Consider the following 72,089-nt stretch of genomic DNA (forward strand, 5'->3'; position numbering starts at 1 on the left):
ACTGCACTGACTGCCTCTAGAGCTATTGCTGGATCAGAGTTTTGTTTAACACCGTTTGCCGACTGGGCAAGCTTAGCTACCTACACAGACCGACTCAGAAATAATAGTAAATAGTAGTAACACAGAGAGTGATGGTAGAGAGGCAGGATAAGAAAGTAGAAACAGTCTACAAGAAGATCAAAGACTATTTTGTAAAAAATAGAATTAGGAAACAGTTTGGAATGAATAGGAGCTGTAAAAGTTAGGGAAGTATAATTATATTAACAACAGAACAACTTACTGGGGCCAGCAGAAGAGCCTGCAGAGGACCGTTCCTGCCCACTCTGTTCCGCCGGAGTCTGGGGTGTTGCTGTCTTCTTGCCCCTGGGAGGTGCTGATGATCATGAAATAAACACAAACATGGATGATTGTTTTTTGGAAATATTTGATTTCTTTGACCACAATCTAAAATTATTTTGGGGAAACAAATTAGCACCAATTGCACTACATGTACTGACCTATCTGACCTATCTGATCTGGTCAACTAGGACAATACTAGTACAGTATTGCTGGATTCGCAGACCGTCTACTTGGAAAGTTATGTAAATCACTAACTGAACCAACAACAAAAAGGTTCTACTACGACTGCCAGTGTGATATGTTTCCTATGGGAACTGTATCGATATTCCTATTTCTGACCCTTGTCCGGTTAATAATTCACTAATGGCCACACAACGGCACAGAAACCCGTTTTCTGATTAGGTCATAGCGCATGCTACCACGTTAGGCAAGCACTATTCCTCCAGCCCCAATAGAAAGCATACCGAGTTCTCAAAACAAATCAAACCTCCAGCAACCTGGGAAATCCCCCGCAGCTATTGTTTTGATTTAACCAAGAACTCCAGTAAAGAATGTACGAACGACCAGTTCTTATGACATCCTTATTGACGTATTTATGTCCATCCTTACGTCAATCTCGGCACCTTTCAGGTATAAATATTACCGACATTGCCCTAAGCAAACACACGGTGGTGGTGACGAGATTGGAGCAGCGATACTTGCCGAGGAGCCCAGCTGATGCAGGAAGCCCACGGACGCTGCCCCTCCCTTTTGACGCGCTGAGAGAGAGACGCTGCCTTTTCTCTTGCCGAGAAATCCAGCTCCGGCGTTCCTAGCCGCCCTTGCGGGCAACTGGGATATCGAGTCCTGAGATAGAGATACCAGCCCTCCAGCCTTCTAAATCCCAGGTACTGAACTGAATAACCCCTCACAGAGAATTCTTGAATCAGATCCTTGGCAAAGCAAACTTAACTAAAACTGCTACTTATCTACTCCCGCCCACGTATTAGGCTTAGGTCAGGTACACCGGGGTAGGCGTAGTTAGAAGCACCAGTTGAGTACGATTAGTCAATGTATATATGTATATAACTTTTATCCATTTTAAGTATCATATGGCTAAGAAACCATATAAATGCTTTTACAGTATTATTTTATAATTCTGTTTTTACTGTATGCACTTTACTTAACTATAAGTATTGCAATAATAGCGATTCATTTCTCTTGTATGAGAAAAGAGACTGATCAATAAATAACATCTTTTATTGAAACACGCCCATCTCTTATTTCTCTACAAACTGGTGAAACTAAGAATGCACGTACTGACTGAGTAAAATAGTTGTCTTTTGTTTTCACACGACTCTAGAGATATACTCTTGATTAGGGGAGAGCAAAGTTGTCATGTTCTATGGTTGTCAGAAACTAAATCCCTTCTTGTCTATCCAGGGAGGTTAAACTCCTCCTTGCCTATTCGAGAAAGTTTCTAGTGAACTCTGAGCTAGCTGGCACACACATAACTTTAAGTCTAATATCGTCAGTAGAAGACCTAGTTAACCACCGTCCTACGTCTATACTATTGAGGATATTATTCCAATGCGCAGAGCCTATTGGGAAAATAGGAACTACACTACATGGCGCCCAATGGTTTGGATAGGCGATAAATCTAACGTAAGACATTAGAGTAACTCAGTCGTGCTTTTTCACACAGACCCCTTTTCCCCATAATACTCCAAAGACGTCTGGAGTGGGTGAAAGGTTAAATCCGCCAAACTTCGTAGGAGGAGACTCCTATGTATGGTTGTTGGTTTATTCAACGTTGAAGGATATACTGTTCCAAAAATATTGTGCATCTAATCTTTGTTTCCATAGAAACCTGATCTGCAAATAAACAAAATAACCTTCCTGACAGTAAAATGTCAGAAACTGAAAAAGAAAGGGAGACAGCTAGAATAGCAGCTTAACTCCTAGAGAATGACAGAAGTCTCCTACAACAAGACCCGGAGGCAATACTCATCCCGGTCAACATAAGAAAAACTATAACCTTAAAACTTATAGAAAATGGACTAACACCGAGAGGTGGTACATTCATATTCGTAATTGAGGCACACGAATATCGGCAGACAGAGGTATTCTACTCATGGATAAACTTTCCAGCAGCAAACGCTGTAACAAAAGAGTTCCACTATTATAAAATAGAGGAACCACCGGATATCTACACTCCTTTCGAGGAAGTGGAGATACCACTCAAATACCAAGAGCACCTGCTCTGGTTTAATGGTGCCCTAAAACATAATAATCACATCACCAGGCTCGGTCCACTAGGTAGACCAGGAGCAACGTGGCCGGTCCTAGCCGGATACACACCACATCCAGACATTGAAGAAATGTCTGCACCAGATCTTTTAGCACAGCTAAAACAACTAATTAAAATACACAGACAATTAGTCCAATATATAATGCGGACTTCAACAGTCCAACCAGCTATTAAAATTCCACAGCTGACCCCTCATCAGGGGAACACAAATAAAATTGCACCACAGAACATACAGTCCTGTCTAGGTAAAGTACCCGCAAAACGGGAACAAATTCCATTCTGGTTAGCACAAAAAATCACTCAAATAGAGGCGGTATTTCCGGATACCACCGCTCTTGAGAAACACAGGATTCTGACTATCTGTCTTCCAATGGGAATCGCACCACATGTGGAGGACTGTGACACTTGGGGTACAGTCTTTGCTTCAGTTTACACAAAAACACATGGTGTTCCATCCATGTCAGTAATACCAGATGTGCTAAAACAAATTCAAGATGAATACGGTCCAGAACCTGCTTTAACTCTTGGTATGAAATTGCTAAAAGACTTCAAGCAGGTCTCGGCAATATTACTAGCCAATATAAAGGGAGAAGCAGCAAATGTGGCAATCCGCCAGAGGTTGAAAGAGACAGATATAGCAGACCAACCATTTGAAATTGCCAGAATCATAGAAAAATCCTATGAAGAGCTAGGAAGAGATAGTTTGGGTGGAATACCTGTGAAACCCCAACTAATTGAAAATCCTGAAAAGGTATTTATTAAAAATAATCTAAACACTCAAAAAAAGAGCTGGGATGGAAATAAACAATCCACCCCTAAAGAAAAAAGATTCCAAACCAGAGGAAGGTCTCCTCGGAGGAGAGAAAGATCTCTGGACCAAGGACGCAAGTCTCCCCAAAGGGAGCCCTCTGTGAAAAAATACAACCTTAGAAATAGGGATAATATAAAGAAACCTGACAGATATCAAGATATTGATACACGTCCCTCTCAATCTTTTCAGACTTCCTCGCAGAAATCGGAAAGAAGAGGATGATCAGAACACAGGGAAGAGCACGTCAAGTCCAAAGACAAGGAACCTGCTCATCAAAACAAAAAATTACAATTTCCAAAGAAGAAGGTAGCCAGTATTAAAGTAATCAACCATGCCGAGAATACTGAGGACACAGCTGAAAAACAGAGAATGGGCTCAAACAATGCTAGACAGCGCAGCAGAAGTGAGCATAGCTCGCAAGATCCTGATGAATCATCTGGAGACAGTGGACACGAATGAATACATTCAGGTGGAAACTGCAGATACTAGAATTAGCAAACCTCATAAAATATATGAAATAACATTGCGTATAGAGGGGGATAAGACTAGGAAAATAAGGGGTCTATTTTTGGGATAATCTCTCTAAAGGCTATGACATCCTTCTAGCTGAAAAAGACTGGCCACCAGAGTTTGTCAGGGAGTGCCCTCATGGCGAAGAAATAATTATGCCTGCCTTCTCTAATCATATTCCAATACATAAAAAGTATACACTTGCAAGAAAGTGGACAGTAGCCCAAGCTCCTGCATTATATAAAAATCATGTGGGATGGGATGAGGACTCTCCTCCTCACAAAATCCAGTTAAAATCACAACCTACTGCACAGAGGCAGTACCCAATTAAGCAAGAAGCTAAAAAACAGGTAAAAGAGATCTTAGATCAACTTGAATACCAGGGGGTGATTGAAACTTGCACCTCACAAATGAACAATCCTTTGTTTCTTGTTTCCAAACCAGATGATTCATATCGTCTTGTTTTGGACTACAGACACTTGAACTCATGTTGCAAAACTTTTGCAGTGCAAAACTCACACAGTGCAGCACTAATGAATAACATAGTGCGCAAAAAATACAAAACAACATTAGACATCTCTAACGGATTCTTTTGTCAAAATATAGCACCAGAAAGCAGATATTTGACCGCGTTCTCAATAAATGGCTCGCAAAAAAAATTTCTGTCGTTTACCACAGGGGTCCAAGAATAGCCCAGGATTATTCACAGCAAGAGTAACAGAGTTACTACAAACATATGATGACGAGGCATTATCTTATGTCGATGACATCTATCTAACAGATGATGACTTCGATACTCACTTGAAAAGAGTGAACACCATAATACTTGGGTTCGCAGCAGAGGGCTACAAATTCAACTTTAAAAAGTCAAGAATTGCCCATCTAACTGTCCTATTTTTAGGATATGAATTATCAAGTGAAGGCAAAAGCATGGCTGACAATTTCCTAGAGAAATGTGCTGTAATTCAAGCACCTAGAACACTAAAGAACTTGCAATCAATTCTAGGTTTTCTGAATTTCGGAAGAACTTATATTATAAATTACGCGGAGAGGGTTAAACCTCTCTATGACTTAATAAAACCAGATTTTAAAAGAATCAACTGGACTCAAAAACACACAGAACTTTTGAGATCTTTACAAACAGACATGTTAGTATAAACAAAACTGCAAACACGCGACAACACACGCAACCTTGTGATTCGAGTCATCCCAGGAAGATGCGGATTCACATACCTGACCTCTAATGAGGGAGAAAAGGTACCAATAGCATACAAATCACACTTGTACACAGAAGCTGAAAACATTGTTCATGCGGTTCAAACGGCTGTAGCAAGAGAAAAAGACCAAGCTGATGGTACACATATTACAGTCAGAACAGCAGAATCAGCTTTTGAGGCATTAACAACCCCATGTAATTTACCGACACCAGCATTAAATCCAGAATGGGTACAATGGGTAAATTCTATTGCTACAGACAAAATAAAATACTATTTTGATCCGGAATTGAATGAATTAAAATATCTAGAATATGAAAGAGAATATCCTCTGCCAGGCGACATTCTGCCTTTACGACAGTACGCCTGTGTAATCTATACAGACGGACATGCTCAACCCTCAGTTTGGGGAGAGCAAGCATACAACGCCACATGCGAGATTGTAAAAGACGTGTGGCGCGGAGGTAAACTGAGACCTCTATTTACAAAAACACACTCAGTAGAAAATAACTCAGAACAACAAACTGAAATAATAGCGTTAAAAATGGCGCTAGATAATGCCGATCGCGAATTCCCGACACTTATAGTTTGCGATTCGTATTACTGCGTCAAATCATACAATAACGATTTACAGAAATGGATTCAAAACGGTTACAAAGATGACACAGGTGCAACAATAAAGCAAAAATCACTTTGGGAACAAGTAGTTCTTTTACAGAAAGAACTACCAAAAACTCACGTGATACATTCACTGAGTCATCAACGTGATGGCGTTCGCGTTGCAGGGAATTCATTGGCTGAGACAGCCACAGCGGTAGCAACTAAATCGGCTTCCGTAGCTACAAAAAAGCGTTCAGTAAAATACATTGACGGTGAAACAGTGCTGGCGGTGAAAACGTCATCAAAAGGCGACTGCTCAGCGTTACCGATCAACTATCCACTCAATTATACATACATAATCGATGCAAACTCCGTTCCTTTTACTCGAATCCCTGGAGTGGGGGATAGAGTGATTCCAAACATGAACAGGAGAGTCTTGTTAATAGAAGACGCACATATTGGCGAGGGTCTTAGACATCGCACAATTAAGGATTCTCTAGCAGAATTACAATCAACATACTGGTGGCCAGGAATGAGTCTGGACCAACATCTATTCGCGAGAAACTGTTCAAACTGCAACAGAGATCGCACTGGTGAACGAAACGGTGTATTCCCACGGCTTTTTGCTCAATAAGGAATAGGCATAAACTCACCCAGTATGAATAATGCGTCTTATTAACATGTAGAGACTATTTTCACTTGTAATGTAGACCCCCAACTTTCGGCTGACGTCTGAACTGTTATAAAAGATTTGCGACTCTTTATCGACACATACGCAATTGGCATGCTGCATTCTGACCAGGGTCCTGCTTTTAGCTCTCGGGCTTATAAGGAGGCCATTACCAGCATGGGCATTGCATTGCGGTACTTTTGTCCCTTTCATACTGAGGGAAACGGAATCGTGGAAAGAAAAAACCGTGACATAAAGCAATTTATAACAGCAAAGGTATTAGGTTCGGGAGCTGGGTGGGTCAAACATCTAATAAGTGTCCAACGTAGTCTAAACAATCTGCCAAGAAATTCTCTGAGAGGTCTCAGTCCGTACGAACTATTGTTTGGGACTAGAATGTTAGTCCAGGACTTAGATAGTCAGACTTCAGTGGTTAAAGAAAAATGCTTTGATATCAAAGATTGCTTGGCTATTTTACAGGACTTAAATGAAACAAGAAGAGACCTGAGCAACATAAAGTTGAAACAACAGCCAACAACCACTGAAGAGAAACCACCTGTCCCAGCAAGGCCTGTCTGGATTCCAAAAATCGGGGATCTGGTCAGAGAGAAGATCGCGGTAAAGAAGGAATTTGGGCCTTCTTACAGAAAAGCAGTTCCTGTCTTGTCTGTCAACGGGACAAGATCAGTAGTATTACCGCTCCTTGCTGGTAAAAAGGAGAACCGAGTTGTATCCATCGACCTGGTTAAACCACATTCATGTGGCCGATAACAAGTAGTAGGCCAAGTGGACTCCCAAGAAGTAGCAGAACACCAAAGTTTGCTACAACCACAGAGGTTCAAACTGAAAGACTAATCACATTTGATAAACCCACAGTGAAACAACAAGGACTATGCAACAAAGCAATGGAACTTAAACCTCTTGAAACCCAAATCAAAGCTTTACATCAAGAAACTGCATTCTACAGTGATGTAACCACAGACTATGCTAATGAAACAAAACAAATTCCAAAAGCAAAAATTAATCCAGAAGCAATTGACACTATTGACAGAACAGCATCCGGTTACTTCATCAACTTCGATGATTTTTCTGAGGATCTGAGTGAACCTGACAATCAGCAAACGAAAAAAACTTTTAAAGACAAAGCAAAGGAACTTTTTCATCAACTAAAAGAAACCTATCTGATTTCTCCACGGATTGAAATTCGGGTGGCATTTGGTGCATTTATCCTCATACTTTGGCTCATCATGGTACTATGCTTGGGACATTTCATTGAGGGAAAATATGCTAAAATGGACACAGCAAGCCAGAATATCAACTTGGTCCTTAAACCACACACATCTTCACACGTCGAGAAAAGAGAACTTTCGTCTGTAAACTTCACAGACAATCCTATACCCGGCGGGGTAGCATGGGACAAAACTGAATATGAAATATATGGTCCGGTTGAACTCCTGAAGTATCCACACCAATTTAAGATTTCATTGAGTGACTTTGTAAAACCAAGCACATTTGCTGATGATTGGGACTTTGAAAGTATTAATAATATGATGTCTGATCTAGTGATGTCAGCTACATTTACAGAACATGATTATTTACAAGGTTCATCTAATTACGATCAAATGTTTTGCTATAACCATTATGGTAACCATTATCTGCATAAATCTACTCAGCCTAGAAATGTTTTAAATTTTAACCAGTGGGAACATTGTGCAACTCCACCAAAAGGCAGTTCAAAAACATTTTTTGATAAATATTCATACTTTTCAGGGTTTAACACAAGTAATGCAGAAACATTCTATTTCAAATTGTTAAATAAGACAGGAGTGAAAACCATGCTTACAAACACAAAATTGATATATTCAGACTCATTTTTTGATAAAATGAATACATTTGGTTTTGATTTCTGGAACAATAACATTGAAACAAAAACGATCTGGGGCACAAAAGATTGGCAAGTGCAAGGTATAGAATCATTATTTAGAGCCTGCATGATCCCAGAACAAATTATATTTTTGAATGACACAATTCAGCAGACCACCTGTCTTGGTCTAGCCCAAATCAAAGACTTAAACAAACCGTCTATTCCAAAGCCAACAATGGATAGTAATAGCACCTCTGATGTTGAGATAGACGTAACCAGTATTTTAAACCAAAACAGAACACATCCTGAATGGAAACAATGGTTGATCTGGCCCACAGACACAAATAACTGTCAAGACAGATTCCTGAACAAAATACAGGGGTTCACATTGACCAGGCCAGACCCAAGATACTCCCAGAGACAACATCCAGGGATAGTAACTACTTACAGTGTGAAGCTCTGCCTTCAGTGGCTACATACATCCACACTGGCGGAAATTAAGCAACACCTAACTTTACTTAAAGAAGGTGCTGACTTGCGCGATTTCATTATGGGACCACGCAAACAGCGTCAAAAACGTTTCATAGCGGCCTCTATATATGCAGCTTATAACGAAGCTTGGAAAGAAACTCAAATTGAGACAGCAGAAAAAATACGGGAAATTGACCGTGTTAATTTGGAAAAATCACTTTCTGTTGTGGACAATGGGTTAATGACTCTGTCTTCCAGAATATATTCACTGGACAGTATTGTGTCTTCAGCAATCGATATAATAGAGCAAGACTTACTGATGTTACAACACGGTCAGTCTCAATTACGTTCTATTGTACAGCTTGGCTGGACGTTACAAAATCTGCGTTCAGGCTATGTGCCTTGGCGTTTAATCAACACAACGTCACTGTTTAATATCTTTAACCTTACTGATAAACAAATCAGTTTGGCACAGAAGGGTGCTGACTATACAATTCTGAGCATTGAAAAACTTGAGAGATTACCATTGACAATGTCAGAACGACCTGTCATTGAATGGATAATACATGGGATAATAAATATTCCGATAACAACTTTCCAGTTTCAATACTGCCAAAAATATATACAGGCAGGCCAGTATGAAAGGTTGGGTAAAGGATACATTAAGTCGACATGGGACTTGCCCTATACACACACATGTGTTAGTATTAAAGGACAGAGTGTATTTCTTAGTGGCAATATTTGTGCAAAGTCACTAAGTGGTATACTTCGGTGTCAGGGTTTAAGTTTGCATGGGGCCTGTGAAGGGACTTCAAATAACCTTTCATGTCACCAGCTAGGCACACCTGCAACACGAATAGAACCATTCTTTAGGAGACTCTCGAACGGGAGTTACATTCTAATTGTAGATCGCAGATGTTACAGCCTAATGCCCGGAAAACCTTATCTCGTAAGCATGACTACCAGGGTCATGTGCTGTGAAAGAGTATTGTTCCCGAACGATACTCCAGACAGGGAGGCAAGGTTATGGCCCAGTTTTAATTTCTCTTCTATTCGAATTGATACTTTAAGCAGAATGAAGACTGTGCTCCTACAGACGCCAACCCGGTTGACGTCATCAAAAGAAACGTATGATCTCCAAGTTGCAAGGACAACGGCAGAGATTCATTCACTGTTATCAACAAATAGCCCCCTACACTTCGCAGAAATACTAAACAAAATCTTAAATATTTCTGATACAAGTGGTATCGCAAGTGTATTTAAGACAGTTTTTTCAGGAGCTTTGACCCCATTCAAAGCCATCCTTGGTATTTTTCCAAACTTCGTCCATTCCCTCTTTGACGGACTACCTCTCCTGTTGGTACTAGTAGCAGGCGTCCTATTTTTGCTACTTTTGCTTCGATATGGCAAACCGTGTCACAGACATGACTCCATCAACAATGGAAGAAACGATCCTAGCTATACGCTACCGGGACCGCATAACTAAAGTCCTTGGACTAGCACGGCTACGAGATTTAAATATGACCTGGTTTCTTTCATTCAGACCTTTGTGGCAGACTTGTGTTATGCCTGTATTAAGGTGCTTGCTATGCGGCGAAGAATGCGTGTTGGACACCTGTCTCACACTACAATCAGAAGTGCCATTGGATGCAGAGACTTTGTTGAGTCCAGTAACGGCTCATGCATTGTGCTTTCCCCAGCGGCTACCAATCCTGATGACGGCATTCGTGGAGACTTCACCACTGCGATTGAAGGGTAGTGAAGTACAAGATGAAAGCAGCATCGATCAGGTACGACCATCTGTCAGCTATGCTGATCAAACCATCAATGAAAGCAATCATGCTCATGAATGCATGGTAGCGTCATTTTCCAACCTTGTCGAACTCTCACCTGAAGCTGTTGACTGTTTTTTCGAACATCTCAATGATACGATGTTTTCACCGGAACAGAGAGAATGACTTTGAGCAAAAGTTGCACACAGCGTTCCCTGAACTCTGAATTTGGCCTTCAAATTTTGATAACGAAGCAACTAAGAATTTTTTTTTCGAGTATGCTCCTGCAAACAGGAACTTTTGTCTCCAACATCCAAAATATTTACCTTTCAGGCACTTATCTTCTGCTTAAAGTGAACTATTCTTAGAGAACAGAAACTTCTATTTTAGATAACTCTAGGTAACAGTACCTCGACCTCTAGGTTATTTATACATACGAATGCATTTCTATGTGATGAAATGGTCTCGCACTTTTTCTTCTGTATTAAGAGCCATTTCATGTGTTATTTTCGCATATCATTCATGCTGTTATAAGTAATATGCATCCCCTTTTTGAATGATTACACTGCTTACATGCATACAGTAACTATATTCATTTTACATATATTACGCTAATATGTAATTTAAATTTAATTTGGGGCGGTTTAAAGACACATACAAATGTTAGTTATGTTTACTATGCTTAGGTTAGTAAATATGGCCATAGATTCCGTGGAGTGGGTGTGATATGTTTCCTATGGGAACTGTATCGATATTCCTATTTCTGACCCTTGTCCGGTTAATAATTCACTAATGGCCACACAACGGCACAGAAACCCGTTTTCTGATTAGGTCATAGCGCATGCTACCACGTTAGGCAAGCACTATTCCTCCAGCCCCCATAGAAAGCATACCGAATTCTCAAAACAAATCAAACCTCCAGCAACCTGGGAAATCCCCCGCAGCTATTGTTTTGATTTAACCAAGAACTCCAGTAAAGAATGTACGAACGACCAGTTCTTATGACATCCTTATTGACGTATTTATGTCCATCCTTACGTCAATCTCGGCACCTTTCAGGTATAAATATTACCGACATTGCCCTAAGCAAACACACGGTGGTGGTGACGAGATTGGAGCAGCGATACTTGCCGAGGAGCCCAGCTGATGCAGGAAGCCCACGGACGCTGCCCCTCCCTTTTGACGCGCTGAGAGAGAGACGCTGCCTTTTCTCTTGCCGAGAAATCCAGCTCCGGCGTTCCTAGCCGCCCTTGCGGGCAACTGGGATATCGAGTCCTGAGATAGAGATACCAGCCCTCCAGCCTTCTAAATCCCAGGTACTGAACTGAATAACCCCTCACAGAGAATTCTTGAATCAGATCCTTGGCAAAGCAAACTTAACTAAAACTGCTACTTATCTACTCCCGCCCACGTATTAGGCTTAGGTCAGGTACACCGGGGTAGGCGTAGTTAGAAGCACCAGTTGAGTACGATTAGTCAATGTATATATGTATATAACTTTTATCCATTTTAAGTATCATATGGCTAAGAAACCATATAAATGCTTTTACAGTATTATTTTATAATTCTGTTTTTACTGTATGCACTTTACTTAACTATAGGTATTGCAATAATAGCGATTCATTTCTCTTGTATGAGAAAAGAGACTGATCCATAAATAACATCTTTTATTGAAACACGCCCATCTCTTATTTCTCTACAAACTGGTGAAACTAAGAATGCACGTACTGACTGAGTAAAATAGTTGTCTTTTGTTTTCACACGACTCTAGAGATATACTCTTGATTAGGGGAGAGCAAAGTTGTCATGTTCTATGGTTGTCAGAAACTAAATCCCTTCTTGTCTATCCAGGGAGGTTAAACTCCTCCTTGCCTATTCGAGAAAGTTTCTAGTGAACTCTGAGCTAGCTGGCACACACATAACTTTAAGTCTAATATCGTCAGTAGAAGACCTAGTTAACCACAGTCCTACGTCTATACTATTGAGGATATTATTCCAATGCGCAGAGCCTATTGGGAAAATAGGAACTACACTACACCAGCACTCAGCAGCACGCGACGTGACAGACACAGTCCGTCATCATGATTGCAGGCCACTCTCTAGTTTTGCAAAAGAAATTACTTGTACGTGAACTTGTGGTAGCCGGCATAATGCCAGCTCAGTCAGCTTGCACCCAAGAAAAAGAGACACAAGCCATGATGACGCAGACTTGCATGCATTACTTTAAGCAGTACATGCAGGTCGGGATAGGGAAGCTCTTACTTTTGTATAGGGGTGGCACTGGCCATACTCGGTTACATCAAGGGCTACTGCTCAATGTAATTTATATTTCGCACTGCCCCCCCTGGGCCTTCAGTACTACAAAAGGAAAATTAAGATTATTCATTTCTGATCATGTATCCAGCCGATCACATGATCTCTTTGCTTATATGCTGGATGACTTTAGGTGCTTTGTTGTGATAGATTGAGTGAACAACAGCGATAGTCCACCCATGATTAACACAGCAGAAAGAAAATTATGAACATAGGGAGTGAGTGTGGTAACCATAATTTCCGGAGGAAGGGACTTGACTTGATATAATTGTCAACTATACAATACATACACAATATATGCTGTGCTTGCAAAGTAAACTACTGTACTGTTACTTTAGGAAAGGGAGAGTTTCTGAACAATCACAACTGGTAGTATTTGGATTTCCTCTGCTTTGCTACTCTGGCACGGACATGCTGTTCGAACAAAGTAACACTCTTCATGCACTGAGCGTCTGCTCTACACATACACCTCTGCTATGTATGAGGAAGGAGATACCGTCCAGGCTTCCAAAGTAAATGTCTATCATTTTTCTTAATGTCTCAACTGTAACAACTTTACGTTTTCTCAACAACCAAATAACACCCTTTTCATTTTATTTGGTAAACCACTGTCTTGACTTGCATTTGAGTTTCAGCAAAATTATATATTGCAATGCACACCACACATGAATTTTCTGATTGACCCACACAGGCAGTCATTTTTTCTTTCTCCTCCAACCATCCTTGCTTCAAGCAACCATGCATCTGATTCCTTCCTATCAGCCACCTCTGCCTGCATTCAGAAACACGTATCATTCTTTAGTCATAAATGTTACGACTTGCTCGCCCTTCCATTGACCCTAAGTTCTTTCCCTTTTTGTTCATCACATCCCTCAAGCTCATCTGATATGACTTGGCTTCAAGATAAAAGTTTCCCAGCTGATTTGAAGTCAAATAGAGGGGGCCATTGCTTACTTGAGAACTACCGTCGCTAATGCTATTGCTAAGTCAAGGTTGACTGTCTTCTCCGTGATTGGCTAAAAAAATGTAGTTCTAAATCAGTAACTGTTCTTAACAGTACACTGTACTTGTAGTAGTGTACTGTCTACTGTACAGTACATCATACACTCATTTGCAAGCCTACTCTAAAATGTCAATAAGTAAGGAGTATAATAATAACTTAACACCGTCTGCCGCTGCTGAGCCATCCCCCTCAGCTCCTCCTGGTGGCGCCGCCGCATCTGCCGCTTGAGTGTACACCTCCGCGCTGCTAGCCCCGGCACTGGTGGTGGCAAGTGCTGCATCCGATGTTGTGACGCCTAGAAAAAACATGTCATATTTTTAGATGCCATACACCACCCCCTACTTCGTCTCGTAATGGAAGAGAAAATGTTAAACAATTTTTTATTATTGGGACTGAAAAGAAGTCAAGGTTTTGGGGAGGGTGATAACTTATATGCTTAGCCATAACATGCAACTCTTTTTTGGCACAACTGATGAATGCTTGCTCTGTAACGTGCAACATTTTTATAATTACAAACAGAACCAACTACTCCTCATCACCACCAGGAGGACTTGAAGTTTCAACAAGGTGAGGGCTCCCGAGTCCCGCACAGTTACTTCTGACTGAGGTATGTGGAAAGTCGAACTGCACCTATCATCAACAATGTCCTATTTCTCTTATCCATATTTCTGTATGTGCAGAATAGTCCCTGAAACACTAGCGGTATTGTATGTGCTACTATCAAATCAAAAAGCCAACTACAAGCTTATTCTTGGTGGACATTGACATTTTGCTGTTGGAAATTGTCAAAGCACTAACATTAAGAAGACTGGAATAGACAGCAAGGGCAACCCAGAGGACTGCACTGACTGCCTCTAGAGCTATTGCTGGATCAGAGTTTTGTTTAACACCGTTTGCCGACTGGGCAAGCTTAGCTACCTACACAGACCGACTCAGAAATAATAGTAAATAGTATTAACACAGAGAGTGATGGTAGAGAGGCAGGATAAGAAAGTAGAAACAGTCTACAAGAAGATCAAAGACTATTTTGTAAAAAATAGAATTAGGAAACAGTTTGGAATGAATAGGAGCTGTAAAAGTTAGGGAAGTATAATTATATTAACAACAGAACAACTTACTGGGGCCAGCAGAAGAGCCTGCAGAGGACCGTTCCTGCCCACTCTGTTCCGCCGGAGTCTGGGGTGTTGCTGTCTTCTTGCCCCTGGGAGGTGCTGATGATCATGAAATAAACACAAACATGGATGATTGTTTTTTGGAAATATTTGATTTCTTTGACCACAATCTAAAATTATTTTGGGGAAACAAATTAGCACCAATTGCACTACATGTACTGACCTATCTGACCTATCTGATCTGGTCAACTAGGACAATACTAGTACAGTATTGCTGGATTCGCAGACCGTCTACTTGGAAAGTTATGTAAATCACTAACTGAACCAACAACAAAAAGGTTCTACTACGACTGCCAGTGTGATATGTTTCCTATGGGAACTGTATCGATATTCCTATTTCTGACCCTTGTCCGGTTAATAATTCACTAATGGCCACACAACGGCACAGAAACCCGTTTTCTGATTAGGTCATAGCGCATGCTACCACGTTAGGCAAGCACTATTCCTCCAGCCCCCATAGAAAGCATACCGAGTTCTCAAAACAAATCAAACCTCCAGCAACCTGGGAAATCCCCCGCAGCTATTGTTTTGATTTAACCAAGAACTCCAGTAAAGAATGTACGAACGACCAGTTCTTATGACATCCTTATTGACGTATTTATGTCCATCCTTACGTCAATCTCGGCACCTTTCAGGTATAAATATTACCAACATTGCCCTAAGCAAACACACAGTGGTGGTGACGAGATTGGAGCAGCGATACTTGCCGAGGAGCCCAGCTGATGCAGGAAGCCCACGGACGCTGCCCCTCCCTTTTGACGCGCTGAGAGAGAGACGCTGCCTTTTCTCTTGCCGAGAAATCCAGCTCCGGCGTTCCTAGCCGCCCTTGCGGGCAACTGGGATATCGAGTCCTGAGATAGAGATACCAGCCCTCCAGCCTTCTAAATCCCAGGTACTGAACTGAATAACCCCTCACAGAGAATTCTTGAATCAGATCCTTGGCAAAGCAAACTTAACTAAAACTGCTACTTATCTACTCCCGCCCACGTATTAGGCTTAGGTCAGGTACACCGGGGTAGGCGTAGTTAGAAGCACCAGTTGAGTACGATTAGTCAATGTATATATGTATATAACTTTTATCCATTTTAAGTATCATATGGCTAAGAAACCATATAAATGCTTTTACAGTATTATTTTATAATTCTGTTTTTACTGTATGCACTTTACTTAACTATAAGTATTGCAATAATAGCGATTCATTTCTCTTGTATGAGAAAAGAGACTGATCAATAAATAACATCTTTTATTGAAACACGCCCATCTCTTATTTCTCTACAAACTGGTGAAACTAAGAATGCACGTACTGACTGAGTAAAATAGTTGTCTTTTGTTTTCACACGACTCTAGAGATATACTCTTGATTAGGGGAGAGCAAAGTTGTCATGTTCTATGGTTGTCAGAAACTAAATCCCTTCTTGTCTATCCAGGGAGGTTAAACTCCTCCTTGCCTATTCGAGAAAGTTTCTAGTGAACTCTGAGCTAGCTGGCACACACATAACTTTAAGTCTAATATCGTCAGTAGAAGACCTAGTTAACCACAGTCCTACGTCTATACTATTGAGGATATTATTCCAATGCGCAGAGCCTATTGGGAAAATAGGAACTACACTACACCAGCACTCAGCAGCACGCGACGTGACAGACACAGTCCGTCATCATGATTGCAGGCCACTCAAAAATGTCCTACTACTAATAACAAGTCATAATATACTCAACCTATCAATCCATCACTATTTCTTCTTCTTAGTGGCAGCACGAATACAAAGGAAGGACTAGACTTGAGTCTCTAGTCTTTCTAGCATTACGCAGTTCTGTAAAGTACTACACTCATAAATATTCTCAGGCCAAATGAGCACAAAGTTGCAAACAAGTAAGCATAGAAGCAACGCCACTGAGGAGACGAGCACCTGCAATCACAGAAGCTATTTAAACACTATTTTACCTGCAATGTAATCGAATAGGCAGCATTCTTGCTCTTCGGGAAAAACATATATTAGCAATATAACACAGAGCAGAAGAATACAAAGTACTTATTAAATAGCTACTCACCAAGGCCAGGGATCTCCACACCTAGCAGGTGGAGTAGGTCCTGCTCCCGGTCAAGGACGTCGGCCGACCAGTGCGTCGCTTGGTCATAGGTGTGCCGGAACCCCGACTCCCTCCGCATGGCCCGGCACACCTTATCCCACTGCTGCTGACGCTCCTGGAGGCCATACCCTTGACCGGGCCTGCCCACTGCTGCCACGGTCTTAGGGAGGTGGCGCTGAACAAAAAATATAAGGGCGGCCACCTACACCGTGGTAAAAACCTCCCTGGCCACTACATCCACTCCCCTCAATCGCCCACAAGGGAGCCGGCTATGGGGTGAGGGACCCTTCCCCTTAGACTTGCCGGCTCCCCTTGCCATGGTCCTGGCCGAAAGCAGAAAAGAATAGGGGGAAAAAAAATAAAAAATAAAAGAGAGAGCTAAACAAAAAAAGTAGTTATTAAAGTAATAAAAAACCACAAAATATAGATCTAGACCCATTGAGGACCGCATGGGTAAGTTTGCGCGATATTTCCCCCCGAGCACGCAAAAACACACGCGCACTCGTAATAGCGCGCCGTACACAACGCGAGATTGCCAATAGCGCCCGGAAACGGAAATACACAACGTGCACAAGATGGCCGTGCCCATGTACGACCGCATGGGTAACTTTGCGGTCGGTGCGCTGCAAGTGGACAGCGAATACGCAAAAAACACTCAAAGAAAACAATTTGCACGAATTTGCGGATTATGCGGATCGCGAATTTGATTTCACGCGAATTTGCAAATTTCGCCCACACTTAATCCTGACTCAGCGCAGCAAAACTTTGAATGTCTTGAGAACTGTCTCTAGCAATCTCAGCTGCAATTGTAGCTTCTTAATCAATTTCATCATTCAACATTTTCATATAATTTGCAAAAGCACAGCATTGTATGCTATCTTTACAAGCATTAAAGGAATCTTCATAGCTCTGAAAATCTCCAGGAAATTCCAGTTCTGAATGCCATGGTTTGAATAGTTGTAAAAGGGCTAAATAGTAAAATTCCCTTTTATCAGCAGTGCTGCAACTCAGCTTTCTGTGATTAATCAAATTTCCTTTCGTTTGTTTCACCAAACATCCTTCGGAACCAATGACTCCATATTTTCCATCCTTGATGTTCTCTGTAGTATTCCGTTTTAAAGTGTAGTTTTGCAGCACTTCATAGAGACACATGTTCTCAAGATGATGACTTCTGTTCGGGTAATATGTGTCCAACATATTCATTTTCAAAATATCTGTACTTTCTGGATCTTTTTCGGCTAAATATTCAATTTCTTGTACAGATTTCAGTACTCGATTTTGCATTTCTGCAAGACCTAGACTCACATAAAGGATTCTTCTAGATTTGGAGTATAGACTTGCAGATGATAACCGATCTGAGCATTCATATGCTCCAATTCCTCGATGGGACAACATCTTCAAACTAAAACTGTATAATTTTTTACTTAGAGTCTTCTCGAGAGAAATCTCTTCCCACATTTCTTTCAATTCCGTCTTTTCTGATTTTGTAATATAGGACTTTACATATCGAGCAACAGCAATGGAATTGTCCGCAACATATTGAATATCCATGTTAGCATTCCACACGGACAAAATAACTGGGTTGTAGTCATTTATGTATTTTGACTCTTCATTTCTTCTTAAGTTGTAGGTATTTTTTGGAGACTTTCTTGTGATAGTATGTCACAAAGATGACATAAACTGTTCACTCTTCCTTTGGATATTACACGAAGTGGAAATGAAAAACGACATTTGGTGTTGAACTTGTCCTTAGATTTGTACTTTCGGCGACAGTATTTTCCACATGGTGAGTTTGGAATCGTAACACTTGTGCTCTTAAATTGTTTTCTTCTGTGCTTTTGGGTACAGCACATATTGCATATTGTTCAATAAAACTCAAAACAGTATCATCCGCATCTGTTCTAAATTTGGGAGCATCCTTAATCCATAACACCATATGTATTTGAGGAGCATCTATTGGTTGATACTCCTTTCTCCAAAAGATATCCACAACTTCTCCAAGAGGAGGATTTTTTTTATTGCAGATAAAAGACGTCATAGCCTCAAATCTATGATTGAAATACCTGCTTACATTAACAGGATCCAAAGAGCACAACTCTCCAGGTGTCTTGTATTCAATATTTTTTATATTGGAATTTGCCTCTCTAAGAAATTCTAGTAAATCATCCCAAGCGTACTCAGCACAGCATAGGGTAAGGAACCATGTTGGAGTTTCTAAGTTCCGTAGCCTACATTTCAGTTCTTCATGAAATGAAATGAAATGAAAAACTTTTTTATTAAGCGCTAACAGCTGCCCTGAGGCGTCCAGGCGCTAAAACTACCATCAGTGCTCTGAAAAGAAGAATGAGGTGGCAACCCTATTGATTAAAAAGAAATGTTTTAAGCTGTTTGCGAAAGCTCAGAAGGTTAGAGTCTGCTCTAAGATGAAGTGGTAAGGTGTTCCATATTTTCGGGGCTTTATAAGCGAAAGAACGACCTCCGGCCCTCGCTCTGTGGATCCTTGGGACTTGGGCTAGGAAAGCTTGTGAAGATCGAAGGGCTTTGGTAGGTTTGTATGGCGATACCAAAGAATGGCTGATCGCTGGACCTAATTTCCAGTAGGCCTGATGTGCAATGCACAGAGATTTAAATTTGACTCTCTCTTTAATGGGGAGCCAGTGCAATGCTCTTAAACTTAAGCCAGGTTGTATAGATGTTCTGCGGGGGGTGCCAAGCAATGTTCGAGCTGCGCAATTTTGAGTGCGCTGCAGTTTTTGTAGGGTGTACTCCGGCGCCCCAAGGTACAGAGCATTGCTAAAATCAAGGCGCGATTGAATTAGGCCTTGTATGACTATCTGTCTGGCCTCAAAGGGAAGAAGTGGAAGGATTTATTTTACCATCCTTAGGAGGCCAAAACAGGTCGCAGAGACTTTGGTAGCCTGCGTGTCGAAGGTCAACGATTTACTTATCCACACCCCCACGCTTTTGATGTTATCTCTAGGGGTGGGGACTGTGCCCATGCTCAGAGGCCATGACAGCTCCAAGGTGGAAAGAGTTGGAGGGCCTAGGAGCATGAGCTCGGTTTTATCATCGTTGAGCTTCAGACATGATTTGGTCATCCAGCTCTTGACATGTTCCAAACATGTTGTTAAGTTGGACTGCGGTAGTGGGCTGCTCTTTTGTGCAAGAGAGACCACTAGCTGGGTGTCGTCCGCATAGGTAATGATGTTAATACCATGCGGACGCACAATTCCAGCCAGCGGTCTCATATAGGCATTAAAGAGCGTAGGGCTCAATGAGGAGCCCTGCGGGACCCCACATCCCAGAGGTTTACTCGAAGAGACCGAGGTGCCTTCAAAGACCTGGAAGGTTCGGTCAGATAGAAAAGACCTGAGCCACTCCAGGGCTTCTCCCGAGATTCCCATATCGAGGAGGCGGTTTAAGAGTATTTTATGGTTGACCGTATCGAAGGCGGCACTCAGATCAAGGAGGATCACTGCCACTGACCCTCCCTGATCGAGTATCCGCCTTGTCTCTTCTGTCACAGCCAACAAGGCTGTCTCTGTGCCGTGTTTTGGGCGAAAGCCTGTCTGGGAGGTGTCGAGCAGCTGGTTGCGCTCGAAGAACTGAGTTACACTGATGTTGATATGTTTCTCTAAGATCTTGGTTGCCCAGGGAAGCAGTGATATTGGACGATAATTGTTAAAATTTGTTGGATCAAGAGTGTTTTTTTTTAACAATGCTCGAACCATGGCATGTTTCCAGGCTTGTGGAACTATCCCGCTTATGATGGACGAGTTCAGCAACTCCATTAAAGTGGGAAGAATAATTTTATTGACTTGAATCAATGTGTCAGGGGGAGCAGGGTCACAGGGTGAGCCTGATTTAATTTGATTTATTAAGGTCTCAAGGGTGTCAAGATGCAGCATTGAGAAATGATCCATATAGTTGTTGTTGTGAGAGACCTCAGGTATGGACGATGGCTTGGGATTTTGCAAAGGCAGGTCTGTTTCTGGGTCGGAAAAGGAAAAGTAGATTGTATTGACTTTTGAAGAGAAGGCATTGGCCAATTCCTCACATCGGGAGGAGGGATTGTTATTGCCTGGCGATGGAGATGGCAGCCTAGTCAGTGTTTTCACAATCTGATAGATTTCTTTAGGCTTAGATTTGGCCAATTTAATCTTTTCCGTATAGTGTATGGATTGTCTGATTCTAATTTCATTTTTATAGTTCCTGATGGATTCTCTATAGGTCGCTTTATCCGTAGAATCGTAGGATAAGCGCCACTTCCTTTCTAGTCTTTTACAGAGATGTTTTTTTCCTCTGAGCTCTTCAGAATACCAAGGAGCAGTTTTTTGTTTCCTTTTAGAGCTAGAGGTTCGGTGAGGAAGTACTGTGTCCAAAGAGCTTGTTATCCAGCTGTTAAATAGCTTATTATTAGCGCAAGGGTCAAGAGAGAGTAAAGGGTTGGTGGCAGTAAGACGACTCATCCATTTGTCTGTGTTAAGTTTTGACCAGTTTCGGGTTGTACGTGGAAGGGGAGTAGGCGTTGAGATTCTGGGAGTAGACCAGGTTAAAGGAATTAAAAAATGGTCAGTCCAAGGGAGAGGGCTAGTCCTACCCGCTTTTAGGTGTTTGCTATTACTAAATATAGGATCTAAAAGATGGCCCTTGATATGAGCTGGGCCTAGGACCAGTTGCTCTAATTGCAAAGCAGCTAGGCTGGTTATAATTTTTGTGGCAGTGGTGTCTAGCAGATTGTCGAAATGAATATTAAAATCTCCCAATAATGTAAAATGTGAGGGAGAAGTAACCATCTCTGCCACCACAGAGGGTAGGTCCATTAAAAACTTTTTTATAGGGTCAGGGGGACGATAAATGAGAAAGCCAGAGAGACTATTATTGGATGTGAATTCAATCACAAAAGGGAGACTTTCACAGTCCGCAATGGACTCCGTTAAACAACGACATACATAGATGTCTTTATAGATGATAGCCAACCCTCCGCCTTTGCCCTGCGGGCGATCTAGTCGGACTATCTGATAGCCGGGAATGAGGGCTTGTACTACATCAAACTGTGAGTCTTGAGTGAGCCAAGTTTCCGTTAGAAAAACCACATCTGGCATTTGTTCCTCCAACAACAGCGATATCTCCAAACTATGTTTAGAAAGAGAGCGGCAGTTAAGGAGAAACATTTGATAGTCCTTAGAGTCTGGGTAGGTGGGGGGATTGATTAGCTCAAGGTTACAATGAGGACATATATGAGGAATCTCCAGAGGGGGTAGATGGTGTAGGCAGCATGAAGATGTTTGAGGACAAGATCGTAATAAGGATTCCTTATTGTATACTAGCCTTTGTTGCTGGAGACAACCAGGGCGGGTGGCCCCTGGTCCCGGTCGGGCACGGAGGGGCACAGACGGGCTTGCCTTCGGCGCGCCCGCTGCGCCCGTCCGCTGCGCGGACGTGGTGACATAGGGATTTTATAGGGTGTTGAGGAGGGTGGGAGGCGTCCTGCAGCTAGACTGCAACCCCTTATCCCTCTCAAAGATGGCGGCTCTCACTGGCAATAAGCCCTGTTTCTATTTCTCAGCGCCAGCCCCTACTCGGCTGCGCCTGAATCGGTGTTGGGGGATTTTGCGGGCTGACAAGTGACTTAGAGAGTCCAGGCAAGTAAGCAATCTACTTGGAGAGGCATGCAGCGATTTAAAATTGCGTGTTAGCAAAGGTTAAAAGAATGAGGTAGCAGATAGATCAGAAGAGCCCCCGGCTTCCGCCTCAGGGGTGAAAAAACAGCACGATAGCAATCAGCGCGCTGTAGGGAGTGGCGGATTAAAATACCGCGGGAGGGCGGGAGGCGTCCTGAAGCTAGACTGCAACCCCTTATCCCTCTCAAAGATGGCGGCTCTCATTGGCAATAAGCCCTGTTTCTATTTCTCAGCGCCAGCCCCTACTCGGCTGCGCCTGAATCGGTGTTGGGGGATTTTGCGGGCTGACAAGTGACCTAGAGAGTCCAGGCAAGTAAGCAATCTACTTGGAGAGGCATGCAGCGATTTAAAATTGCGTGTTAGCAAAGGTTAAAAGAATGAGGTAGCAGATAGATCAGAAGAGCCCCCGGCTTCCGCCTCAGGGGTGAAAAAACAGCACAATAGCAATCAGCGCGCTGTAGGGAGTGGCGGATTAAAATACCGCGGGAGGGCGGGAGGCGTCCTGCAGCTAGACTGCAACCCCTTATCCCTCTCAAAGATGGCGGCTCTCATTGGCAATAAGCCCTGTTTCTATTTCTCAGCGCCAGCCCCTACTCGGCTGCGCCTGAATCGGTGTTGGGGGATTTTGCGGGCTGACAAGTGACCTAGAGAGTCCAGGCAAGTAAGCAATCTACTTGGAGAGACATGCGGCGATTTAAAATTGCGTGTTAGCAAAGGTTAAAAGAATGAGGTAGCAGATAGATCAGAAGAGCCCCCGGCTTCCGCCTCAGGGGTGAAAAAACAGCACGATAGCAATCAGCGCGCTGTAGGGAGTGGCGGATTTAAATACCGCGGGAGGGCGGGTGGCGTCCTGCAGCTAGACTGCAACCCCTTATCCCTCTCAAAGATGGCGGCTCTCACTGGCAGTAAGCCCTGTTTCTATTTCTCAGCGCCAGCCCCTACTCGGCTGCGCCTGAATCGGTGTTGGGGGATTTTGCGGGCTGACAAGTGACCTAGAGAGTCCAGGCAAGTAAGCAATCTACTTGGAGAGGCATGCGGCGATTTAAAATTGCGTGTTAGCAAAGGTTAAAAGAATGAGGTAGCAGATAGATCAGAAGAGCCCCCGGCTTCCGCCTCAGGGGTGAAAAGACAGCACGATAGCAATCAGCGCGCTGTAGGGAGTGGCGGATTTTAATACCGCAGGAGGGCGGGAGGCGTCCTGCAGCTAGACTTCAACCCCTTATCCCTCTCAAAGATGGCGGCTCTCACTGGCAATAAGCCCTGTGTCTATTTCTCAGCGCCAGCCCCTACTCGGCTGCGCCTGAATCGGTGTTGGGGGATTTTGAGGGCTGACAAGTGACCTAGAGAGTCCAGGCAAGTAAGCAATCTACTTGGAGAGGCATGCGGTGATTTAAAATTGCATGTTAGCAAAGGTTAAAAGAATGAGGTAGCAGATAGATCAGAAGAGCCCCCGGCTTCCGCCTCAGGGGTGAAAAAACAGCACGATACCAATATTCATTAGTCCCACGCTGACATACCATCAAATTAATTAGCTGAGATTCTAGATGATCATCTCTCTGGTGCGCTTTATCCACAAAATCTTTTGCACATACATTTTGCAGATGTATTCCAGTTTTTAAAATGTAATTGACTGCATATGAAAGTCCAGACAAGTCACTCTCAAACAAAAGATGAAATATATATGGGATACATTGTCAAAATCTTGGATCTTCTGCATATAATCTTGTTGTCCAATATTCAAATGCAGGAATCTGCACAGGACGTTCTTCATATCGTACTCCTTTTCCAGTTGGGAAGAACTGTGATAAACAATGAGCTTCCAAGCTCTCTTCCCATACACTCATTGGAGTTCCTTTTGCTTTTTTCATTTGGAACAAATTGATAGTGTTCCCCATCACTTCTTTTGAATGAAGTGGATGCACACTGTAATGTTCATAGATTTCTTCACATCTTAACATATCCACTTTTTCAATTTGTGCACCTGATATTTCAGTATCTTCTGCTAAAACTATTTCTTCTTCTCCCATATAAACGTTGTTATAGTATGTATTGTTTTTTTTAATAAAATACAATGTTGCCTTTTGCACTTTCCTAACATCCACTAACTCCTGCCAGATTTTCTTATTCTTAGTTGGCACACCATTAACAAGAATAACTAGTGGTTCACTTTCTACACTCCCTAAACCAACAGTTTCAATATTTTTCTTTAAATCTAATGGTAAATGCACAACTCTACCTTTTAATCCTCTTTGTAAATCTGAAGGAGGTAATTTACCTGTTTTAGGCTCCATACGAACAATAGCCTGATATGGGTGCACACATTGAATGAGAATAGACTCATAGGCGTTTAAATCTCTCAGTTCTGGAGAGATAGCAACCAACTCCAGAATATTATGAACAGCTCTAGTAGGCATTTTATTCTCATCTAGTTTGTTATAACAATATTTACAAATACGCTGATCAGAACCCAAAATCAAACAATTCTCTACCAACAAATAAGTTGCAAATTCTTTCCACTTATCATTATATTCTATTTCACTTTTTAAATACAGATCAACACTTCTAGTCTGATTTTTGTAGTGAAAAATTTGGACTTTCACCTGAAATCAACTTAAACTTTTTAATTTCACTTTCAACATTTTTTGTACAACATTCTCTACAACATTTTCTTCTATTAATGTCTGAGTTTCTTCACTCTCTTCTTCAGGACCAAAGTAACAAAACTCAATATCATCACAAACCTTTTTCACATCTGATACTGACCCATGCAAAAGAGCACTGTTCAACTCATTTAACTTTAGTGCTGGACTTTTTGCATAATACAATGTTCTCACTAACTTCCGCATTAGAGTATGATGTACTGCTAACTACCAACATTCTGAAATGATGAAAACACTTTGACATACTTTCCTAGAAAGACAAATCAGAGAATGGCCATGCAAACCAGTATGTTTTCTCACTCTGCAAGGGTCTAGTCCTTGCAACACTTTAATCTTTTGTTTAACACTTTTTTACAATATGATTGTAAGAAATTGCGTAATTTATCAATAGATTCTTGTCGTACAGTACAAATACTACTGCAATCCCAAGTGCACACTGGGGCTTTAGGACGTCTGCCTACAACTTCATCAGCTATCTCTTCTTCTGCATTTCTAGGAACCCATTGCTCTTTCTCAATTGGACAACCATTTCTAACCTCATCAGCTCAACCACTGGTGTCAAATGCATGCAACAAATCATTGCTCTGGAAATAACTCTCTTCATTAAAAAAAGGGGGAGAGGAGTTGGCCTAGCGGCTAGAGCGCTCGACCTCGGACCTGGGGAATTGGGTTCGAGTCTCGGTAATGATGCTAAACCTCCTGTGATTCTGGGCAAATCACTTAATCTCCCTGTGCCTAACAAAAATGAATGTGTCCTCATGTAACATAACTGGTGCTATGTAAAGTGCTCAGATACGCGATTCGGGTCAAGTTCGCGCTATATAAAACTCTGCAAAACAAAAAAAAACTTGAATTGTGTTTCCATTGCCCTAAGCAAATATCACAAAAATTACTTTTGTTAATTATTCTTTTCCTCTTACTTTTGGCCTTCATTAAATGGATTGGTCTATTTATTGATCAAATTCTCTTTAATTCTAAAATAAATAGCTTCCTCTTTACTTCAAAAGCCTTTTCAACAATGGATTCAATATGTTTCTTCTTTTTATGAAATAGTGTTCTCGTTCTACATTTCTTTATATGTTTCAATAAATATGGACTACTCTGTTGTAAAAAAAATTTGCGGATTTCTTTATATTGATTTTTCTCTTCTTTTACTAGTTGTATCCTTTGAATGTACATTGCCTTTTTTTCCTTTCTTATTCTTTACACTTTTTTTGAGCTTGGAACATTTTCAGTCCTTTCTACATTTGCAGTTTTTTTCTTCAATCGAGTAATATTTTTGATGAAGTCCTTTGTGGACTTACCAGAAATGTTTCTCTTTTTAACCACATTATGTTGCTCTTCCAATACTTGTGGTTGAGTTTTTTTCAAGTAAGTATCCTTTTTCTGACGTGTTCTTCTCCTTTCTTTCTGTAGCATGATTACTTTATTTTAATGATGATAAACAGAATCTGCAAAAATAAATATGAATATATATTTATTAACAACTAAATATATTATACTTTTTTATTACTATACAAACAAATTCCATATAAATTCTGACTGAAGCCTGAAGTACTGTATGAGTACATGCATATTTACTAAATGATCACAATACTATAAGGAAAAACACTGAGTGAATTCATAATTGGTTCACTTTTACTTTAGTAAATAGATTACTATATGGTACATAAACACTCACTATGGTTTAGCAACAGTACAGATTTAGAATTTAGAGTAGCACAGTGTTGTTTGTCTACTGTAGGGAGTCTTGCTGGGGTAGTGTTCTAGGGTAGTGCAGTGGTGTTTGGGTAGTGTAGGAGGTCGTGCTGGGGTAGATTCAAAGTTTAGGGTAGTGTAACACTGTTTGAGTAGTGTACGGGGTCATACTGGAGTAGGGTTTTAGAGTTTAGGGTGGTGCACTGGTGAATGATTAGTGTGGGGGGTCGTACTGGGGGTAGATTTAGCGTTTAGGGTAGTGCAGTGGTCTTTGTGTAGTGTTGGGGGTCCTGCTGGGATAGTGTTCTAGGATAGTGTAGTGGTGGTTGGGTAGTGTAGAAGGTCGTACTGAAGTACATTTAAAGTTTAGGTTAGTGCAATGGTGTTTGGTAGTGTAGGGGGTCGTGTTGTATAGTGTTTTAGTGTTTAGGGTAGTACAGTAGTGTTTATGTAGTGTAGGGGGTCGTACTAGGGGTAGATTTAAAGTTTAGAGTAGTGTAGTGGTGTTTGTGTTGTGTAGAAGGTCGTGCTAGAGTAGATTTAATGTTTGGACTACTGCAATGGTGCTTGAGTAGTGTAGGGCTTTGTGTTGGGTTAGTCTGTTAGGGTTTACGGTAGCGCAGTGGTGTTAGGGTATTGTAGGAGGTCGTGCTGGGGGTATTGTTTTAGGTTTTAGGGTACAGCATTGGTGTTTCAATAGTGTAGGGGTTCGTGTTGGGAGTAGTGTTTTAGAGTTTAGGGTAGGGCACAGGTATTTGGGTAGTATAGGGGGTTGTGCTGGAGTAGTGCTTTAGGCTTTGGTGTAGTGCAGAGGTATTTGGGTAGTGTAAACGGTCACGCTGAAGGTAGTCTCACTGCAAGAGTACATGTACTTATATGTCTGCAAACACATCAACCAACCAAATTATTATTTCTCAATTTTCCCTAATGCACACTCACTCACAGTGTGATTCTACACAAATGACAGTATTTCTTATAAATAGAGTATATAGATACTGACTGAGGAAATGTAGGCATGAAACACAAGTGTGATGGTGATTACACTACTACTTGCATAGTGCATAACAGTTTCAAGAACTGCCTGCCCTAAAACCAAGCCCACTGCAACAGTAGATGCACTTATATGTCTGCAAACACATCAAACAATCAAATCATTCTCTGTCAATTTTCCCAAATGGACACTGACTCACAGTGTGATTCTAGACAAATAACAATATTTCTTATAAATGGAGTAGTAGGGTAGTACAATGATGTTTGGGTAGTTTAAGGGGTCGTGCTGGGGTAGGTTTAAGATTTAGGGTAGTGCAATAGTGTTTGGGTACTGTAGGAGGTTGTGCTGGGATAGTGTTCTAAAGTAGTATAGTAGTGTTTGGGTAGTGTAAGAGGTTGTGCCATGTTAGATTTAAGGTTTACGGTAGTGCAATGATGTTTGCGTAGTGTAGGGAATCGTGCTGGGGTACTGTTCTAGGGTAGTGCAGTGGTGTTTATATAGTGTACGGGGTCATGGTAGGGATAGTGTTTTAAGGTTTAAGGTAGTGCGGTGGTGTTTGTGTACTATAGGGGGGCGTGCTGGGGTAGTGTTCTAGGAAAGCACAATGGTGTTTCGGTAGTGTAGGAGGTTATGCTGCAGTAGATTTAAGTTTTAGGGTAGTGCAATTTTGTTTGAGTAGTGTAGGTGATCGTGCTGGAGGTACATTAAGGGTTTAGGGTAGTACAGTCGTGTTTGTGTAGTGTAGGGAATCATGCTGGGAGTTGTGTCACTGTAAGACTACATCTACTTATATGTGTACAAACACATCAGCCAACCAAAACATTCTCTATCTATTTTTGCAAATGGACACCGACTCACTGTGTTATTCTAGACAAATAACAATATTTGTTATAAATGGAGTAGTAGGATAGTACAGTGGTGTTTGGGTAGTGTAGGAGGTTGTGCTGGGATACTGTTCTAAAGTAGTATAGTGGTGGGGTACTGTTCGAGGGTACTACAGTGGTGTTTATGTAGTGTACGGAGTCATGCAGGGATGGTGTTTTAGGGTTTAAAGTAATGTAGTGGTGTTTGTGTACTGTAGGGGAAAGTGCTAGGGTAGTTTCAAAGGAAAGTACAGTGGTGTTTGAGTAGTGTAGGAGGTTGTGCTGATGTACATTTAATATTTAGAGTAGTGCAATGGTGTTTGAGTTTTGTAGGGGTCGTGCTGTGGTAGTGTTTTATGGTTTAGGGTAGTGCAGTGCTGAATGGGTGGTGTAGGTGGTCGTGCTGGAGGTAGATTAAGGGTTTAGTGTAGTGCAGAGGTGTTTGTGTAGTGTAGGAAATCATGCCGGGATTAGTGTCATTGCAAGAGTACATCTACTTATTTGTGTGCAAACACATCAACCAACCAAAACATTCTCTATCTATTTGTGCAAATGGACACTGACTCAGAGTGTGATTATACACAAATAACAATATTTGTTATAAATGGAGTAGTATGATAGTACAGTGGTGTTTGGGTAGTGTAAGGGGTTGTGCTAGGGTAGTCTTTTAGGGTTTAGGGTAGTGCAGTGGTGAAAGGGTAGAGTGGGTGGTCATGCTGGAGGTAGATTAATTATGTTAATTATGGAACTAAATGTAATTAAAAATGTTGAAGTGTTTTGTTATTGGTGTGATGTTACAGGGTATGAAATAAAATAAATACATTTATGTTTTACATATTTTTTTAATTGATATATTATTTGTAGGTTTTTGTTATATGTGATTAACATTATAATATGTGTTATTTGTATATGTTTAATATATTTAAATGTATATTTTAAAAATATTTTTATGATTTTTTAAATTTTCTAATATTTTTGGGCGTTTTTTGCAACTGTTTAAGTATTATTAGTAATTTTTGCTGCTCTGCTATCCAACACTTACCCTACTTATGCATTCACTGGAGTGGGAATAGTAATTTTTACCTCTCCGCTATCCAGCACTTTGCCTACTGTTGAACTCGTTGGAGCGGAAATACAAAACGTTACCCCTCCGCTATCCAACACTTATCCTACTGTTGCATTCATTGGAGTGGTGATAGTAATTTTTGTTCTGTCGCTATCCAACACTTTCCCTAATGTTGCAGTCTTTTGAGTGGGAATAGTAATTTTTACTCCTTCTCTATCCAACATTTTCCCGACTGTTGCACTCACTGGAGTTGGAAGAGTACATTTAATCCCGCCACTATCCAACACTTACCCAACTTTTGCACTCACTGGAGTGGGAATAATAATTTTTATTCCCTCCACTATCCAACACTTTCCCTACTGTTGCACTCTTTGGAGTCGAAATAGTAATTTTTACCCCTCCGCTATCCAGCAGTTTCCCTACTGTTACACTCTTTGTAGTGGGAATAGTATTTTTTACCCTCCACTATCCAACAGTTTCACTACTGTTGCTATCACAGAAGTGGGAATAGTAATGTTTACCCCTCCGCTATCTAACACTTTCCCTACTGTTGCACTCACTCTAGTTGGAATAGTATATTTAATTATTCCACTATCCAACACTTTCCCTACTGTTGCCCCTATTGTATTGGGAAATGTAAGTTTACATGTTTTTTAATGGTTTCATGTTTGAATTTATTATTTTAAATTATTGCTATATATATATAAATATATATATATATTATTTTCATATAATTTGAAAGTTAAAAATGAAATAAAGATAATAGTTAATTAAAAAAAAGTAAATATATGTATATGTATAAATTATTATGTTTGTTGGTTTATTTTTTTAAATTAGGTTTATTTGTTATATTATATAGATTATATAGATTTAAATAGATATTTCTACATCTATATTTTTTACCTCAATATTTTTGAGTCAATATTTTTTACTTACCTGGTAAGGTATGGGAGTCGATATTTTTGCAGTCGATATTTAGAACATCAATGTTTGTGACATCAGTGAACTTTCCTGTATGGGTGCCTGACTATGTGGGTGAATCCTTGTGTTTATGTTTTCATGAGTGTATCTGTGAGTGTGGGCATGGCTGTGTCAGTGACTGAATAGATGTCTCAGTGGTATATGGATACGTAACTGCATGTGTGAAAGGCAGTAATGCGAGTGTTGGAATATATAAGTGACTGTATGTATGAGGAAGTGATTGTGAGAGTGGCTGTATGGGTGTGTGTGTGCTTGTGTCAGTGTGTAACTGTATAGGAGAGTAAGTATTTGTTAGTATATGTATTTGTAGTAAGTGTGTGTGTGTGTGTTTCTGTATGAGTGAGTCTCCCGGATCAAGGTACTTTGGTTCAGCAGGCCCAAGTGGGTCCCGGTATTCTGCCCAACCGCTATCGTGGTCGGCCTGAACTTTTTTTTTGCCCCAATGCAGTGTGTCCAGATGACCCATTTAAGAGCTTCTTGCTTCTAAGCACTATTTTACATTTATTCTTTAAAAATTCATATCTTGATTGCTACTGCGCCAAACTACCAGAGGGTGGCTCCCAGGTGTGAGAAGGAGCGTCCCCTGCTGTTGCCCCAGTGTATCCAGGTGTGTGTGCAAAAAAGATGTTGTGGCTCCGAGGGAGACAGGAGCCAGATCACTGACAGAATATTGAAGCAAAAAATATAGAAGAAAATAATATCAAGGAAAAATATAGAATACTAAAAATATTGACTGCCTATACTTATGAAGGTAAGAACAAAAATATTGAAAACAAATTTTGTTTACAATAATATAGTTGCATTAAATATAGATTTTTAAATATATATATAATTTAAAATATGAAAATAAACATATATTAAATGCTAACATTAATTTATAAAAAAAATATTTAAATGTATATTTAAACAAATATAACAAATAAGCGTACTTTTAAAAATGTAATCATACACACATAGATGAACATAAATATAAACTAATATTTTAGAAAATATCATTTAAAAAAATCGTGAATAATATATTTTCAAAAATATATATATACATATTTAAATATGCCAAAATATAACATATTTTAGAAAAAAATATGTAATTTAAAATAAAAACTAAACACATATTTTTTAACACTTAATTATAAATAATTTAGAAACAAAAAATATTGACATTTTTAAATATTATCAGTATCATAAATCAAACACATAGGGGTCGAATCGATTACGAAGCGTGAAAAACCGCTCCGAATAGCCGTTCGGAGCGTTTCTCCCGTACAAATCGTACCCTGCAACGTCCCGCGTACATATGTCAAAGTACGATTCGTACCAGGAGCCGGACTCCGTACGAATCGTACAGAGACCGTACGACTTGAATCCCCGTACGAGTCTCCATCGGAACCCGCTGTACGTGAGATCTGTACAGCTCGCGGCTGGTTTATACGACCCAGCAAGTACGATATGTGTCGGGTACGCACCGTACGGCCCTTTTTTTACGGGAGCTGAAAACAGCCGTAAAAGCAGAGTTCGCGCCGAAACAGGTACAGAACCCCCCCCTGGGTACGGTGCATACCCCCATGATCGCAGGGGTACGCCCCGTACACCCAGCGTACATGAGGTACGGTGTGTACCCCCCATGATCACAGGGGTACGCCCCGTACACCCAGCGTACATGAGGTATGGTGCGTACCCCCCATGATCGGCGGGGTACGCACCGTACCCCATGTACGCTGGGTGTACAGTGCGTACCCCTGCGATCATGGGTTGTACGCACCGTACGGTGTGTATGTGATTGTGCGCTTTTCCGTACAAATCGCCCTTACCTGACATGGACCGTACTGACGTACTGATCGCGTCCTGATGCCCCGGTCCGGATCGTACTCGTCGGGTCGTACGGCATGTGTACGAGTCATACGGAGAGGGCTCCGGATATGATTCGTACGGACGGTTGTTTTACCGGATAGGAATCGACCCCATAATTATCTAAAGTACAACATAAAATAAATTATTAAATATTAAAATGAATACATATACATTTCCCGCTACATTTAACAAAAAACATAAATACTCCCACCTGACACAACAAATCATAACACAAAATCTTTCCATCACAAAAAATTAGAATCTACTACTCTAACTACAATAAATACAAAATGTAGTAAAATATACCATTGGAAAATATTACAATTTACTATTCCCAGTACAATTAACACAACAGTAAATATTATAATTAACAAAAAATATATATATTCTCACTCCAGTCAGTGCAACAGTAGGGAAAGTGTTGGATCATGGAGGGGTTATATTTAATACTCCTACTCCAGTCAGTGCAACAGTAGGGAAAGTGTGTGGATTGCGGAGGGGAGAAAAATGTATATTCCCACTCCAGTCTGTGCAACTGTAGGTAAACTGTTCGATTGTTGAAGAGAAAATGTAATATTCCCACTCTAGCCACTGCAACTGTAGGGAAAGTATTGGATTGAGGAGGGGTAATATTCACTATTCCCACTTCTGTCAGTGCAACATCAAGGAAAGTGTTAGATTTCAGAGGGAAAACATTTAAATATTCCCACTCCATTCAGTACAACTGTAAGAAAAGTGTTGGATTGAGGCGGGGAAAAATGTACTATTCCCACTCCAGTTAGTGCGAACAAAGCACACAAAAAGAGATGATGGACGGAACGCTGAAACTTTTCAGACACTCACCCCAGTCACAGATTTGGGTTGAATCCATCATTATTCTTTAGCTTATTTCGCCACCTCAGTTCAGACCCAGCTATATGCAAATCAGTCTTTACCCGGTGCCTCATGGGAAAACAGTCAAGCCCTAACTGCAAAATCCAGGTCTTCTCTGACTCCAGTAAGTGCAACAGTAGGGCCAGTGTTGGATTGTGGAGGGGTAAAATTTACTATTCCCACTCGTCAGTGCAACAGTAGAGAAATTGTTGGATTGCGGAGGGGTAAAATGTACTATTCTCACCCCAGACAGTGCAACAGTAGGGACATTTTTGGACTGCTGAGCAGTAAAATGTACTATTCCCCACCAGTCAGTGCAACAGTAGGGAATGTGTTGGATTGTAGAGGGGTCAAATTTACTACTCCCACTTCAGTCAGTGCAACATTAAAAACAAGTAAAATATCTTAAACAAAATGTAAATAATTTAAAAACAGTAAATAAATTTAAAAACACAAAATAGAAATATATTTATTATTAAAAATGGAAAATTAATTTACTTCCCACCCCATACCCCTACAAAACCCAGAACCCACATCTAAGTTTAAAAAAATGTACTGGCACAATTAACATAATTACTTATTAATTAAACACATATTTTTCATAAACATCTAAATTCATTAAAATAAAGCACATTCCACCCTTTACCCCTATAAACCCCCCAACCCACACCTAAAAAAATAATACAATTAGCATGGTTAATTATCAATTGATTAATTATTAATTAACAACAAATTATTAATACATTAAAAATAAATTACTTTGCACTCTTTACCCCTATAAATCCACAACCGACAAACAAACATTTGCATAAAAAAGATTAATAACACAATTGACAAAATTTTAATATCAAATACATAAATAATAATAATAAAAAAATAATCATTCATTTATTATATTTAAATTACTTACCACCCTATACCCCTATAAACTCACAGCAAAAAAACACAAAGGGGCCTATTACGCAACGGAGCATGGGAGTGACCGCTGAAGTTGCGGCGTTCCCCCCATGCAAATTAGGATGCGCCCGCCACACTGGCGAGCATATCCTTGACTTCAACATTGTGGCAGGTGATGCTTTAAGCAGCACTCACTGCAATGTTAAAGCCCCTGTTGTACATTGCCATTCACAATGTGACAGGCACCACGCAGTGCCTACCATCTTGTGCATGGCAATGATGGTGGGTACCATGGATACCCCCAGTGCTGCCACCCAGCCCCCCCTCCGGGGGCCCGCAATGGGCCCCCACGATGATTTCCTGCATGCCTTTTCATGGTGGAGTCTCCACCATGGAAAGGCATGCACCCTAATATGGATGGCGGTGCCTCCAAGGCACCGCCACTATTACCTGTGCCTTTTCCGCCGGGCCGTCTATCCGACCAGTGGAAAAGCGGCGGACGGTCTTTCGGTCCGCTGCGGTGCCCCTCGCCATACTAATATGCCGGGGTGAAAATGAGTCATTTGGCAGGCGGATCGCCACCGCAGGGCTGGGCCTTAAAGTAATTTTAATTAAAGAAATAATAATTGATTTATTATAATTAAATTACTTCCCACCATATACTCCTATAAACCCACAACCCGTGGCAGAACTAAAAAAACAAAATATTGAATTGAAGTTGATAACTGTTAAAAATTTAACTAAAATAGTAAGAAACATAGACAATAATTAAACACAAAAATAAAGTCAAATACATTTAAAATATATACAAAAAAACAATAATTAAAAAACTACATTTTAAACAACTATGGGGCTGAATACGATGGCATGTAGACTTAAGTCCACTCGCCATCGTTGCGGTGACCCGAACCACCCACCTGTAAGGCGACAGTCCCGCACCACAGATTACGAAGCGACCGCCACCATGGCAGTCACATCCAGACCGTTTAACGTTGCAGCAGGGGCTGCTGGCTGCAGGTCCTGCCGCATTGCTAAACAGCCATGTTGTGCATTTCCCAGCACTACGTGGCAGGCACCATGCAGTGCCTGCCACGTAGTGCAGGGAAATGTAGGGGGTCCCAGTGTGCCACCTCCCCCCCAACACAAGGGGGACTGTAACGGGCCTCTGAATTCATTCCCCACCAGCCTTTTCATGGTGGTGTCACTGCCATCGAAAGGTTGGCTTCACCCAGCATTGTCATTTTGTGGACGGTGCTTGCAAGGCAGCGCCACAATTTTACACATCCTGACCACTCTGCTAGGCAATTGGAACGATTGCCTGTGGTGGAACCGTGGCAGGTAGTCTTTACGACAGCCACGGTACTAGACCGCTTCCCCCCACCACTGCATGGCTGGCGGTGGCGGGACCTCCGCCATCGTAATCAGCCCCTATATTCTTATAAACCATATTAATGACTTCTATATTTTTTAAATCAATATTACTTACCTTCAAATTGATATTCTTAAGAATGATATTCTAGCAATCAATATTTCCATTCCACAATATTTGTCACTCGATATTATTGTAGTTTGAATTCTTTTCCTCAATATTATGTCTCATTACGCAAACCAGTATGACAAAGTAAGGAGTCAGCGGGTGGCCAAGAGCAAACTATACCCAGTACATTTCCCCAGGTTGTAGTAGCTGACAATCATGAAGGTCACTATCCAGTGGCTCTTGTTCAATTTGAGTGGGGGGCTCTCAGGTCTTCTGCAAGTTGCACCGGGCCATGCCTGTGGATTGTTTGTTAGGCAACGACATGGAGTGGATTTGCCTGAGTGGATGTAACCACCAGCGTCCCAGCTGCTAAAAGAGGAAAGGGTAAGGGACATGAGAAACCATTCCCTGAATTCCTCCCCCCTGAGGTAGATGGGGCACTAGAGGAGGTTGCTTTGGATCCCACAGAAGAGGACATTGCCTGCCTTGGTGAACTACCTGGAGTGGCTGGATGGCAAGTAGAGGGAGGAGTCATGCAAGGTACAGAAGGAGTGCCCAAAGCTGGAAGGCATGAGGCAACTGGCTGAAGCCCAGGCAGCTGGTGATGCCTCTGGGAATCACTACATTTACTGGGAGGCCTTCCTACTGGGACTGGCTCACAAGATACCCCTGGTAGGACATCTGGGACAGGTCAAGATCTTTGCCAGGCTTGACCCCCACTTTTATTGGACTGCATAAAGATTTCCTCAGACACTTTCTGTAGCACTTGCCTGACCTGCCAGGCCAGTGAGAAAACATGGGTGAAGCTGAAACCACCCAATAATGTCTTGCCTACCAGTAGCGCCTTCTTTGAGAGGGTGGGCATTAATATTCTAGGGCCCACAGATCCCTAGACAGCCTCTGGCAACAGGTTAATCCTTTTACTGGTGGATCATGCCACAAGATACCCAGATGCCATACCTCTGACGATTGCAACTGCACCTGCAATGGCTAAGGCCCTAATAGGGATTTTCACCAGAGTGGTTCTCCCCAAGGAAGTTGTATCTGACGGGGCACCAACTTCATGTCTGCATATAAGCAGTTCATATGGAAGGAGTGTGCAGTTACTTACAAGTTCTCCACACCCCACCATCCCCAAACCAATGACCTGGTTGAAAGGTTGAACAAGACCTTCAAAGGCATGGTCAAAGGCCTGCCTGAAGCCATGTGGCATAAGTGGTTCGTCCTCTTGCCATGCCTACTTTTTGCTTTCTGACAGGTGTCACAGAAGGGGGTTGGTTTTAGCCCCTTTCAGTGTCCGTATGGACATCCTGTAAGGAGACCACTCAGTCTGGTGAAGGAGGGGTGGGAGCGAGCTCCCAGGAATACTGTGCAGGATGATGGGCACATTTTGGAAACAAGCTTTTGAAAACTTGAAAATCACCCAGAAGGTGATGAAGCAGTGGTATGACCAGAAGGCTATCACTGTGGAATTTCAGCCTGGGCAGAAATTGTCGGTGATGGAGCCCAGAGCCTTCCAAGACCACAGGATTGGGCTCTATGAGATTGTTGCAAGGAAGGGGTGGGCAACCTACTTCATGGCCCCCAAGATCCCCAAACACCCCCTCAGCATTCACCATCTCAACTGTCTCAAATTCTACGTTGAGAGGTCTGACGTCACCATATTGTTGGTGACCGAATGTAGACAGGAAGGGAAAAGTGAACCCCTCCCTGACTTCCTAGCCTCCAAAGAAAGGATAGGTTTGTGGAAGTTGTAAACATTTCCCATATCCTGACTTCAGAACAGCAGAGGGACTGTCATCAGTTGCTGGGACAGTTCTCCTCAGTTTTCCCCCTCTCTTGGAGTTACTTAGTTTGTGTACCCATGACATTGACACAGGGGAAAGAATACCTGTCAAGAATAAAATCTGTCTGCAAAGTGAGGACCAGCATTAAGGATGACAAATCCATGATATTGCATTTAGGGGTGATAGAACCCTTCATAGCTCCTGAACCAGCCCTGTGGTGCTGGTAGCAAAATCTGCCCCACTGTGGACTACACCAGAACTAAGGTTCAGTGTAGATCAAGTGGGCTCAATTCATTCATCAAAACTGATGCTTAGTCCATTCCCGGGCTGATGAGATGATTGACAGATTAGGGGCTGCCAGGTTTCGGAGTACTTTTGACCTTACTTCAGGATACTGGCAGATTGCCCTAACTGAATGAGTCACAGAGAGGCCAGCTTTCAGTACTCCAGAGGACCACTACCAATTTAGAGTGATACCCCTTGGCCTCAACAATGCCCCTGCCACCTTCAGAGGCTGGTGTACCACATTTTGGTTGATATGGAGGCCCTTACTTGGATGACATAGCCTTCTTCAGTAACAGTTGGAAGGACCACCTCTTTCACCAGCACGAAGTGCTTCAAGCCCAGCAAAATGCAGTCCTGAGTATCAAGGCCAGTAGGTGCCAGATAGGGCAGGGTCTGTGGTGTACTTGGGACACCTGATGGGCGGGGGTAAGGTGCAGCCCCTACAGGACAAGTGAGGAACCATTATGGCCTAAAAGCCCCAAAAGACTCAAGAACTGCATGTTTGCGAATGACATAAACTTAGGATAATGCCAGACTGATTCCATGTACACCTGCAAATGCACTGCTCCTACTTATCAGTGGAAACTACACGACATGGAACCACCAACAATGGTTGGTTTCTTATTTGGTGTGGAAAAACTGAGTAGTTCATTCATGCTCCCCCAGAGATCCCTACACACCTTTTAAACAGGAGACGTTCAATCATGGTAGGGAACATCCTCCTCAGCTGATTAGATATATCCTATGTATTGACTATTGGTAAATTCAAGCTTGAAAGGATGTTGTTCTCAATGTGTTAGTTGAACTCTGTAATACATTTCTTACACACCATGCCTCAGAATATTTCCAAGAATTGTAGTCTTGTAGTCGCTCAAAAACTATTTCAAAATGGCATCACACTAGAAGGTGGGAATTTTACCTACTTTGTGGTAGAGTCACACAAGGCATTTAGAACAGGGGTGTTTTACTCCTGGGTTGAATTCCCTGCTGCAAATGATGCTCCACAGGTATTGCACACATTTGAAGTAGGCAAAATGCCAGAGGAACACTCTGCTTATGAGGAGATAGAAATCCGTCTAACATACTAAGAACATACTAATTGGGACATGAGACTGGGCCCACTCAGCAGAGAGGGAATGACATGGCCAGTCCTAGCCAGTTACACATCTCATCTTGGTTTTAGATTGCACAAAAAAAAACAGCTTGAAGCAGTGTTTCCCCATATGGACACCTAGGAAAAACACAGGATACTAACAATTTGCTTGCCAAGGGGGACAGCTCCCCTTGTAGAAGATTCTGCCACTTGGGATACAGTATTTGCTGCAGTATAAACCAAAAACACACGGTACCCCTTCTTTCATGGGATTACCCGAGATTTTAAAACTGGTGCAAAATGGGCATGGGGTAGCACCTGACCTGGACTAAGGGATAGAATTGATGGCCACTCATGCTACAGTATCTGCCATAATGTTGATTAACATTAAAGGGGAAGCAGCAGTGTTAGCCATACACCAACGTGCAAGAGATTTGCCTCCTGCACAACAGGAGTGCATTGTCTAAAACTATCAAAATAACCTATGCTACGCTGGGTAGAGGTAATTTGGGAGCCATACTAGGAAAAACGTAGGTAAAGAGTAATTCTGAAAAGAATAACTCTAAGCAATCACCCAACTCTTCCACAAAGTAGAAGTGGGACAACAAGAAGACTAAAGAAAAAAATATTCACAGGGTGGATCTCCTACACAGGAATCTACTGAAAAACATTGCCATTTATGTATTTGTGATAATGTATCAGGCTACTGATATACATTCCTAGGTTCCTACCAGAGGAAAATGGTCAGATCAGAAGAGTTTGTGAAACCAAGAAAGGACTCACAAAGCTCATCTGAATACATAATTGAAGTGTAAGACAAGCCTAAAATATTGAAACCTCAATTTAAAAGTAAGAAGGTAGCCGGACTAAAGTTCAGGTATACCTTGGATTTTGAGGACTGTGCTTCTGAACAAGGAGTGGGTATTGACAATGCAACAGAATTCATATAGTTTACCAGAACTTGATAAATGTTTCTGGTGGGAGTAGCGCTAAGTGAGTATATCACTTTGGAAACAATGGATACCAGGGTAAGCGTTCCATATCGTTTGTACAAAGTCCACCCAAGATTGGAAAGGGGATGTGCGCAGATTTATTAATATCCTCTTTTGGGAGGAATTCACTCAAGATTACGACATTTTACTGGCCGAAAAAGATTGGCTATCTGGCTTTGGAATGAATTATCCAAAAGTGGAAACAGTGATTTTAATGGCCTTCTCTGACCTTGTTCTAGTGTGAATTAAACACTCATACACCAGGAAGTAGGCTTTAGCACTAGCTCCTGCCTTATACCGCAACCATGTGGTTTGGGATGATGGTTCACCTTCTCATGATATATCATTGAGGACAACCCCACAACCTCAAAGACAATACTCAATAGAAAGTAATCAAAACAACAAGTTAGGGAAATCTTAAACCAACTTGAATATCAAGGTGTGGTTGAAAGTTGTACCTCTACAATGAATAATCCTCTGTTTCCAGTATTAAAACCAGATCAGTCATAGTGTCTGGTATTAGATTACAGACATTCGAACACAGCTACTCGTACATTTGCAGTACACAAGGCATACAGTGTGGCACTAATGAATAACATCCTGCAGAAAAAATACGAAACAACACTAGATATTTGAAATGGATTTTTCTGCCAAAATATAGCACCTGGAAGCAGATATTTGACTGCCTTCACTGTACTAGGTGCACAGAATAATCCTGCTGTTTACCACAGGGTATAAGAATAGCCCAGGCTGTTTTTTGCCAGAGTAACAGAATTACTTGAGAATTTAGATGATCAGACATTGCCATGTGTCGATAAGGCAGATTGCGCTTTTGCAGACCGTACAACATCCAATTGTTAAGTATACTAATTACACAAAGGTAAACGTAAGCGTTATGCACCCTCAGCTTGATAGCGGTAATTGGGTGATAGAAAGAAACAGTGATAGCGCGAACATAGAAACAAAGTTAGCGCCTTTAAAATGTGAAAAAAAAGCTATTGATTAAATGGACTTACATTTTTGCTCAAAATAATGCTGGATTAGTGACTGTTAGTAAGCTCGACACCTCAGGGTATATGTGATAACACATGGTTGATTTCAATGTTTCACTGTGCTTATGAAAGGGAGGACCTTGAGGCGGTAGGGCACGAAAATTAAACACTGGGTAGACTTATGTCATCATGGGAATTGTTTATTTGAGCACAAAATGATAAATGCGCAAGACCAGACAATGATTCAACTGATTTTAACTGACAAAAGGTACAAAATACTAATGTTATATTTTTGCAATTGTTGACTTTCAGTTACCCCTGGCGTAGGGGTGAAAATTAGGCCCGAAATGCATTGGGTTTTTTAAATAAAGAAATGCTGCTCTGAACTATCTTTGTATTTGGATTGTATTTCGGAGGAGGGATGGATGGGCACACGACAATACAAGAAGTTTCCGAAAAGCAGTATGAAATAAATGTGGATTAGTTAAAGGAGAAGAAGAATGTATAGAATGTATGGTATACTTTAAGGACAAAATTGGATTGATGAACAAAGTCAAATGGAGAACTATTGGCTGGATCCGGTATCCACAAAAGCAGTGCGCCTGGGAGTGGAGCATGAACCACGCGCTCCCCACATGATTGTACTAAATGATGGTGCATCTAGGGCAAGGCACAGCCCAGTTCTGCACGCAAATTGTAAAGTTTGTTTAAAAAAACATGGACTAAAATGGGACTATATTCTGATAAACACAGTGTGCATACCACCTCTTACATTGATGACATATACTTAACAGAGCAAGTGTCCCAAACTCTAAAGCTCTGAATCCAAGATGAATACAATGGGCAAACTACCTCATTGCAACTGATGTAGATTACAAATTTGACGCTACATTACAGACTTTACAGACACAAGCATTTCTCCAGTTCAAACCAAAATATCCTCTGCCTAATGAAATATTGCCTCTATAACGCTATGACTATATCATTTACACTGATGGTTCTGCTCAGCCTGCTTTAAGGACCAAACAGAATTATTCAGTCACACGAGTAGTTGCAAAAGGCCATATACATAATGGGATCTTCCATCCTGAAAAAAACCTCCACGCTGTCACTAGGTGAGTGCACGTTACAGCTGGCAAAACTTAAGGCTCTAGTACTGGCACTACTGAATACAGATGCTGGATTTCCCACACTGATAGTGTGTGAGTAAAATTATTGTGTGCAGTCATATGAGTATCTTCACTATTATAGTCAGAATGGATTCAGGGAATCAAAAGGCTGCACGGTGAAGCACAAGTTGCTTTGGGAACAGGTGGCAAAGCTGAAAGAATGCTTTCCATGAGCTCATGTCATTCCTACAGTCAATGTGTTGGCGTTCACATTGCTGGGAATTCACTGGCTGATGAAGCCGCATAGGCAACAGCTTGCACTGCTGAGGTTGCTGTGATAACTCGTTCCATTACGGGAATAGACAGAGACATCATGGTGGCCATCAAGGCTGAATGCAACGACACACACTTGCCGAAAGGCTTTCCACTCAAGTTCTCTTACAAGCTAGATGGACAAAGCACTCTGTATTCTCAGATTCCAGGAGTGAGGGGCAGAGTAATACCAAATACTGATCGCAGACTAGGACTAATACTGGATGCAGATGGGGGTCTTGCTTATGCACATGCAGGGGTGACTGCTGCAATTTCTCTATTGCAGTAATGCTATTGGTCGCTGGGTCTTTGCAAACAGACTAAGGACTTTGTCCTAAGATGTGACATCTGTTAGTAGATGAAGGGTTCCACTGGAACACGTCCACCCCAGACACATCTTTTGATCTCAAACAAGCCACTGGCTTGTGTGTAGTTGGACCACTGTAGCCCCCTATCATCTGATTGGGCTTACAAGTACATCTTTGTGGCAGTGGATTCCTAGTCTCAATTCCTGTGGGTAATGGCCAAAGCGATTGGCTGATGCCTGATCTGGTATAATGGATCTGTTAGTCTTTATTGGAACAAACGCAGTTGGCACACTATATTCTGATCAGAGTCTAGAGTTTAGCTCTTGGGCTTACAAAGAGGCCATGGGAAGTCTGGGTGTGAGCCTGCGTTTCTCATCGCCATACCTTCCTAAGGGAAATACTGTGATGCAGAGGAAAAAAACAGGACGTAAAGCAGTCTTTAACAGCAAGGGTTTTATCTCTGGTCGCAGGGGGGTCCATCACCTATATGGTGTCCAGAGGGCTTTGAACAATATGCCAAGAAAGTCTCTGGGTGGTCAGACTCCTCATGATATCATGTTTTGGGTTAAGATGTGGGTTCCAGACTTCGATAATGTCAGCACAGTGGAGGCAGAAACACTGTTTAAAATCAATTAACGTTTGGCTGTCTTACAGGAATTGAATGATTTCCAGGATGAACAAAGCAATGTCCGCTGGAGAAGTCAAGGTTGTTTCAGAAAGAACCGGCTAGATCCCAAATATTGGGGATCTGAGCTAAGAAAAGATAGCGGACAAAAATGGGTTTGTGCAATCTTACAGAGTGCCTGTGCCTGCCCTTGCTGTTGAAGGTACATAAACTCTCCTTCTCCTGCCCATTACCGGAAGCTGAGACAAAAGGTTTGTCTCTATCAATCCGATCAAACCCCATTATGTGGCCCATTCTCAACAGTAATCCAGTCTCCTCTCACTACCATACAGGAGATTCAGATGTAAGCTTTAATTCCAAATGAAGCTTGATCTCTTCAACAAGAGACAATGATGAACAACAATGCAGTATGCCTTTTTACCTGTTTCAAAAATTGCAACTGTGCAGTCTACAAGTACAAAAACACAGATTTCAATTTGGAATCCTGAGAAGAACAAGGTCTATGCTGATGTACCACAGATTGAGTCTTCAACGAGCCTGCTGAGCCCCCCCATGATAGACCGGACAGCGTCTGGATACTTCATCAATTTTGAAGACTTCTCCTCCAACACATCAGAGGTTCCACTGCCCTTTCCTTTTGAACTGAAGGTACATGTCTTCTATTGTTGGCTGAAAAGAACATTTGATACTCTCTATGGTTACAACTTTGGATTATAATTGCATTACTTGTCCTGTTCCTTAGGATTGGTTTTGTGACTGCTGTGTTCTTCCTTCTCCTAAATGGACACTTTGTCCTAGAATGTTCTGCAGTACAAACTGTGAATTTGGCTCTGAAACCACATGCATCATCACACCGCGAACAAAGAGACTTGTCCCTAGTGAACATTTCAGCTGTTCCTGTTTAGTTCCAGTTCGGTATATGACATGTTAGAAGATCTAGAAAATGTAACTGTATTTACTTCTGATGAGTTTTATGATACAGCTAATTTTAATGAAATGTTCTGTTTTACACATTATGGTCCTCATTTCCTACACATGGCTAGTACACCTCATGAAGTATTTAACTTTACACAATGGTAAAATTGCCCTACACCATCAAGAGGTAGCATTTGCACAGAAGTTTGACTATTTTTCAGGTTATGACACATTTGATCCAGCCTCATTTTATTATAGTCTTGCACAATCACTTGCAAAGAAATTTTTTTAACTGGCACAAAGCTGAATTACTCTGCTTCTTTCCTTTCCCAACTCTGTACAAGTTTCGACTTTTGGAGGGATACGGTGGATGTAAAATCTCTTTGGAAGGGCTAAAGATTGGCAGGTTCAGGAAACTGAGGCTTTGTTTAGTGTCTGTATAATACCGCAACAGATGATTTTTCTAAACAACACTGTGCAACAGACGACGTGTCTTAGTCTAGCCAAGATAAAAGATTTGAACACACCAATGGTTCCCACTCACACGATTTGACAACTGGCAGCAGTTAACACAATATGATGAAAACACTATTGACACTGTGCTGCTTAAGAGTAGACATAACTCACTAACCATTGTCAAGATAGATTCCTGGGAATCATCAAGTGATTTACAGCAAACAGGCCTGACAGACGTTATGGGAAAAGTGAACATTCAGGGGTGGTAATAACTTACAATATTGGGAAGCTGTGCCTTGATTAGCTAAAAAAGCTCAACACTGCCTCAGGTACAACAACATATGTCACTTTTATCTGTTGACCTAGGCTTACAATAATTATTAATGGCTCCTCGGAAACCACGTCAAAAGCGCTTCCTTTACACTGTCTATAACGAGGTGCTTAAAATATTTCAACAAGAAGCGGCTGAAAGGCTGCCTGAGATTGACAGGGCTAACTTAGAACAAGCTCTTGCAGTAGTAGACAACGGTATGACTACCTCATCATCTAGAATTTATTCTATGAGTAACATTGTCTCTTCTACAATAGATGTACTTCAGCAAGACTTGTCAGCATTACAACATGGGAAGTGCCAACTTAGGTCAATTCTATTGTTAAGCTGGACACTACAGCCATTATGTTCTGGCCGTGTGCTGTGGCGACACATTAACATCAGTAATCTGTTCTCACCATACTGTCTTTCAGAACAGCAGCTAGCTATGGCACAGAAATTTGTCAAATACACAATCATACACATTGAACGGCTTGAGAAATTACCTTTTATAGTTGCTGAGATAGCATTCTCGGATTGGATAATCCATGGGTACATTACTCTACCAACCTCAGATTTCCACTTTCAGTGCTGTTTATAACACCATCAATTGGGCAGAAATGCAGTGTTAAATGAAGGATTTATGCATGAACGATGGGAGATTCCTTTCACATTCCGGTGCTGGCAAAGGATACTGAAGACTTCCTTAGTGGCTCAGACTGCAAGAATACTAGTAACTAGTATGCCAGGATGTTTTGTTGTATGAGACATGTAATGTGTCTGTGACAAACCCGGCTTGCTACTTGAAAGGGTCTCTGACTGCCATGATATGTCTGACTTTCAGATTACTCTGAAATCTCTTAATATTGAACAGTCAAAGTTGTTGTGGGATAAAGCCATTGGTCGCCTATGTGACGGCCTTGTTTTCCATTGTAACAAGTTGCAAACAAGTCCTGTTTCCCCCTGCCCGTGTAGTTAGGGAGGAGATAAGCTGTATCCTTCAATCCATCTTACTAATGTGTGCTTTGACGCCCTGAACAAATTGAAAGCCTTATTATTTCAAAAAGATGTGCCCTTAACTTTGACCAAGGAGACATTTAAATCAGGTGGCATGTTTATCTTTGGAGATACCGGCGTTTTTCCATACTAACTTCCCACAACATTTTTGGGAGCTACTCCATCGTATTTCTAACATGTCTGTTATGACTGGAATTGCAGGGTTTTTTCAGGAGCATTGGGTCTGGGTTGGTCCGCTCCTTCCAGATGGTGTTTGGAGTTATTGCATCACTCATCCACTCTGTCCTCGGAAGCATCTTTGAAGGTCTTCCACTGGTCCTGATCCTAGCTGCTGGGATATTGCTTTTAATATTTCCCATTATGAGATCAAATGGAGCTGGCACTGCTTCACGTCCTGTTGTGCCGTGAAGGCATGTGCATTTATTTGGTGCATTATTACTTCGAGAACTGGATGAACACTGGTTCCTGTCTTTCCGGCCTGTATGGCTTCATTGCTTACAGAGTGTGTTCCGCTGTCTACTTACGAGTGTACCCTGGACTTGTGCTTAGGGTCACAAATGGTTGACTCTGCGGACATACACATACACATACTGGTGGGCTCTCTGAAGGCCTATCTGCGCAGCTGTCCTCAGCGGATACCTCTGCTCCTGGCCGTGTTCTATAAGCTTTCCTGGGTTGTTTGGATCTAGGCTCAGTTTCACTGTAACATCGATAGGCTGAGTCTGCTCTCTCAGCGGCTGCTGCAGGGGGTGGATGGAAACATATTTGCTCTGTCAAGTTGCTTCAAAGTGTGCCTCTGGGAACATCGCCTGGGGACGCTGGGAACAGCAATGTTTCATCTACCACTCGGAACATTTAAACATCTGGTTCTCAATGTGGTGGGGACTTTTTATTTGGCCTGTTTTTAAATGCTAAATTTCTTTTAGATTGACTGAACTTTTATTGCTTTTATATTTTTAACAGGTATTGGCTTTCTTAATAATTTGGGCATTCAAAGAGTATAAGTTTCCTTATTTGTACGGTGATTGTATATCATATGCACTTTTAGATGCTGAAGTATTTTAAAGGTGGGATTAGTGGCTTTCTATACCTAGCTTTTTAACTGACCTTTATATGAGGGGTGAGAGGCATGTGCCCAAGTTAGGCCTGGAAGGAAATAGTGCCAATTTATGCGTATACTGTTCTTTCCTTAAATTGCCTTCCCTTTGTCACATTGACTTTTGACACACATGTGCATTTGTGACACCTGGGTTCTAAGAAACACCGACCTTGCTGACACAAAGGAACTTTGTGCAAACACTATTACACTGCCTTCGCATTATGTGCAAGGCATTCACGTGGGTGGTACAAATGTGTTTGTTAATATTCCCATATGGTGACGCAGCTATCTGTGGAATATAAACAACGGGCAGCCTGATTACAATCACGGCCCATGGCAAGGAGGCTTTTTTCTACATTTATCCTTTTGTTTCCAAATACAATCAGAGGAGACACTTCTGCTGACTTCAAGGGGTCCCTGTATGCTGAGGTTTTCACCTAGCAGCTGACTGATATCTCCCTGAGGGGTGTTCAGTTTGTCATCCAGAAGCGGGTTTCTTAGCAGACCACACACTCACACTCTAGATATATAGGTTAGGGTTTGCATCGTAGGAGTACATTATGTTGTTATAATTCTGTATATGCATGCAGCTATATGGTGTCTCCACAAGATGGTGGAACTCTTTGTTTTATTCACTGTTTTGCCTCTCATTATAACGTTTGTCTGCTTCTGTCTATTAATCATTGCAGCACATGTTTTCTATACTAGAATGACTATGGTTCAATAAATATTGGAAAACGTTCCTTTGTGTATAATTTGTATATTTCTCTGAGTGAAAGAGTGCACAAGTGATTGAGTGAAAAGTTTTAGTTCTGTCACCATGGTTCCTGAGAGAACAGGGTTGTCATGTTCAGTAGTTGCCAGAACTGGTCACTCCCTGTCTAGGTTTAGAGGGGCTAACAGTGGCACTGTGAGCTAGCTGGTCCAAGGGACAACCTATCCTGCAGGGGTACACAGAATCAGTCTGGCACCATCTTAAATTGATATCATCCGCAAACATGCAGTTCCTACTTATTAGTGGAAACTACATGACACTTGGGCCTCACAGGATATTACAGGACATGTGTCAAGAGATATGGCACCATTCTTGCCCACTTGACTGAGCTGACTTCTAAGAAGCGCCCAGAAATATGATTTGGAAGAGGCATGTCAGAAAGCATTTGACTCTCTAGGGAGCACCTATGATCAAGGCCCCTGAATTTTCCAGGGAATTAATTGTTCAAATGTATGCCTCAGAGCATGGTATAGGGGCAGTGTTTTTACAACTTAATGTGGAGGGCCTAGACTAACCTGTAGTTTTCATCTCTAAGATTTACTTCACAGGGAACAAAGGTGGAGTGCTATAGAAATAAAAGCTTTTGCTGTGGTCTAGGCACTGAAGACGTTTAGAACATACCTGTTTCAGGCTCACTTTTGGATTCAGACAGGCCACAGGCCCCTAAGGTGGTTAATTCAAAAGAGGGGCGGATATACAAAATTGTTAAGGTGGTCCATTTCCCTACAGGGAATGGAATTTACGGTAGAACACATTCCTGCCAATGCTGATGGTCTCTCTAAGTTCTTCTTTCTTAGTGATGAGAACTCCTAAGAGGTTGGGTGGCTCTGCCCACTGTCAGATGGGGGTGGCATGTGTTAGACCAGTCAGCCTTAGGGTAGTCTATCCCCAAGCCTTTTTTCTGTTTGCTCTCCATTTTGCTGATCTGATTGTGTTTGTTTTAGGACTCTAGACACTTTATCACTGCTAACCAGTGCTAAAGTGCATGCGCTCTCTCCCTAAACATGGTTTGAATGACCTGTCCACAATTGGCATATTTAATTTTACTTATAAGTCCCTAGTCAAGAGCACTACATGGGCCCAGGGCATGTCAATTAAATACTACTAGTGGGCCTTCAGCACTAATTGTGCTACCCTCTTAAGTAGCCCTTTAAAACATGTCTCAGGCCTGCCACTGCAGAGCCAGTATGTGCAGTTTACACTGCCATGTCGACACTGCATTTAAAACCCCTTGCCAACCTTACCCTGCCTTTTATTACATATAAGTCGCCCCTAAAGTAAGTCCTATGTGACCCATAAGGTAGGGTGCTATGCAATTAAAAGGTAGATTAGGTACTTTTAACTTTTAAATGTCCTGGTAGTGGAAAACTGCCACATGTGTTTTTCACTACTGTAAGGCCTATCTCTCCCATAGGTTAACGTTGGGTATTCTTTAATACATCTAATAAGTGTAATTCCTAATTTAAAAGAGGAAGGCTGTCATGTTTAGTACCTGTGGGATTTTAATGCTAATCCTCTTTAATGTTGAAGTTTAATTTATCATTACAATTTTATAAATTGCTCTTTTAGAAATATCAGTATCAAACCCCAACCCAGAGGGGGCAACACTCAACACCTGCTCAATAGATTGGAAGGTAAATGGATTTTCAATTGCCAGTCAGCAACCAATGTATTAAATACGCAAGATGAATGGAAAGCCATTCTATAGACTTACCCATGAAACCTTACCTTTGATGGGGTGACTTGTTGAATACTGAAACATAATTTCTTAATGTGTTTTTGTCATTCTGTGTTTATGGTCTACTTACTATTCATTTATTTGTGTTTTTAAAGTATTTTAATTTGGTGTAGATCTATTACTACTAATTTGGTTTATCCTGGCTGTTTAATTATGTTTTTGAGGTTTTCCACTGTGTTTATTACACACCGACCATCGCCAATTACATGTGCTGTTCTTGGTTTCCATACAGATTTTCTATTCCAAGTCTGCCCCTCGACATGCCGACATTCCGAGCAACAGGGATCTCTTACTTGTGGCTCAATCTTGCCACGTCTCCCAATTAAGACTCCCTTACAAGCCAGCGGTTATCACTGAACTGCACTGACTCAGTGAGTCACCGCTCGCACTAGCTCTCGATGCTAGTCTGCATGATCTGCGGTGCAGTCTTTACCGCTTGTGGCAAGCAACAGCTGCTGGTGCCGACCACGGACGATTGAGGGAAACACACACGAAAATCTGCCAGGACACAGGAGCAGGGAGGCCGGATCCATAACTACAGAGAAAAATTCGTGAGGCCAACCCCGATTTTCTGATCGATCCTTATTGTAAGGCAGCTCCAAAACATAAGAGGCTCCAGACTGCAACGATTGAACACGCAGTTCCAATGGAAGAAAAGTCCACACGACCTATGTAAAAACGGTGGCTCCTCCTGGCAGAGATATAAACAGGATTACACCCTATGAACAGAATTAAGAAATCCTGTTTCTACAGACACAGAGGTTACCAAAGGAACCTGGTAGTTCCTGATCACGATAGAGCAGGCATTGCAAATTGATAAAAGCACCCTGCGACCTGAGAACAATCTCAGGAGTCCACAATATTTGGGAACCCGCCTAGCATTTTCCAGCTAGCTACGCCCCAAAAAAAAGAATCAGTCCTGATGAAGGCATACTAAAAGAAAGCCGAAACGCCGCGTCGACCTTGTTTGATTCTTCTTGTTTTATTATGTATTTGAAGAAAAATCTTTTAACTTATGTGATGTGTTTTTAATGAATTTTTTATATGAATTGTTATAAAATTGTGTAATAAATGTCACTCATTTTGGTTACCAAAACATGTTTTTTGATTAATTTTATTAATTTTCCCTTGCCTCTATGAATTACCTGTTTGTGAATTTATTGTTACTGTCTATGAATGCCACTGGTTGTTAAAAGTAGTACACAAAACTTTGCCTTTCCCACTGAGAGTATGGTATGCTGTCTCTCAACATTGACACACATACATGACGACAGTGTCCAGTAACTGGGGACATTCTTTGTTTTTTAACTGGTGCCCTATCAGATGCATAGCCTCAAGCATGTTCACCGGTCTGATCAGAATTCCTTAATTTATCCCTGCTCTCCATTCATTGCACCAGACAAGGAGTCACGCCGACGCACCAGCAAAAACAGTCACTTTAATCTTCTCCGATCTGCATGCCATTCACTGGCCCACCCATCAGGCCTTTTGCCACGAGCCCTCGACGCTCAGGGTAGTCCTCTCCCCCACTGGACCCACACTTTGTGTGGGGTCCCGGGCATCCATTTATTTAGATTCCTTTCTTTCTCCCATTTAGAAATTGATCATATAAGCCCTGATTAGGATGGGCTTCCATGTGTATGGAGTGTTTCCATTTACTGGAACTCTGTGGCCCAGAACCATCCAGCACGGACCAACACTGTAGGCTCTCTGCCATTAAGTAGTGGGTTCAAGATGTCACCACAGCTCCTCACCTATTTTCAGGGAAGTCCTTTCCTAACCAGCGAACTCGTCTCCTCTACCCTTGTTACCACTAACCCTGGGCAATGAACCCCGCTCTTGTAACTACGCATTCCATGCAAAGCTTGTAGTCAGGCAAAAAAATGTGCTCCTCCATGTAGCGAAGTTAGCACCTAAACTGCACCCGCACACGCTTTTATAAAGCAACTTTACATGCTTAAAAGCATATGACCAATTCACAAAAGTGAAACTTGAAATTGAAAAATATCAGGCAATGAGAGAGGTTATGATTTTGAGGTCCCTCCTAACCTAGGGGGAGGACCAAGCAGATGCCTTGAACACAAAGAGCATATCATGCTGAACGATTCAGTGGTGGTCCTATCCTCTTAGGACCACCCCAAGCATAGTTAATATGAGCAAAACTACAATCCCAACCAAAGGCCTTGCAAAGCATTATTGGATGAGATTAGCAGTGAGCAGTGCATATTATAGTATCCGATATCAAAATAATTCTACAAAGAGCTGCAGTTCAACTCGTCATTACTAGATGTCCCTCATGAGTCACATGCAAAAGCATTAAAACCCTTTCATGAAGCTGCAGTTCAGCTCTTTGTAGAATTTATAGTATTAGCTCTCAGCTCAGGTTTTCAATGCTTTTACATTTAACTCGTGAGGGACATCTAGTAACGACTAGTGGAACTGCAGCTTTATGTAATAATTTCAATGCTTTTGCATTTGATTCGTGAGGGACATCTAGTAACGACTAGTGGACCTGCAGCTTAATTCAATGCTTTTTTATTTGACTCGTGAGGGACACCTAGTAACGACGAGTTGAACTGCAGCTCTTTGTAGAATTATTTTGATATTGGATACTATAATATTCACTTTCCACTGCTAATCTTGTCCCATAATGCTTTGCAGAGCCTTTGGTTGGGATTGTATTTTTGCACATTATAACTTTCCTTGGGTGGTCCTAAGATGATGGGATCACCACTGAATCGTTCAGCATAATAAGCTCTTTGTGTTCAAGGCATCTGCATGGTCCTCCCCTAGGTTAGGGAGGATCCCAAAATGATCACCTCTTTCACTGTTTGCTACTTTATCACTTTCATTTTTGCAAAATGACTATATGCATTTCAGCATGTAAAGACAGAGATACTTGATATTTTACCAAAAATATTTAAGGTCTTTGTTGGTGGAGCAAAGTTGAGGAATTCACGTAGTTTTTCTTCAACTTCATGTAGTTCTGCATAGTAGTACTACGCCCACCCTCAGTTACCATAGGCAAGTCGCCAATTCAATTAACTTGAGATTAACCTTCTACAGGCCCATATCTGTTCTCCTTGATTCTTAATTTTTAATTCTAACTATCGAGTACTCATGCCACATTCTGATGATGAACTCACATTGTTAGACATTGAAACAGCATTGACAATAGACCTGTATAGACTATATATATATACAGCAAACATATAATTTCAAGAAGTCACTGCACCTTTCTTCACTTAAGTGTGAGCACTGGATCTATAGTAAAATAAAAAAGTCACAATAATGATAAAAGTATGCAATGAAAGGATAAATTACTTTACAGTAATGATTACATGCCTTTTTTTTATTTGCCTTGGACAATTGTTATTATGTCTCTTATGACTGAAGACATACACTTTTTTTATTTGGATGTATTCCCCAGTGAACCATAGGTTTTCATTACTTTTTAGAAAGATTACATTTTTCTGCTCTTAGCCCTGTGTGCCTGCTGCCTATCTCCATTACATGTGTGGAGTGGGTGATAGCTGGGCCTTGTGAATTCCCTCTATATAGCCACGCACAAAGGGAGCTTAGCTGTGAATGATGGACCATCCACATCCTGATGAGTCATCCTGGGCAGGATGGTAGGCAAGAGCTGGACACAGCCTCACACTTACCCCTAAATAGGCTGTGTACTGTCCCCACACAAATGACTGATTAACCCCCTGTAGAGAGTCTGGAGCCAAGGTAGGAACGGAAGATATCTGTCCACTTCAAAGCCCCTCTTTGAAGTCTCCCCCACTTCAAAGACATTGTTGGGTATAGGAACTGGATGTCTGACCCTACTAACTCAGTACATTTCTGGACCTGTGGATACTCTGTCAGAAAGAAGGAACGCTGTACTTCTGAAGCACTGCCACTCTGCTGGACTGATGCTCTGGAATAACTGCTTTTCTGCTGTGCTGACCTGCTTCCTGCCTGCTGTCCTCCTTGCCTGGGTGAAACGAAGTGGACCTGCACCACTTGAACCTAGAGTGACTTCAAGGGCTTGTCAGCTTGTCTCCTGTTTGAAGTCTCAATGACAGAACCAACTACTCCACAAACAGCACCGTGAATCTGACATCTGTGCCAACCTAGTCTTTGGCCTTTGGAAGTGGGTAGAAAGTGCTGAAACATACAGAATCATTGCATCTATGGCGCTGCACCACTCGGAATAGGTGCATCTCCTTCGGCAGCGACGCATCAGAAGGATTCAGTACATCGCTTTGCTGACTATGTGGTGCATCAGCGCAATTCCCCGACGCATCCGCATCTCGCGCGGCACAACAACAATGCATCGCCTACAGCCTGCAGCTTGACAATATCACATCGCCTCTTTGTTTCTCACATTGCCGCCCCGTTGATGACGGAACTAAGGTATTTTACAGCGGTTCAACCCTGGACCCTGTAGCTAGCCCACGCTACATCATGGTCGGCTTAAACTTTTGACTTTGTCCAGGTCAAACTCAACCAGATAGCCCCAGTTAGCGCTTTATGCTCTTAAGAACTATGGTCTCATTTATGAGGTTTTGGCGTAGGGCAGTGCCGCAAGGAATCTTCCAGCGCGGCACTACTTCAACAGAAAAGGGCAGGAATCTATGTGATACGGTGCATTCCTGTCCTTTTCCACAGCGCTGGTGCACAATGGGCTGCCATGCGCCAGCACAGGCACCCTTGGACAATGGTGCAAGGGTGTCTGCGTTGCGGGGCTGATTGATTTTGTGCAGGAAGGGACACTTTTCTTCACAAAATCAATCAATTCAGATAATTTCCTCATTCAATGTGTGCTGCAGATTCTCATGTATTCCCATGTTTACAGTTTCTTGTAAATCTGGGAATGCTTCAGATTCCATGGGTGTGGCGTGGGAACAGCCACAGCAACACTCATAGAACGCCCCTTTCATTCAGTGTTCTGCATGAAAGAGGCACATATCTCTACAAAGCCATGAAAAGCTGCATAAAGTGGCTTTATGTGGTCTTCTAAATATGCTGGGGCACATTGCACCACCAGAATGTCAAAAAGTGACCTTCCAGTACCGCAAGGGGCCTCATAAATAAGACCTCAAATTTCAAGTTCTTTAAAAATTCATATCTCTGGTTCCCCTCATTGGATGTTTGTTGTTTTGGTCTTGTTTTGTTCAATAAATTAAGTTCTATTTTTCTAACTAAGTGTGGTATATTTTCTGTTGCTTTCACTGTGTTACAGCTTCAAGTGTTGCACAAATACCTTACACATGACCTTTTAAGTTCAGCTTGCCTGCTCTGTGCCATAGTACCCGAGTGTGTTTAACAACAAGGGGTGGTGATGGACAGAGTTTCTGAATTAAGCAGAATACTCTCACCCAGTCAAGAGATCAGGGCTAGATCCAACACCGTTTTTTAGCTTACTGCACCATCCCAGTTCAGAACCTGGCTATATGCAAATTAGTCTGTTCCTGTCCCAGTGCATGATGGGAACAGGGCAAACCAAACTACCAAGCCAATTCTTACACTGGGAAGGAAACAAGCTTCCGAGGACCGGTTTCTGGCATTTCAGCCGTCGTCGGCCCGGCTTGCGTGAATCCTGATGGTGCAATGAGCAAGGGACTCACATCTGAGTATACCCTTCCACGCTTAGGGTGGACAAAATATTTAACAACAAGGGGTGGTGATGGACAGAGTTTCTGAATTAAGCAGAATACTCTCACCCAGTCAAGAGATCAGGGCTAGATCCAACACCGTTTTTTAGCTCACTGCACCATCCCAGTTCAGAACCTGGCTATATGCAAATTAGTCTGTTCCTGTCCCAGTGCATGATGGGAACAGGGCAAACCAAACTACCAAGCCAATTCTTACACTGGGAAGGAAACAAGCTTCCGTGGACCGGTTTCTTGCATTTCAGACGTCGTCTGCCCGGCTTGCTTGAATCCTGATCAACCGGGGTTTTGCTAATAACGCCCCTCCTGGCTGGGCAAGGTGTGAGTTGACTCTCCCTGGTCCAGAGGGGGGGGGGCAAGGTGGACGATAGGTCCATCGGTGGGAGGCTTGCCTCCCAGGTTCGACACATGGCCAGGGCCACTAGTGTCTGCTTCATTGGCTCTACTTCAGGCGCCCTGCAACAAGGGGTTGCGGGGTGTGAGGGGTCGCCTGTCAGTTAACCCGCTCTGTTATTTGTATCACAAATAAACCTGCAACTTCTTATTCCCAACATGCTTGTCTGTGTATCATTTGGGCGGTGAGGGTTGTGGGACAAGGGTACCGATGCAACTACTATGCATTGGGTTCACATATCCTTTACTGCGCTATGAAGAACAGTGAATTTATGTGTGTTTTGAGGAAAGCCTGATCGCACCGGTTGAAACTTTTGATGAACTATATGAATATATTATAATGAAATTGGAGTACTTTTGGATTAAATACGATTACAAAAAGTAAGAAAAAGTCGGAACATGGTAGAGTGACTATTTTCTTGGCTGTTCATCCTGCTTGAGGAGCCTGACGAGGCTTGAGCTTTTTTGCATGTCAAATATGTTTGCAATTTGGAATATATTTAAACAAAATGAGATACAGTTTCCACATGGATCACTTTCTAGAATGTGGCATTTGAATCGTGTTCAGCAGAGCGATAAGTGCACCCTTTGCCTTTTGTTAAACCAGATTAAGAGCCTCTCGTCGTTAATTGCATGTTTCCATATATTATCAAGAGACAGTGAAATTGTGGTCCGAGAAAACACTTCCAGAGCATCGAATGACAAGGAAATAAGCAATGTTTGACAATCGTACAGATCAAATGAGTGTGTCTGCTTTTTTGGGAGAAAACCCATTCACGCAAAGTCCATTCCTGGAGTGACTGACCACGTTTCCTAAACTCACCTGAGAATGGCATTTTCCACAATCAGTGTCCAATGCATATTTCATTACAGAGCACCAGGCATATTAATATCCAGAGAGCCTTTTAAAATATATTATTATGCATGAGCAAAGTCTGACATCTCCTAAAAAATGAATGAATCTAAACCTGTGTTTTTCTTCCAAGTGATATTTCAACCGGGTTACTCATCTTTCACATTAGAATCACAGCTGAAAATCATACTAATGAAGAAGCTCTTTTGTTGTATTGTATTCGAACCCAAAGGCTTATAACTAAACTTCCGCATGACTTGACAGAGGACGCAAATGCCCTTCCTCCTATATATATTGTCTTAGAAAACAAACAAACAAACTAATCTTTGAGCCTGCTGGTGTGTGAGAAAGGAAAGACAACGCCAGCCCTCCTCTGTTATTAGAGCCTCATCTTGCGCTAAATTGTTATGTATGAAACTATACAGAGCGCGAGGCCTCTCTCGCCTGCTCTCCCCGTAGGCGTCATAAATAATTTCCATGGAAACAGTACAGCAGAGAATATGTCTGTTCTAAAGAGCGATTGCAATCCTGTGGCATTTCAGATTGTTTTTGTGCGATCCTCTCGTTTTAGGTAATTGAAATATGCACTATCCAATGTTGTTAGCATGGAAAAAAGCACACAGAATACATTTTAAGATTAATTATACATTACATATACAAGCCTAATGAGCACGTGAAATAGGTCTTAAACAAGCATTGGCAATGCCAATAGGTTTCGCATTTACGAGAGTTAGAGTTATTTCAGTCGCGGTCATCATGACTCGCAGGTGGGGGGCAGGTCACTCAGGGGTTCACGCAAGGGGATTCAAAAATCAAAATAAAAGCGTACCTTACCGGGTCCCACGCCACCTCTGCTCCTGGCAGGGTCCAGCGTTTTCTGGAATCCTGCTGCTTTCCTGCTCTCCTGCCTCTGGCAGAAACAGGAAGAAGGCAGCCTCCCTATCCCCCCCCCAAGCCATTCAGAATGCTGCTGGCAGCGTTGTGATTGGTGAGGACGGCACCCTGATGGAGCGAGTTTCAGAATGATATTTTGTTCTGGCTCGCAAAGTTAAATTTCCATAATAATATAACCGTATTAACTAGTTTGTGATGAAATATTAACCAACATAGTTTTAAAAATGCATTTACACAACACGAGGGACTAATTCATGTGCTCTATGTTGCAAATGCAAGTGCGTGAAAAATAATAAACTAACCTTGTCTATTGTCTTTGTCAGTATTAAATGCGACTGTTTAACTAATGGCATGTGCTTATTTGTGTGCTTATGTTATGTCTTTACGTCTTTTATGTGGCATAAGTTTGTGGAGAATCCTGCGGCCTATAAGAAGAAGGTTAATATGAAATGCAGCTTTGGTGCACAGCTAGGTAACATAAATTAATGGGTTAATAATTAGCAAAGGGGGTGGGTAACAGAAAGGGTCTCAATTCTCTAATTAATTAATGTCTTGTGTTTGTTTAAATAATAGTTTTCGAGTGAAGCCAAATGGGTACTTTTGAAAAGATGGCGTTGTCAAGTCCTGTCCAGAAAGAGCAAGAGCCCTGCATGGAAGTGGAAACTTTTACCACGTTGAAAAAATATTTGCAAACTAAATTGAAAATTGTGTTTAACGTGCTCTTGGAGTGACAAACTCAAGGACAGGAAGCGGCAAAGTTTGCCAAGCCAAGGAAGTCATGTACTGTGGCTCGAATGAAAGTATCATTTTAAGGAAGCTGCGTGACTTGTGATTTAGAGACAATTGACTCTAAGAAAAGCCCGATCTAGGCTTGGAGAAAGGTGATGACACCATATGGACTGACATCAGTCAGCCAATGAGGACACTGGATGGCAGAGAAAAATATACAATTTCGAAAGATTAGCTAGACAGAAAGGTATAAAACTTGGCCCCATGGGCAGGAGGGCGTTCTTCTCGCTTTCCGATTCCTGAAGGGCGTGACGTGCTGTTGGACTCTTTGGCGAACGTAAGGATAATAGGGTTAAATGACTTTCTTTTAGGTGAAGTGAGTCAGACAGGGAAATAGAATTTAGGGGATGGTAACTGTTATTTCCTTTAAATCATGCTAACTGATTTGCCTTGAAGTGTCAGTCTAATATGTTTTCTCTTTAATAAATGCTGCTTTTATTGGTAATAGATTAAAGATTCTTAAGAAAATGCTCTTTCCTGAATAATAAAGTTAATAAAATTAGATTTTGAAACGACAAGCTGGTCTTGTTTATTCATGGTCTAGTTATCATCAGCTGATCCATTTACCTAAGTGACTTAATTAAAATGATATTTGTTAAAAACCATGGTAAGAAATGATAAACTGCAGTTGTATATAAAATTGTAAAAAGTTTGTGAATAGTTCTGTTTAATTAGGTCACATGATTCAGACGCCCAAAAATTGTCTCGTTGGTTTATGGGCCTTATGAGTGATTTATGATTAATGGTGAGTATTGTGGAGTTGGGTAGCGTTGGTGAGACAGTTTTTCCTTAGGGGCGCTGGATCAATTCCTTGGTAGCAGAGTTACGGTTGCTATGGTAACTGTCATACTACATGGTAATTACATAGGATCGATGTTTAACATGTGTTGAGTTTTGTCTAGATTTTATATATAGTCGAAAGGTTTTTTTCCAGCAGTGTGAAAATTCCTAGTTGTGCCGGCAAGAGTAGTGTAACAGGTGAAGTTGGACAGTGCATTTGTTCTGTTTCAAAATAGTGGTATTGTCATATATCACTAGTGTTGTGGTCGTACAGCACAAGTTTAGGGATTCTAGGTGTGTAAGGTAAAATGTATAGTGAGGATTGTCTATGAAATTGTAGCTTTGAGTATAGGGACTTGGAGCCTGTTTCCAAGCTTGAGTGAAGGGTAAGGAAGCATTGTCTATCTTACTGGCGTATGAGGTTTTCTGGTATGGGTTAAAGTCCTACCAAGATTCATGTATGCATGGTTAGGGAATTTTCCGTTTGATTGTGCGTAAATGAATTTGTAATATACGATCGAGTGAAACTTTGAATTGTTACTATATGTACATTCAGAGAGACACGAGTTCGTTATTACCTGCTAGAAGGGTAGAGTAGCCTTACTTTATCAACAAATTTAAAAATTCTGTGAGAATAGCGTCGTCTATTCCACGCAAAGAATACCTGAATGACTGAAAAAGCTATCACTTTATTTTAGCGAAACAGACAAATGGTTTGTTTTTCTGGAGTTACTAATTGAATTCTATCGAAAAGTTTTGTTAAAAATGGCGCTGTGAAAATATTTTGTGAAGGAGGGGTCAGTGTCACAGCGGAGCGAGAACAGAAAAGCTGCAGCTGCAGTATACGTCACTAGTGTCGCGCTGTGATTGGCTAGCATACGTCACAGTATTTGCGTACTGATTGGCTCATGTGACTAGGCAGGTTTGCAGCTGATTGGCTTATCCTGAAAAGCAGTAATTCTATTGGTTGAACAAAGTAGTGACGTAGCTCAACCTGATTGGCTGGTTGGTCAGTTTCGCGCACGGATTGGTTGGTTTTACGGAACAACAAGGAAACAATTACGATCTATTCTTGAGTAAGCGGAATTGTTTAAAACATGGATTATTATTATATAAAAGAGAAAAAGATGCTTACTTGGTTTCAGAAATTGAAAAATAAATTGAAACCTGACAAAAAAATTGAAACGCGAGGTGGAAGATTACTTCATAAGTACAAAACACCCGCAGCCTATATGTTAGGTGAATATGGTTATCATACTTGTCTGTGGATTGAGAATTGGATGGAATATACCAAGAATGATGGTGTGTTAGCATGGCTGGAAGATGGTTCATTTAACATTAAGGTTATGAAAAACCTTAGAGAAAAAATGATGACTCTTGAACCAAAGCCTAGACCAACACAATTTGAGGCTTTAGCTGAATGGGAGGATGAGATGTTTGAATTGGAACGAGAGAATAGAGGTATAACAAGAGGTACCAGATTGGACATAAATAGGGAAACTCATGAGGATAGAATGCATCAATGGAGACGTAATGCATGTGAGGGTCTGTATCCAGCAAGAATTGGTGAGGTATCTAGTCAAAACAATGCCCAAAAGAAAAATAATAATGCTGAAGAAAGTGAATTAGAAGATGCAGTTTTAGAGGAGATTTATATTACAAAACAGAAAAAGCATCCTCCTAATCAACCAGCTTGTACATGGTCTTCCTCGATGGTTCCTCCAGGAACTTCACCAAGTGCTCCTCCTAGAGAAATTGTTAATGAGACATCACCCAGATTAAATCCAAATAATGCAAAAACTCCTGAGAGAGTAGAAACAAGATCTAACTCCAGTATGTCTGGTGAAAACAGAAATTATGCTGAAACCCCAGTTCACAGAAATGATACCCCAAGAAATGTAATGAGAACAGAAAGATGTGAGGAATTGCCAAACACCTCAGAATATTTCCGATCAAAAGATGAATTAATACAGCAGTTAACGATTGGACCTGTTCAACCAGTGTTTGATCAAAGGGAAATTAGACACTCAGCTTTAACTATTCCATTAAATGCAGAAATTCAGAAAGTGGCTGAAAATTTAAATTCAGATTTATTAGAAATTCACCGAGAGAAAACAACAATGCCTGACTTAACTTTTAATCAAAGTTTCTCGAATAAAACTCCATCTGGTGCAGAATCTGATTCTGGTACTCTGGAAAAGAGCATAAATAAAATAGATGTAACGCATACCCCACAAAGCTCAGAATTTAAATTACTTGATGTTGCAAAACTGAAAGCAGATTTGGAAGAATTGATTATTGGCACAATTGGACCTGACAGTTTAAAGCTATATCAGGATGATTAATTATTGTTTATTTGTAAAAGCATACAATGGAAAACAAAAACCAAGTATGATCAATTAGAGGAAATGGCTGCTGAATTAGAAATAGATTTCAGCAGGCAGAAAAATTTGCAAAAACATTACAGAGTAGATTTCTCTGAAAAAGACATTGAGAATATGAATACCACAGGTAGAATTATTCATGTAAAAGAATTAATTGTGTTTCTAAAAAGATTAGGCGAATTAAGTAAGTGGAGAGGAAAATAGACAAAGAAAAGAGAGGAAGACATACGGGAAAGAGGAGAAATAGCTACTGAATTTCCCATTAGAGAAATAGCTGGAGGTGGATATGTGCATGTTCCTTGGTCAAGACAGGACATTTTACTGTGTACAAATGATTTTCCTCGGCTGAGAGAAAAACCTGTAGAATGGTATCGACAGATAGACAGATTTGTTAAGGTCTCAAAAGTTCTGTGGATTGATCTTGATGGATTCTTTGACATTGTTGTCCCGTCAGATCTTTGGACAGAATGTAACATTTCTATAGATTTGCCCAAGGAAGAACCTACCAGAGATAGAGTAACAGGTGCTCCTTCAGAAGATGTTATGAAGTTGTACGATAAGGTAATTGTTTGGTTGAAAAACAAGATTCCCCCAAAAGAAGTTGATTGGGTTAAAATAGATAGAACAAATCAAGAGCCAAAAGAATCAGTACATTCATTCTATGAAAGATTACTGCTAGTATTTAAACAATACAGTGGTTATGAAAAATTGAGTGAGAAGGATATGAGCCACTTTATTTACAGATTTGTTTATGGATTAAGACCTGAAATTGGTGAAATGATAAGGTCCGGAATAGTTGGTTGGCAATCACTTTTGGTTGATGACATTTTGAGAAAAGCAAAATATTGCAGTGATGAAATAGATGCAAAACAGAAAAAGCTGAAAGAAAAAGCTATGTGGGCACAGGTGAAGGTAGCAGAACAGCAAATAGCTACTCTAGAAAACAAAAATGTTAATCAGAATCAAGGTAAATTTAAAGGTAATTTTAATAAGCCAAAATTGATGGTAAATATTGAAGAGTTAAAGCAGAAACTCCCGTGTTTTAATTGTGGCAAAATTGGACACTGGAAGCGCAAATGTAAAAATCCACCCAGAAATTTTAAAAATGCATCATTAAATCCACAGATGCAGAATGAGATAAATCTGCAGCAGCAGCTACAGCGACAGGTAGTGAATCAGTAGAGTCAGATTCCACAACCGCCACTTCCAAATTGTGTGAATGTACAGAGGTACAATACAGAAACGGGATTCTGCGGAGGTGAACAGGTAAACAGATCGCCAAGAGTGAATGTGTCAAGTGTTTCTCAACAGTATTTGTTGACAAAAAATGGAGGGAGTGATTCTGAGGATTACTTATGACGGTGCCTGAGAGAGGAGGAAGAGTGTGTGCTTGGAGCCACTCTTGAGGTAGATCAGGCTGGTCCATTTGTAAATGGTAAAGTGAATGATGTAGAAATCACTTTTCTTGTGGACACTGGTGCTACCCGTTCTACTGTTAGATCAGTGGAAATAGAAAATGTGCCTCTCTCGGGTGAGAAGATCCAAGTAGTTGGAGTAGCTAATCATCAAATTAAAACAGTTTTAACAGAACCAGTTAAAGTTGAAATTGGCAAATTTAAAGACAAACATAGATTTGTAGTTTGTAACAGCAGTCCTGTAAATCTGTTAGGAAGGGACATACTCTGCAAGATAACTGCAAAATATATTGCTCACTGGATGGTATTGAGCTCCAACCTCAAGAAGAAGATGAACTTTACAGATTAACGATGTTAATGGTTGAAGCAGAGGAAAGTAAATTATTTCCTGCGTTTGATAAAAATAATCTACCTGAAGAATTAAAAGAGACAGTCAATGCTAAAATTTGGGATTTAACAGGAGACGAAATGGGTTTAATGAAAAATGTAGACCCAATTAAAATAACAGTAAAGCAAGGAGTAGATTTTCCAAACATTCCCCAGTATAAAATGAAGTCAGAAACTATTGAAGGTGTTATACCTGTAATTGAGAAATTCATAAAACAAGGTGTTCTAAAAGAAATTGAAAGTAGCCCATGTAATTCACCGATTATGGGAATTAAAAAGCCAAACGGAACTTACAGGATAGTTCAAGACCTGAGAAAGGTTTATCAAATAGTTGTTCCATGTTGCCCAGTTTTACCAAATCCAGCGGTAATTCTATATCAGATTCCGCATGATCCGAATGGTATACAGTTATAGATCTTTGTAACGCATTCTTTACTGTTCCATTGCATCCAGAAAGCCAGCAAATTTTTGCGTTCAGGTTCCAGGACCATATCCTAGCATGGTGTCGTATACCTCAGGGGTATACAGAAAGTCCATCTATTTTTAATCAGTTGCTAAAGAAATCCTTGGAAAATCTAGATTTACCTGGAAAATCAACGTTAGTGCAGTATATTGATGATCTCCTTGTGGCTGCAAAAACACGAGATAACTGTGTAACAGATACCATTACTCTTTTAAATCATTTGGCAGATGAGGGACATAAAGTGTCTCCTGCAAAATTACAGTTTTGCAAACAAGAAGTGAAATATCTTGGTCACAGAATTGCAAAAGGAATCAGGCAAGTGACAATTGAGAGAATTAAAATGATTCAGGGAATGCAACCTCCAAAAACACAGAGACAGGTCAGAATGTTTCTAGGAATGGTTGGTTATTGTCGTCAATGGATTAGTGGATTTTCAGTAATTGCCAAATCACTGCAGAGATTGACAAAAGCAGACATAAAAGACCCGATTACCTTAACAGAAATTGAGTTAGAAGCTTTTGAACAGTTAAAAAGAAGTCTGTGTGAAGCACCTGCTTTAGGTATGCCAGATTACGAGAAAGAGTTTGAGCTGTATTGCAGTGAAAGGGAAGGATGTGCATTGTCAGTTCTGATTCAAAGACATGGAAGATTGAGAAAGCCAATAGCTTATTTCTCAGCAGTTTTAGATCCAGTTTCAAAAGCATTACCTGGCTGCTTAAAAGCAGTAGCTGCAACAAGTGTAAGCCTTGAACAGAGCGAAGGAATAATAATGGGATTCCCTGTAAACGTGTATGTACCCCATTCAGTTGAAATTCTTCTTACCAGAAGCAAAACACAGCATTTGACAAGTAACAGGTTAACTAAATATGAAAAAGTTATTCTGGCATCAGATAACGTTTCAATTGCAAGATGTGTGAATTTAAATCCTTCCACATTATTGCCTGATGATACTGTAACAGAAATCAGAAATGAAAATTACATTGATCATGAATGTTTAGATGTTTTAGAATTTTGCCCAAAACCAAGGCAGGATATTAAAGATATCCCGTTAACTGAATCAGATTTTGTTTATTTTGTTGATGGTTCATGCTTAAGAACAGATGAAGGTGTTCTGAGAGCAGCATATTCTGTTTGCACGGTTGCAGATGTAGTTGAAGCCTCCTGTCTCAAAGAAATTCGTTCAGCTCAAGTAGCAGAATTTATTGCTTTGATTCGTGCATGTGAAAGAGCAAAAGAATTAAAAGTTACCATAGTGACTGATAGTCAGTATGGATATGGCGTAGTCCATGACTATGGCCAGCTCTGGTTTTAAAGAGGTTATTTAACTTCTGCGAGAACTCCAATAAGAAACGATGAATTGATAAAAAGGTTAATTGACGGAATTCAGCTTCCAGAGAAAATTGCTGTAGTGAAATGTACAGCGCACAAAAGAGGCGATGACTATATTACAAAAGGAAATGCATATGCTGATGAGATCGCGAAATTCTGCGCGAAAAATAATATGTCAATCAATCGGGAAATAAACAATGAACATGTTTTGAACTCACTTATGCTAACATCTGTAGTTGAGACATGTCAAGGAGTAAAAGATTTAAAATATGAAGCAAGTGATGATGAAAAAGACACATGGTTAAAAGCAGGTTGCAGACAGAGAGAGGAAGATGAAATTTGGGTTTACAAAGATGACAGACCAGTTATGCCAGATAGCATGATTGCTGATATGGCTCGAATGTATCATGGTCCAGGTCACATTGGAAGAGATTCAATGATTAGGTTGTTTAGGCAAACATGGTACAATCCAAAGTTCAGACTAATTGCAGAATCTTTTTGTCAAAGATGCTTGATCTGCCAGCAGATCAACCCAAACAGAAAAACAGTTGTGAACATGGGAACCATAGGATGAGAGGGTGGTCCTTTTACCAGTTTACAGATGGATTTCATTGACATGCCACCTCATAACAAGTTGAGATACGTCCTAGTGATAACCTGTCTGTTTTCGAGATGGGTGGAAGCGTTCCCAACACGTCACAATGATTCAGTTACTGTGGCAAAATTGCTTTTAAGGGAAATCATACCAAGGTACGGTTTTCCAGTGACGGTTGAGACTGATCGTGGAACACATTTTGAAAACAAATTGCTAAAATTGGTTTGTGAAGCACTGAACATTAAGCAAAAGCTCCATTGTGCTTACAGGCCAGAAGCATCAGGTGTTGTTGATCAAGTGAATGGCACAATCAAAAATAGAATAGCTAAAATGTGTTTAGCTACAGGAATGAAGTGGACTGATGCACTTCCACTTGTTTTGATGTCTTTAAGAAGTACTCCAGACAAAAAGACAGGTTTAAGTCCACATGAGATACTCATGGGCAGAGTCATGAGACAAGCATTTGTACCAGTGGGAAAAGTTATGAGCATTAATGATAGCGTCATTTTGGATTATTGCAAGAGCCTTTCTGACGTCGTGACTTCTGTTTTCCATCAGGTGGCAACTGAAGTGTTAACCAGAGAGAAGGAACAAGCTCATGATCTGTTACCAGGAGACTGGGTGAGACCAAAAGTTCACCGGAGAAAAAACTGCCCAGTACCAAGGTGGCAAAAGGCAAGGCAGGTGATACTTGTCACAACAAATGCAGTAAAGTGCAGAGGTTTGAAAAGGTGGATTCATGCTAGTCACACCATTCGTGTGGCACCACCTGAAAATCCCGACAAAGGTGAAACTACAGCTGATTCAGATTCTGAAGAAGAACCTGAAAGAGATCCAGATTCTGAAGATCGACCTTCTAGTCGACATCTGGAAAATTCAATTGCGAATGAGGCGTTGAATGAAGACACTGAAGAAATTGTGATTCAAGACTCTGAAAATGATGAAGATCTTCTAGAAAAGGAAGCAGAAAAAGAGTCTGATCAGTGGTGATTCAAGAAAAGGAGAGTATTGAAAAGCAGATTGGAAGCTCTGAAGGCAGGAACGAAAATTCTGAAACTGGGAAGTTGGAAGTAATAGAAGAAGAAGAAGACACAATTCCGAGTACCAGCTATAAGGATGATGTTCCTAACAGAGTGAAACTGCCGAGTAAAGAAGTGCCTGAATCTAAAGCTGACATCACGGAAAGTGAAACAGATGAAAGTGATGATGAATCCAAACTAAGAAGTTCAAGGAAAAGAGGTTGGAAAGCAGAGTGTAACCTGACAGAACCAAAGAAGAAATTACCAAGAAAAGGTGATAACTGGCCAAATGAAAATGAGAGTCTAAAATTTGATTAGCAGAAGGACAAAGAGGGTGATTAGACCTAATCAGAAGTACAAGTCGCCTGAATGGTCATACATCTTGATTCCACCAGTAATAGAAGTAAGTAGCAGTTGTCTGGAAGACTTAGATGACATGAGTGACAATGATTGATTTTGTTTCCATATAGAGTTGAAAATTTCTATTTGGCCTAAGGCTGAAGAAAATGTGTTAGGTGACACGAGTTCGAAGAAATTGTGTTAGCTGGAAAAACACATTGATGTAAGACGCAAGGTCGAAGAAAAGCTGTTAGAAAGTAGGGTTTTCTTTTTTTTTAAAAAGCAAGTAAAAACAGGGGGGTATTTGTAATTAATTTTTGATAATTTTTAATTTTTGATTTTTTTGTAAGGCTCTTGTTTCAGAGTAAAGATGCCTTCTACTAATAATAATTCCAGATGTTCTATCTTAAGGAGATGTTGCAAAATGTCTTCTATATGTGTGATTTTAATACTTTTTGTCTGGTTAATTTTAGCTGTCATTTTTCCTTTTGGCATCGATAAGGAAGAGTATAAGACTAATATGACTAGTAAAATAGTGGCTAAACAAAATAACCATAATGTAATAGGCAAGTCTAACAAAGTTATTGAGCACAAACCAGAGATCCATCAAGATAGATCTGTTGGTGATTTTTCTAGTAATACTTTTTCAAGACTTTTATCTGAATATGTTAAGGTTATGGATGTTAAATATTGTTACATTTGTGTGAAACTACCCGCTTCTGTTTCTGAGGGGGTTACATATAATATGCTTCCCCTTACTTATGGCGTCACTTGCAGTGTAATTGCTAGTCTATTTTATCAGACAGATCGTTTGGAGTATTATTACTCTAATTATGACGAGATCTTTGCTAACTTAAAGGTTGATAAAAGCTTGAATAAACATAAACATGCTAAACAGATGAGGGAATTTTTCATTGTAACTAATGAACTTACTTATGAGTATGCTTTTAGAAATAATTTAACATGCAAGTTGAGAACTGAAGAGAAATCTTTCTTAAACTTGGTTGAAGAGAGAAGGGCGATTTATAAACGAAATGAAATGCTGAAACAAACCAAATCTAAGTTTTGGCAGATTGAGGATGAAAAGCTAAATGGTAGAATTGAAAATGTTGCTATTCACATAGATAAACCTGTTAGTGGAAAGCTTTGTATTCAGAGAGATACTACTCTATTTGATAATTATTTTGTTGGTGCGAGTCAATGTGAAGACACTTATCAAATCTTGGGTGGATGGGGATTTAAAGGTGGTAAAGATCCAATTTTTCCTGGAATTTATTTTGTGTGCGGAAACAAAGCCTACTAAATTCTCCCAGACCACTGGTATGGGACCTGTTATGTTGGTTTAGTTTTTCCAAAGATTTTTCATGTAGATAGAAATGTAAAGGGTTCATTTGAAATTAGCAATCATCTGGGTAGATTCAAAAGGGAAAGTTTTTCAGAAATTTTGGGAGATATTTTTGGTGCAGTAATACCTTTGGTGGGTAGAACCCTAAATGCAGTTAAAATCAGAAAAATGTCTACAATAGTTGACAGATTGTCTACTGATACTGCTAGTGGATTCCAATTAGTCGATACTGAACTTATTGCCATGAGATCGATGGTTATGCAGAACCGTCTTGCACTTGACATTCTTTTAGCTAAAGAGGGAGGAGTTTGTGGAATCTTACATGTCCAGCATTGCTGCACATATATTCCTGACAAGAGTCAGAATATTGAGATGTATATTAAGAATATTACTGAGTTACATTCAGAAATTGAACCTTTAGAAGATGAGGATTTTTCAGAACGTTTGAGCAAAAGATTTGCAGCAATCAAAACCTGGTTTCAAGAGATTGGTAGTTCAATTTTAGGCAAAATATTGTGTCCTTTATTAGCTATAATTTTTGTGATATTTCTGCTAAAAATTATTTGCATGTTACACAAGAGAAAGAAGTATCTTAGAGAAAAGAAGAGGATTTACAAACTCAGAAAAGAACTGGAGAAAGAGATAGAATTAGAAGAGTTTCGTAGGTCACAATATGAGAGTTACAAACAAACAGCAGAATTGAAAGTTTAGAAACACTAATACTGTGATTGTCCAAAACATGTTCAAGGGTATATAACATTTTTGCTAAACTTTTGGGTGTAGTTTGGTGATTTTGAAATCACCAGATGAGGGAGTTGATGGAGCGAGTTTCAGAATGATATTTTGTTCTGGCTCGCAAAGTTAAATTTCCATAATAATATAATCGTATTAACTAGTTTGTGATGAAATATTAACAAACATAGTTTTAAAAATGCATTTACACAACACGAGGGACTAATTCATGTGCTCTATGTTGCAAATGCAAGTGCGTGAAAAATAATAAACTAACCTTGTCTATTGTCTTTGTCAGTATTAAATGAGACTGTTTAACTAATGGCATGTGCTTATTTGTGTGCTTATGTTATGTCTTTACGTCTTTTATGTGGCATGAGTTCGTGGAGAATCCTGCGACCTATGAGAAGTAGGTTAATATGAAATGCAGCTTTGTGTGCACAGCTAGGTAACATAAATTAATGGGTTAATAATTAGTAAAGGGGGTGGGTAACAGAATGGGTCTCAATTCTCTAATTAATTAATGTCTTGTTTTTGTTTAAATAATAGTTTTCGAGTGAGGCCAAATGAGTACTTTTGAAAATATTGGCGTTGTCAAGTCCTGTCCAGAAAGAGCAAGAGCCCTGCATGGAAGTGGAAACTTTTACCACGATGAAAAAATATTTGCAAACTAAATTGAAAATTGTGTTTAACGTGCTCTTGGAGAGAAAAACTCAAGGACAGGAAGCGGCAAAGTTTGCCAAGCCAAGGAAGTCATGTACTGTGGCTCGAATGAAAGTATCATTTTAAGGAAGCTGCGTGACTTGTGAATTAGAGACAATCGACTCGAAGAAAAGCCCAATCTAGGCTTGGAGAAAGGTGATGACACCATATGGACTGACATCAGTCAGCCAATGAGGACACTGGATGGCAGAGAAAAATATACAATTTAGAAAGATTAGCTAGACAGAAAGGTATAAAACTTGGCCCTATGGGCAGGAGGGCGTTCTTCTCGCTTTCCGATTCCTGAAGGGCGTAACGTGCTGTTAGACTCTTTGGCGCATGTGAGGATAATAGGGTTAAATGACTTTCTTTTAGGTGAAGTGAGTCAGACAGGGAAATAGAATTTAGGGGATGGAAACTGTTATTTCCTTTAAATCATGCTAACTGATTTGCCTTGAAGTGTCAGTCTAATATGTTTTCTCTTTAATAAATGCTGCTTTTATTGCTAATAGATTAAAGATTCTTAAGAAAATGCTCTTTCCTGAATAATAAAGTTAATAAAATTAGATTTTGAAACAACAAGCTGGTCTTGTTTATTCATGTTCTAGTTACCATCAGCTGATCCATTTACCTAAGTGACTTAATTAAAATGATATTTGTTTAAAACCATGGTAAGAAATGATAAACTGCAGTTGTATATAAAATTGTAAAAAGTTTGTGAATAGTTCTGTTTAATTAGGTCACATGATTCAGACGCCCAAAAATTGTCTTGTTGGTTTATGGGCGTTATGAGTGATTTATGATTAATGGTGAGTATTGTGGAGTTGGGTAGCGTTGGTGAGACAGTTTTTCTTTAGGGGCGCTGGATCAGCCCAGACGGACACCTATGGGGAAGCCATTGTTGCAATGAAGGACTGTTTTATTTAAACGCTGCATTGGTTCCGAGGGTTTTGTCCTGGTTAAACCCTACGGCCGCAGATCCATCACCTGTTCTCCTTCTCTGGCATGTGGTATTAACATGTCCTTACACATGTTGTGGTAACATTTTCATCTTGCTGTAACTTAGTGACGTTTGTTCATGTTTATGCTTGAAGAGAATTTCTATCTGTTGCAAAGGAACTGTTCTTAGTCAATGTGTACACTTAATCACAGCGATACACACACTACTAATTCCTCATAGGACACCAGTGACTACTATTATTATTTTTAATTGTTTTTTTATATATCTCTCGGCACTTTTACATTAAAATATATTAAGCATGTCAGGAATTGTACCACCCCCATCTTTTTTATCGACACCTTGTGAACCACCTATGGCTTGGGACATATGGGAACCTGTATTTTTAGCCTATGTTGAAGTACTTAAAGGGGAAGAGTGTGAACCAGAAAGGAAATTGGCACTTTTGAAACATTGTTTAGGTGGTATGGGTTTAAAAGAATTAAAAAATCTTCCGGTTTTAATCAATACTGGAAATATAAATGTGTATCAATATGCAGCTAAGCAATTAAGTTTACGGTGAGGTAAGAAAACCAATGTTGTCATGGAGAGATTCATATTGTACTCTAGGAAACATTTAGCTAATGAGATCATTGATGATTATGTTTCATCATTCTTGCTGTGACATGTGACTTTGAGCATATTTCATATGAGCAAGTGTTAAGGGACCAAATATTGATTAGAACTAATAATTAGAAAATTCAAGAAGGTTGTGGAGTACGTCTGATATGTCTCTTAATGCTGTTATTGATGTTGCCAAAGCAATTGAACAAGAAATAAGAGGTACAGGGAATTGTGAGGTACAAGTTGTTCCCAACGATCCTGATAACAATTAAAAAAAATTCCCCCCCCAGGTTTGGTAATAATCACAGAAATTACAAGTCCAAAGATCCAAGACAACATAGTAAAAGAGGTCCCTATGTATGCTACAGATGTGGTAGCAGTGTGCATCTAGGGAATTCTAAAAAATGTCCAGCCATTGAGATATCTTGCCTTAAATGTGGGAAGAAAGGACCTTTCAGTAGAGTGTTTAGATCAACTT

Source organism: Lissotriton helveticus, chromosome 1_1, assembly GCF_964261635.1.
Source record: "Lissotriton helveticus chromosome 1_1, aLisHel1.1, whole genome shotgun sequence".
Taxonomy (NCBI): domain Eukaryota; kingdom Metazoa; phylum Chordata; class Amphibia; order Caudata; family Salamandridae; genus Lissotriton; species Lissotriton helveticus.